Here is a 70152-nt window from a genome sequence, read left to right as displayed (position 1 = left end):
AAGCGAGGGCAAAAATGGAAGCTAACTACGCTAACAACCACCACCACAACCAAGCGACGCGGTGCTTCGGGCCGCAGATGAAAATGACGATTCAGCCCTCGCAGCAGCAGCAGCAGCAGCAGCACTCCGACAACGACCGCAGCAGCGGCGAGCTCCGCGCCCTCGACTGCAACCTCACCTCCCTCTGCGACCACATCCAGACCGAAGGCTTCAACTCCGGCGCCTTCTCCGACGTCCTCGTCCACGCCATGGGCTCCACCTACCACCTCCACCGCCTCATCCTCTCCCGCAGCCCCTACTTCAGGTATTATTTCCCGAAATGCCCTTGCCATCTCCAATTCTGCTCTGGTTTAGTTTGATTTAGTATCAGAATCTTGGTGTTTGATTATTTGGAGGAATTTTGTTTTTGTTTTGTGTAATATTGATAGGAATATGCTTCATGGACCTTGGAAAGAAGCCAACGCTCCCATTGTGACATTACATGTAGATGATAAGAATATTAATGCAGAGGCAATTGCAACGGCCTTGGCGTACTTGTATGGCCACCACCCCAAGCTTAGTGATACCAATGCCTTTCGCGTTCTTGCTGCTGCTTCTTTTCTTGATCTTCAGGTATCACATTCTTGTTATGAGTGTTCTTCCTGATGAGTAACGGCTTGGCTTTGTGTGTGATTGGATTGTGTGTTGATATAATACTTTGGATGCAGGATTTATGTGCTATATGCACTGACTTCATTATATCGGAACTATGGACTTCGAACTTCTTAGCCTATCAGGTTTGATATTCGTGTGCTGCCTCTTTGTAATCGAGCTACATGATATCTATCTCTGTTACATTAACAGATTCTGTGTCTGTGCTTTTCAGGTGTTTGCGGAGGGGCAAGATTATGGCATACATGGAGAACGGGTAAGAAATGCTTGCTGGGGCTACCTTTGTCAAAGCGGTGCCATGGAGTTGAAAGAGGTAAAAGATTCCTGCATAGTTGTGCCTTGTCGGTTTTAGTAGTTTACCCACCCCTTTTCTTCCCTTTTTCCTGTCCTCTTCGGTTATGATACGATGATATGAGCAAAGATGAGAGAGAGAATGGCAATTAAGGATACTGGGAAACTAATTTTTCATATCATAAGCATATTTGTAATTGCCCTCAATCTTATAGAGATATGGTTTATGTTCTTTCAATTTTCTCTTTCGGTGATGCATGTTGTTAGTGATTGTTGATTTCCTATGATTAAGGTATAAATGCTCTTCATTTTGTATTTCCTATCATGGACAGGTGCTTCCGAGACTTTCTTCTCAAACGTTGCTTGCATTACTCACCTCTGACGAGCTCTGGGTACCCAGTGAAGAGAAACGGTAGGGAGCATTGATGGCCTCTAACTGGGTTTTATTGTTCACAGATTGAGTCCCTATTAAAATTTATTTATATTTTCTTTTTCATGAAAAGGTTTGAGCTGGCATTGTGCACATTCCTTTCAAAAGGTGCTCAATGCAAACAGGAAGATTATGATCATGGAAGTTCCAGTTCGGAGACAGGGACGGATGCACATTCCGATTCCTCTAAATCAAATGGAAAGAATCTGACTGATAGCTTCACTAATAAAAGGTTGGAGTCTGAATTGGGGCGCTTAACTCTAAAAGATGATTTAGAGGGACATAATACAGCTCGTAACCTTCTGATAGAGCTTGCAGACTGTGTAGTTGACTTCCAAACAGGAGGTTCAAATGCCAAACAGCAAGTGCAACAAGTTGCTTACCCTCAGTCAAATTTTGAGCCAGGATACAACTGCAGCATGGGAGTTCCTTCATCATTTAATACATTTTCAGACATAGATGCAATTAGAACTTCATGTTATGCGGAAATGCCTATTGGTGTTGGAGTAAGTAGATTGGGGGAAAATGGAGGGGCTATGGAGGGGCCATCTGATGAAGGGTCATGCTACCATTTAAATAACAATAGTTGGCTTGGTAGGGACCAGTCAAGGCAATGCTCGTCAATGAACTCTTCAAGTAGTGAGCTAATGCCAAATGATTGGGGAAGATGTGGCATACCTCCTCTTTCCTGGGGTGGCAGGGTTGTAGGCAGAAGACAGCTTAAAGGTTATGGTAAAGGAGAACTTGGGGTTGGTGGGGAGGAATATGATGCATTTGTAAATATATTTGAAGGAGGATCTCTTCTATATTGCAACATGTCTTTTGAGGCACTTTTGAATGTAAGAAAGCAACTTGAGGAAATGGGGTTTCCTTGCAAAGCTGTAAATGATGGTCTTTGGCTGCAGGTCTCTTTCTGCTCACTGTATTTACTTTTGTTTTCTTATTGCTATAGAAAGAATATGCTGATGAAAAGAGGTCATACTTTCTTTTGTTTACTTTGCACAAGATACGACATGGTGTCATCTATTTCATAAAGCAGTTTGTAGTTTCGCATTCCCAATATTCCTCACCTCCTATCCATATAAACTATTCTAGTAGGCCATTCAAAACTCTCTTATAAACCATAGTGTTGAGAAATTGCTTCAGTCTAATAGATAATGTTTAACGGGACTGCAGAGCAGCTGTAAGGGCTCTCTGGCCATCTCCACCACATTCAAACATCTTGTTTTCCAGGGTTTTGAATGCTTTTCACGTGATGGGATTACTTACTTGTCCGGTGATATAATACCTATTACTTCTTTAATTCCTTATATTTGGTATGTTATCGTATAGATGCTTTTGAGCCAGCGAGTTCAAGAAATTGGCGCTGATACATGCAAAAGTTGCTGTCTAACAAGCATAGCATGCAGTTGCAGACAGCAATGTTCGTTCTCACATGGAGGTACCACCGGATACTACATGCAAGAGCATAATCAGAGTAACTCTTCTGGAGTATACATCACTGAGTCTGCTCCAGGTGAAGGAAATGGCCTCTTCAGGCCTGTACGTGTGCATGTCAGGGGTCCTATTGATGGGCTTGCTGGTATTGGACGTGGAACCACATTTGTCCCAGCAGCCGCTTGGCCTCCAACTCGGTTCGTCTTTTCTCGTGTGCCATTTGGTATGGGCAACAGAAATTGCCAGCAGTCTCTTGCTAATGATGATTCAGAGGCTAGAGCTGACCACACTGCAGAGCTGTCAGGAGATGGATTGACAGCTTTGGTTGGGCTAAGCCAAGGAGGTAACAATGCAGCTAATGCTCATGTAGAGCAAACAGAGAGGGGCTATGAGATGGATATGCAAAGCCGAATGCCTGGAACTTCCATGTCAGTGCCAAGTTCTAGTGGTGCACCCGTGCAGATGGTAGAGTCATCAGACCAAGCACTTGGGATTGAGTGGGATAATGCAAACAGTTCCTCCATATCATTGGATATGAAAACACCTTTAAGTCACTTCCCTCCATTCCGCTTTGGGTATGTGCTCCTTTCTCTCTGCGTTACAGTTTCTGCAGATACAATAATCTTGCTTCTAGGTCCACTGGTGCTTCCAGAATTTTCACTCTTGAAAAATAGGAATATAAATTCTTTTGAGGTATTTAGGATGCTTTCATATCATCTCCTAGCTCAGATAGCTCTGTTGATACTCATTATAGGATTGGATTGGGTGTGTAATAGTACTGTTTGTCTCTGCCCATGTCCTAATCGCATTATAAGATGGACCTAATGGCCGGTCATCATGTTATGTTATCGATCCTACTACTCACAAATCAAGCCATCTTTATTCCTCCCCTCTACCTTGTCACTTCACTTCTTGCTCCCATGTTCTACAGGGTGCAATTTGAGGATGTACACAGACTCAGTGATGGCCAAGTCAAGCACTCTTCAGAAGTCTTTTATGCTGGTTCTTTATGGAAGGTGTGTGAACATAAAATTTGTCTTCCAATAAGATGATTTAGATCTAATATATTATGACGCTTTTCAAGTCTTGCTTTCCATGTTCTGAGACTGATTGGATTTGTTGTTCAAATTTATAGGTTAGTGTTCAGGCTTTTAATGATGAGGACCCTCAAGGACGCCGAACACTTGGTACTGTTCTAAGCAGTGATATACATCAGAAACATTATTGCTCACCTGTCTAAATTTTATATGAATAAACTTGCTTGAGTAAGCTGATTAAAGTCCATATGATATATTGTTTCAGGATTATTTCTCCACCGACGTAAAGCTGAGATTACCGACCCGTATAGAAAGGTTAGCCTAATTTTGATTGTTTGAGCGTTAGATTCGTTAGTTAGAGAGATGAGTGCTTCTTCTTATCTTCACATGTCAATAATGATAAATCTTTCTGTGCATTACTGGCAAAGAAGTAGATTCTTTTCTTCTGACAGTACAATCATGATCAATCTATTTCTTTCTGTATATCACTGGCAAAGAAATAGGACTATGAGGAGCCACCAAGGAAATAGCTAGCTATTATAAAGTGTCAACCTATTATATATGTTTATTTGACATTCAATATTCCATAATAAAGTTGTTAATTGGGGTTTTATGGTGTGCCAAAACAGGTGCAGATGTATGTCGATTCTCGTGAAAAGGTTACTGCCCGCTACCAGGTAGTATCCCAAAGTGAACAAAATGATTGTCAGTCTAATACCTGTTCTTGTTACGCCAGACTATAGTATATACTGAATCCGTTCTTCTTTTTGCCTTTGTAACATAAAATGCAGCTAATATGTCCATCAAAGAGGGAAGTCATGGTGTTTGGAAGCTACAAGCAAACAGGCACCCTTTTACCAAAAGCTCCGAAGGGCTGGGGCTGGCGAACAGCTCTGTTATTTGATGAACTTGCAGATCTTCTTCAAAATGGGGCCTTAAGAGTGGCTGCAGTGGTGCAGCTTGTATGAAATTAAACTAGGTATTTCATTTGAAAAATTATCCGGAATGTGATATAAGTATAAACTATCTCCTTGCAAAGTGAGTTTACTGATACCATTTTCATTTTTATGTTTCAGATATAAATCCCAGCTGAATAACTTGGCTTCACTAAACAGGGAGATAGATTTATGGCCTTGAATAGTTTTGTTGGGTTTGCTATTATGCTGTATATGCATAGTTATCATCAATATTCAATAGTAGTTGTTTTGTAAAGTAACATAATATAGAAGGAAAGGAACATTACCTTTGTATTAGTTTCATAATGTTTTGAGTAAACGAGTTATGTATGTATTTGGTTGACACATGATATGCTACTCTAGCATCATTCACCTCCAAACAATCAATGGTTCTAACAATCTAACTAGGTGATTGGGGGGGTGGGGGGGTGAAGAGGAGACTAGCGCCTAAGTGGGGTTAGGCGTTCCTCTTTATTTAATTATATTATACAACCAAAAACTATACTCGTATTGGGAAACATAAGCCGTATAATTGGTTGAAGAGATAAAAAGTTAAGCAAATCAATAACAAATACTTACAAAGAAAAAGTATTTGATATAAAAAAAAAAAAAAAAAAAAAATTAGATCCTGCCCACCCTACTTCTCAAGTCTCAACTCGCCGAGTCTGCCAGCCGCCTAATCCACTATTATATGTGGTTCTTTTGGGTTTTAAACTAATCAAGGCGGATGGTTAGAACACTATATGATATATAAACAAAACAAATATACGAAACTAATCTCACATTTATTGTGTCTAAAATGTGTGATTAGCTTTGCTTAATCGCAGACCAGTTTATCAGTGGCACAACTAGTTAATGAAATAGAGCTGGAGGTTTGGATTTGGAGCTCCGTGATCATATTTACTAGATTTACCAAGAAAAAAAAGAAAAAGATTATATATACTTGCAAATTACGATAAGGACCAAAACTCCAAGTCCAAGCATAAAGACTAGTAGTAGGATGGCAAACTTCAAAGCACAGAGGTCAGAATTGTAATCTCACGCACTTGTCTCGACTATCGACAGAAATTACTGGCTTTTCCTATCTACCCCTATAATTCTCGAGTCTTTTGACAAATTCTTTCTCTCAATTCGAACCATTTCTCTCTGTTTTTTTTTTTCCGTTTGGAGCATACGCAAAACCTTAGGGTTTGGTTTTCCCCCAATTCAGGGTTTAACTTCCAATCACTGATATCCAAATCCCACCCTGAACATGGTTCTATTCAGATGAGACCCAAATTTTCTAGGGTTTTGGAGTTCCGGGTCTGTCAATGGGAGCCTTAGCCAGGAATCGTAAGCGTATAGACGAGTGTCTGAGCTCGAATTCTCCCTTTTCCCCCTATTCTCACATTTCCAAGCGACCCAGATTATTCTCCTCCTCTTCTTCTCCGACGACCCGACCCGTATTCTCTTCTAACCGCGCCGTCGCCAGGGTCTCCCGCTACCCAGCCGCGCAGCTCCCGTTGCGTCGAATTCACGCGCCTGTTAAGCCCGACAAGTTCAGCTCCTCCTCCTCCTCCGGCCCCGGCCGAGGGGACCAGTCGGGTGACGTCACCATCATGGGCAATTTGTTGCGGCGTTACGCCAATGCGAAGAAGGAAGCTCTTGCTACGTGTAAGAGTAAGAAAAGGGAGGAGGAGGAGGAGGAGGTGATTCAATTGGATGAGGAGGAGGACGATGATGATCAGAATCGGGTTTCGGAGGATTCGAGCATCGAGGAGGTGGTGGATTTAGGGGAGGATGAGCCGGATGTGCAGGAATTGGAGACCGAGAGGGTGCGATGTGAAGCTCAGGCCACGCAGCCGTCGGCTTCTTCGGTGGCTTCGGACTTCACCACATTGACAGTGAATAATACCTGTTCGAAAGTGGAGAGTTCGGAGCAGATGAGGGAGTTGCTGGCCCTGAATCCCGAGGATTTGCCGAGTTACAAGAAGTTGATTGAGGAGTTGGATAGGAAGACTACTCCCAAATTGAAACAATTGGGTTTCGAAATCCAGGTGAATGAGAATAAGCGGGCCCTGTTTGAGTCTTTGCGTCCGAAGAAGAAGCCAGTGGAGGTGAATTTCTATTTTTTTTATTTTGTATTCAGTATGATTTTTGTGGTTCAAAGCTTATCACTAATTCTAAGTTATCAGTAGATATGGGTTTTTGAAAATGTACTTAAAAGTCTAATTTGGATAATGTGTGATCATTCCTGACTAGGAGGCGCCTCGCGAACCTTTTATCCCTCTCAAAGAAGAGGAAAAGGCTGTGGTTGAGCGAGCATTTTCTTATGCGAATCGGTATGGATCAATGCAGATGTGGTTTCTTGTTAAAAGTGGTGTATTTGAAACTATAATAGTGTCTGTCTCACTTCATGCAGGAGGAAGGTCCTTGTAACTCATGAGAACTCAAACATACAAATTACTGGTGAACTTTTGCAGTGCCTTAAACCATGTGCATGGTTGAATGATGAGGTGATTGTGTAGGTTACAGTCTTACAATTTGTTATTGATAATGACAGAAAGGTTTATTTCTTTGTTAGATTTTGTTTTTGATAGTGTTGGGGACTTTGTTGGCAAGCTAATTTGGTTATGTAATTTAATGGTGTGCACTCACTGGCTTCTAGGTCATAAACGTCTACCTTGAATTGCTGAAGGAGAGGGAAAAGAGAGATCCAAAGAAGTTTCTGAAATGTCATTTTTTCAACACATTTTTCTACAAAAAGGTTTGTGATTTGCACTCTGCCTTTTCGTCTTATCTGTTTATAATTAGTTTTTGTAATTCATTTGTTGTTCGATTCATTCACCTGTTTATATATCAAATTCGTTCTCTTAGCAGTGATTGGATATTGACGTGTACTGAATAAATTTTTACTGGATTGTCTGATGCAGTTAATAGGTGGAAGAAGTGGCTATGATTATAAAGCTGTCAGAAGATGGACTACCCAAAGAAAGCTGGGATACAGCCTCATTGACTGCGACAAAGTACTTTCATATCAGACCCTCTTCCTTGCTCATGTATTCAACTTGAGTGAAGTTCCATTTATGTCTGAAGTGGCTTTTTGCAGATATTCGTCCCAATCCACAAAGAAATACACTGGTGCTTGGCTGTGATTAATAAGAGAGATCAGAAGTTCCAGTATCTTGACTCGCTCGGAGGACGCGATACCAAAGTGATGCAACTATTGGTATGCATTGAAGCTTTTGTCTGGCTTTTGATATGTTTATCGAGTCCTTGACAACCTTCTTTTTGGTGTGTGGGTTTGTGGGTGTGGGTGTGAGGGGTTCATTGTTGTTTATCTGTCGTGATATTTTCTGCTACCAAGACTGCAATATCTGTTTGATTCGACTGAGTTTGTGAATGTCAAAAAACAAACCTTTATGTCAACTTCCTGCCTGTTGACTTCCTGAAACATATGAATCTATACATAGGACAATGAAACTGATGAAAGCATAACATCTTTGTCTACGTGCTGTCTAGTAAAAGTAGATTAATTGATTGGCAGGTGACGGGTGAAATACTTGTGTAGACACAATACACTTCATTTCTTACAAAAACAAGTATATGCTTTTCAGGATTTGTTCTATGTATGAAAAACATGATGACCATCCCTTCGACTCTGCTTTTTTGATAGTCTTGTCAAGATCATATTTAAAGGCTTTAGTGGATAGAATTTCTTCCATTTTGTTCATTTGTTTGCTCAGTTTGACAGTTTGTTAAGGCTCATTTAGTAAGGTTATGATCTGCCTATACCTGTACATGAGAACCCTTTTATGTCTCCTCATTTTTAGTTTTTTGGATTCTAATAAGTAGTACTTTGTTATGGATGTTCAAATGGTATGAAAGTTTAGATCATGACATAATGAGATTGATGTTGATTGTTTATGCTTGGCAGGCTAAATACTACGCTGATGAAGTGAAGGAAAAGAGTGGGAAAGACGTTGATGTGAGTTCTTGGGAATTTGAATGTGTCGAAGACCTTCCTGAGCAGGAGAATGGGTAAGCAGCCTTTGTTTTTTTTTTTATTTTTTACAAGTATTACGTCATTTTGAAACTTTATGCCAGAAAGGTTTTTCTTTGTGAACTTGATTTTTAAGCAAAGAGACTTCTGCTAAATGAAATATTTTTCATGATTTTAACAGGTTTGATTGTGGCGTATTCATGATCAAGTATGCTGACTTTTACAGTAGGGGATTGGATCTCTGTTTCCACCAGGTAAGGCACATAAAGATGCTTCTGTTGTCTGGCACCTTACATATTTATATGCTTCGGTCTCCCACGTAAAACATCTACCTTGTTCTGGTAGTATTCATATATTTTCCCGCAGCTGCTCTCAAACATTAGTATGTAAATATGATCATACTTGTAAAAATACTGTTTTTGTAAGAAATATGATCAAACATTAGTAGTACAAAGATCATACTTGTAAAAATACTGATTTTGTTTTCCTTAACTTGTATTGACAAGCAGTATTAGCTATGAATGGAATTGTCGTGTATGATTCTTATGAACCCTGTATGGGGCAACACAATTCTCATTTAGTATGATTCATCTTTGTATTCTTGTCCTTGCAGAAACACATGCCATATTTTCGATTGAGGACAGCCAAGGAGGTTCTACAATTGAGAGCTGACTGATTTGTCAAGGAGGTTTATCGCGAAACAGATTAATGACCAATGCCTGCATCCTCTTGACAATGTTGATGCCGCTCACCGTGAGAGCTTCAGCTTTTGTTTGCATGATTGTGGAGGTGATTCCTGTCAGGACGTTGTTAGTAGAGTACAGAGCAAATTGCATATAGCCTAGGTATACGAGTGCGCGAGCCATGATTTGTCAGTGTCCAGAGTTGCAAGTATTTTGAAGGGTCCTTGTATCTTGTCACTTGATTAGTGTTGGATTTGATCCAACAATGTAACACAAGGTTTTTGAGGGATATGAAAAAGGTGTGTTAATATATTAAGTTTCCAACTTTTGTGTTGGAGGATATCTGCAACACTTCTAACAATTGTAACACATTTTTGTTGTCAATCTGTGATAGATTCCGTTGGTCCTTTAAATTGAGTTACTTATCACGAGTAAAAGGTTATTATACACCCAGCAATTTTAGTGTTTCGCACTCCAGGACACCTTTATTTAAGAAGGCAAAGGCAAGGAATATGCCAACCCTGAAACTTCAGGCTTAAATAAGTGAACTCTCCCAGAAGCAAAGGCACAAGAGAAAGGGCAAGAATAATAGCTTTAGGATCTGACTGCCCAAAATATGCTGAAACTCTAATGTGCCCAAATAAAAAAAATTGTATAAAACAAAAAAAGGGGAACCTGTCAGACAGCCAAGCGACCACCCCAGACTTGGATGAACCAAGCTGAGAACGATCATCTACAGCCATGGTGACCCGAAGATTACCAGCCGTTAATCACGCTCTGATCGCATGGCTATGGTTCATCCACCAGGTTTAGATTCCTGTCTCCTTAGAAGTCAAGGACACAGAGGTACGATCCTATAGAACAGATCCTGTTCAAGTAAGGTCGTGACCAATGTACACGGGGTTGCATATTTAAACACCTTGCTGTTTCACTTCTGTTCAATGTGGGAGGCTGCACATTAATTCACAAGTCTTGAGCAAAGTCACAAGTCTCAATCGTTATTGTTCTGCTTTTGTATGTCACTGACCAGATTAATGTTACCATAGTTGATACCAGAAATAATCTTTTTATATCTGGATTTTCATTTTGGTTTGCCTAAATTCAAGCCATGCTAAACAGTAATATGATCAGTCCGAATGTTTTTTCATATATCGGCTACCATGGCTTCTGGTTCATAATGAGAGAAGCATATAACTTGTTTAGCTTCAGGTCAAGCCAATGTAAATCCTAATTGAGTTCCTAGTGTTGTAAAGTAGTAGATCAAAACTGGCTAGAGTGATTCAAGCTCTAGGGATATAGTTAACATTATAAGATTACATTGCTTTGATTAGACTACGACATGCAATTTATACATGTCAATATAATTAGAAGAAAAAAGAAGAAAAGAAATGGATTCAAAATTTCAAATATTTCTTTGCATCATCGAGTGCATATATATAAATATATCAAATACATGCTACCTAATTCTGTAGTACTACTGGTAGTAATATTATCAGTAGCTTTCCCTAAGTTCATGGTAAAACTGCTTCAAGCTTATGAAGATCGATTTCATGATGGCTTTGATTTGGTCTGATTTCATGTAGATTATTTGTAAGGTTGATTTCATATTGAAGCAATATGTAACAGCATTCTCATGAGCTGGGGCCAATTGCCAGTTTATGAGGCAGTCTTTGGTTTGGGGAAATCAAGCCAATATGGCCGATCAGTATTGTTCTATCTGGTATTGAAGCGTGATCGATGCACAGCTTCTTGCCTTTGTTTCTCTGAATCCAAGATTGATTACATGTAAACATTCATCGGACAATTAGTCCAGTGAACCAATAGAGGCTAATTCTGAAAGAACTTATTTCTGTTAAGGTTACTTATACAGCAGAAGATGACACAAAAATTGCAAAAAAAATTTGAACCATTTCTTGATTCAAATTTATGCGTGTCATCCTTGCGCAGGGGCCATGCTAATCTTCTCTGTATCGTTCCAATTTTATCGGATGTCCCCGAAGGGACAAGCTAAGGTGGGAGTCAATTCAATATAAAGTATCCCTATAGGCAGTGGTCTTCGATGTGGTATTATTTCCGTAAAGTGGGCTTTGATGTTTAAGAGTTGGGGCCGTTTGGGCCTAAAAGGACCACAGTTAAAGTCATAACTCATGAGCCACATTCCCCTACTTCACCTGCAGACAATCAATTCAAAGTCAACTTAATCAACATTCTTGGTATGCAATTTGTTCCAGAATTCTTACAGTATTCGTAATGAAAGAGGGATAGAGTCCCAATAATCTATCAACTGCGGTTAAGGTTATTATGACCTGTTTATACTCGGATATTTACATATGCTTCTTCCTCAACATGAAATTAATCGTCACAACTGGGGTGTATACATTAGCTAATCAATGTATGTTAGTGACAAGTTTGTTTTCCAAAAGGGTTTGAATGGATTTGGGCAGCAGGGTCATAGTTTAAAGCCTAATTGGTAAATATAATGATGTCTTTCATTATGGTAACTAGCTGTTGCTGAAAAGCTTTGTCACCAAGATCAGATCAGTTTGTCGACAGCTTTCTTGGAACTTAAGAACAATGGAGATTTGTAATCTGCTCTGAATCTCTGTCTGATTAGAGAAGTAGGACTAAAATCTTGTTCAAGATTAAGCCTCAAGTACTAATTGAGGCGGAGAATCAGATTTTGAAGATTGCCTGCACACTAGAACTTCTGAAGTATGAACCGAAGTGAGTTGGTAAAAGTCTTCACAAAAGTGCATTGAATCCCAAGTTTAGACCACTTCTGGGAGATAAACTTGAATTATATCAACTAATTGTGGTATACACACATTAAGTGAAGCATAATGTATACAACTAATTGTGGTGTCCACCGCGCTACAGTGCTACACTAATTGTTGGTTTATCGATTCTTTAGAGGTAAAGGGAACTTATTAGTCCTACTAAAGTGCCTCACTGGTGATACAAAGTCCTACTAGCCTCCAAAATCTGAGACAACAACTCAGCGACTCCCATTTCATATGAGAAAAGCTATACGAGTTATGGGTAGCTATGTTTTCAACTTCAGGGTAGCTCATTATTGAAAACTTAAGTCTAGTCAATTGGGTTAGTTATTGCTTTAAGGAAGAACACAAGTATGACATGACTTGCCAACACAAATTTAAATGAATTAGATACCCTAGTAATCCAAGACAAAATGTCCAACTCGTATCTTATAAAAGAGTTGGGTGTCTATTAAGACTTGAGAGAATTTACATGGTGCAAGGAAAAGGGGAGGCAACCCCTGACAAAATTTGAGATGGGGTTTAGACGTTGGTAGATCCGCAATTGGTTGGAGTACTTGTATTGCTTTACATGATAAATGTGGAATGCAACCCCAAGGTCATATGCAGCCTTCACCGTTCCATACTTCCGTTAACGTTGCAATACGGAAGTAGTGGAGAGAATGAGAAGTTCAAATTCGTATCACAGTTTTCAACAGAATAGTTTGGTACTAAGCCCCCAACTAATATAATGTAATAAGCACAAAATTAATTCACTTGAGCGAAATTGATACTTCAATCCACCTGTGATTTCAGTTGCTTAACCTGTGATATAACTTGCCTTTCATCGGCCTATTTTGTGGACTTCACATGAAACCATCATCCTCGGAATTATGAGTATAGCATTGCAAAAACGAAAATGAAAGATAATCGTATGATGAGAGCAATGTTCATTGCTATTTCATTTTTTTTTTTTCCTTTACTAAAAATACATTGTTGGAAATTTCAAATCCCAGTCACTATTACACAACAGCCAAAAGCCACAACCCATGAAAACCCAGCAAGAACACATCGACTTATCTAAAGAATTACAATGAGATACAAGCATTGGCAAAAGACATGAATTTCCCCATTCTTGTCCTTCAAGCCAGAAGTCTGGATTGTGAACAGCCAGGAAGGAGCCTGTGACCACTCAAATCTTCTCCCATAGCTCATTCCTTAACGTAACTACAAGTTTAGGTGCCACCATTAGAGCAGCGAATCACAGTGCCTGCCTCTGCTTTAACGAGGTACTCTTTTCCGACTTAGAATTTCTTGTTCTTTTAGTCTATGCTGGAACCTTGCGAGGCGCGCTTGGAGACTAACCAGACTAGCTGCCTTGCGAGAAAGCACAAAGCTCAACTGAGTCACGTAGTTGTCTATGAGGCTCCCTGGTCGGTCCACTTCTGCCAACAGTTTCATTTCCTGGTCACGAAGACAACAGCGGATGAGCATGTGTACCAAAAAATACAGCATCAGCACAACAAGGCAGGCCAACATGACAAACATCACACAGCACAGAAACAGAATTCAGAGTAACAAATACTTTATAGGATGCATTTACAAAATGCCAACAATTTAGCTCTTCTATAAAGTAAAACCATAGGACTCAAATCAAGGACCTCCACCTCATAAGAGAAGTTCCAGGCTAAAAGGTGAGTCCATGCAGTTTGTTTAATTTACCCCGCAAAAGGATTTGGGACTTCATAAACATCCAAAAGCATCAAAATAACTTAGAACAGGAGGAAGTCAAGATAACAGAATAAAAGAGGAAATTTTTGACTTACTTCACGAACTATTTCCATTGTATCCTCGATTTCTTTTCTGTGGGCAGCAATTAGGGCCTCTTCTTCCTAAAACAATCCAAAGAGCTCAAGAAATTAACAAGGCGTGCACAAAAACTTATACAATAACAACACAATTACAATAGATGAAGCCAAATAGATTACCAACCTCAAGAATTGCATTGATATTCCCATCAGGAACTTCAGGCTCAGACTGTCTAGATCCAACATTGCTTGTGTTAGAATTACCAGTATTAGGCTGCTTAGAGCTGGTGGTGGACAGATCAGAACCACCTCCTTTCTTCAGCCAGTTGCCCAACTTTTCTGATTTTTCATCCTTAATTAATTTCCGGCGAGGTGGTGATACCTTTTGCACTTTTTCTTCTACATCAACTGAATTTTGAGAATGATAGGACAACTTCTGACTGTAAGAATCACTATAAGAATTATTCACTTCAAATCTCTCCCTATCTAGTGAACTAGAAGTCATCCCTTTTTCTTCTCGAATAGTGATGGGATTACTCGATGAATTTGCAGGATGCTTCTCAAAATCAGGAGTAGGGATATATGAGATACTTTCTTTCTCTGCAGCTCTTCTGCCTGTATCAGTTGGTCTAATTTCTTGGCGTTGCTCATGGACATATGAAAAACTATCTTTTTCCATAGTTCTTCTACCTGTATCAGTTATTTTAACTTCTTGGCGTTGCTCATGGATATCCTCTACACCAGCAGAAGCCAGAGTGGACGACGATGATGAAACATCCTTATTAGTTGGAGGTAATGAATTTACAGGTTGATCCTTTCGAGAATTGCCACCTTTTGAAAGACTTTTGACCCTGTTCATTGAAAAGTCATCTTTTAGTTTGAAACAAAAAGGACAAGTGTTAGTAAAGTAATTAGATTTGTTTCATGATAGCATAAATCATACCGATCCGCATATCTCAGAGTATTGAGTGTATGCTCGCATGACCCTGCATTTGGAGATATACAAGATATCATTACTGTCCTTGAATTTCCGACGAAAGAGTCACGGAGCACTTCTGTGAGTTTGCTTCCCCGAAAAGGTATATGGATCTGGTCATTGTCCAGAGCACGAATGCACTCCTTTAGAGCCAAAAGGCTCTTGTTGATTTCTGCTCCCTCAATTCTGCAATTTATTCAAGAAATTGCAATCATCAGTATGGCGATACCAATATAAGTAAAAAAGCATACTCATGATGAAAAAGGTACGGCTGAAAAACGCTTCGTTTGATTTTCGTATGTAAGATCCACAATAAGTGCCTTCTGATTGAGAAGGTTTTATTGAATCGTCGTGGTTCTAGCATGAACTGGGGTGTTCAATAACCAAAGGTAATAGCAGAATAGTCAAAAACAATACAAACTTGGAATAAAGTTATAAAAGAGGAGGATTAACAAATGCCAAAATCTTTGTGAAATAGAAGAGGATTTTACCTTGTTTGTCGGTCATTATCAGTGGTGTCAGCACCTCTTTCACTACCAGCAAGATCAATAAAAGAGATCTTTCCCACAACCTTCCCACTTCTGGGTTCATTTACATCTATGTTGATCCGCCCCCTGGAGTCTTTTACCTCAGTGTGCTTTTTTACCACAAGTTGTAAAATAGCATGTGACCTAGAAGACTCCTCATTAGCACCAGTTGACCCTGTACTTCTAGTAGCATTCCCCCTCTCAATATATTCTTTAACAATCTGTACATCTGACACTTCAAACTCTTGCAGTCCAACAATGCAAACTTGTTGCCGTCCATCTTCTCTCATACAAAGTTTCCTTTAACAAACAAATGAAATAATATACTTCAGAACAAAACTACAGGCAATAGCAGTCGACAGGAATAAAAGAGTCATCTAATTATGGTAGAAAAGAAACTGGCTTTATAACAGCAAACATACAATAAAAGAATTCATGAAATCAAGAGATATACTTCCTCTCGCTGAGAAGATCATAGAGCTTTCCACCATAGATCTCAAAATAGCTAAGCCATAATTTGAATCTCTGGTTACGGTAAACTGGCTGGTGCAACAATCTGACAAGATGTTCTGCAGCTCTGATAGGTAACGGTTGCATCGTGAATGTCTTGCCACTACCTGATTCAATTCTTATTAGAATAATGATAATCCAATGGATGTTTAGCCGTTATAAAAAATGAGACACATGGCAACAGGTTTTGATGACTTCCAGATACTTGTAGGTGAAAAGAATGAAATTTTAACGAGGATAAACTGATCACAGCATAGAGTATTATCTGTAAAGATCATATACAGCACCTACCTGTCTGACCATAAGCAAAACATGTAGCCTTTGTTCGCTCAAAAATGAGGGGAATAATTGGTTCTACAGTAGCCCAATATACCTGTTCCAAAAAGCATTTCAAGTGATCAAACCTTTTTTATCCAACTAATAAACAATCAAATGGAAACAAGCACACAAAGATCAGGCCCTGAGTCTACACATGAAAATCAAAGGTATAGTAAACCAAGATGTACAGACTTCCATGTGCACAAAATATCCAGTCTCTACCGAAAAAAAATCTACAGACTTCCATGTGCACAAAATATCCAATCTCTACCGAAAAAAATCTTACCTCATCATTGCGAACATGCTCATCCAGAACCGCATCAAAACAAAATTCATGCTTCTCCACATATGCAGTCAAGTCTACCTATGACACGACAAAGATAAACTTCAATTTCCACAATGCAATTCAGCTAAAAAGTTATAGTAGCATCTGCTGAGCTAAGAACAAACCTTCACTTTAGGTTCATGAACTGTCAGATAAGACTTGTCATACACAGTGACAATATCATCCTCCTTCCGAGAAAGTTCTTTCTTGTTTAAAGGTCTTTTGCGTACCTAATATGACAATCAGAACAAAACTACTTCAGAATTTTCATAAAAAGTAATATGCATTGATATTCTATCACAGGCTCCCAAAACACACAAAAGGAGCCGATGCCAAAAGTGAGATATGAGTCACAAATCATACAAAAAGAAGGGACCAAGTCATCAAACAACATAATATAACCACAATTATACCAGACGAAAAACATCTACAGCAATCCCACATACCACAACTTTAATTTTAGCCACATTATTTTCCCTTGTGCTCTCCTTTTCATTCTGGGCTAATGGAACTGATGCATCTTGATCAGGTAGCACACTTTGCTGTCCACCACTTGTCAAATTCAATTCATCTTCAAATGCTTTCATACCACCAGGCATAAAGGGCGATGGCTCAAAAGGTTCGGACATAACATGCTGAACATGAAAACAATACAGCACTTCATTAACAAAGAGAGAAAACAAAAAAGGATATGAAACATATCCTAGAAAGATATAAGGTAGTCTGAAATTTCTTACGGCTCAAATATGTTAGAAGTTGAGAAAAAACAAGTTGTACAAAAGAAAGTTATTTTAGAAGTCTATTCACAACTAATTACCTATAGAAGTTTTAACCGGCAGTCCAACAGAAACCACCTCAATAGAATAAATTTCCAGAAAACCTCTCAAAGTATATCAACCTATCCTAAACGTTGCCTACTCGTCCAGAAAAAAACTTTCTTACATGACTTAATCTGTTTCTTCTGCATTTCTATTTCTTAATGAAAAGTCTTAAACTAAGTTCGCAATCCAACAGACATCTACCTAACAAGTGAACGAATTTCCAGGGCACCTCTCAACTAGGTTATGTTCTTACATAAACTAATTTATATCTTATGACTTAACACTTAACAAACTGCTTACCACCTAAAAAGTCTGTTTAATTTGAATCCCGCATCCGGTTTGACATAAATATATAGAAGCTACACTTGGATTCAAACTTAATCAGATACATTGGCTCATTCAACTTGGGCCATAGGTTCAGACCAAGTTATTTTAAAAATGACGGTAACATAGATAACAATCCCCAAGCACATCTAGTGAGACACCAAATAAAATGGAACCTTGTAGCCGAACTTCAGAAAGAAAAAAGTAATGACTGAATGCCACATATTAAAATTTTGTGAAAAAAAAAAATTCATGTAGAACTTTCTAGCTAAGAATTAGCACAGAACATTATGAACGATGTGAACAGCCATACCTCAGAAAGAAGCTCTGTGTCATCCATAGCATGAAGATCCAACAGCCCAGCTCCGAAATCCCCCCTGAACTCCGGAGAGTAAAAACCCTCCGATGCTGCCGCTCCCGATGTTTGGGCAGTAGGTGTGTATGGCTCCGAACCGGACTCCCCATTGAAATTAAGGTTGCGCATTAATTTGAAGAGCCTCTGTTTCTCTTCAGCAGATTGCGCTCCATAACCCTATAACAACAACAAATGCTTACTCCTCATGCATTTAAATTCCACATGTAAAAAATGATAGAAAAACCTATTGGGGCAATACCTGCATGAGAAGGTTAGGAAGGAGCCGGTTATCGATGGCCGTCGAGGCCAACGGTGAGGCCAGATGCTGGAGGCCGGCGGACTGGAGCCACCGGGCCATGACCGCATCGCCGGCATCGTTGGTGGGTCCCGCATTGCCGGCAGGGTGGTCATACAGAGCAGTTGCCGCGGCGGCATTGCTCTGCTGCATCTGGCCACCCATGTGGCGCTGCGACCTTCTTTGAGGAGCCAATTTTCAAGATCTAATTTTCAACCACCGCTTCAATCACAGAAAAAAAAAAAATGAAAGAGAGAATACATTCAATCACCAAAACCCCCCAAAAAAATTCAAAGAAAAACTGATCTGCGTTGGTGTATATATATATACTCACGAGGTTTGGAAAACTTGAATTGAGAGCAGAACATAGAAAGAAAACCCCAACCGAAATGGGATTCAGAAACCCAGAAATCTGCAATTTCCAATCAAACCCGATAATCAAAATCTGCAATTTACACACCCAACAACGCGGAAAAGCAATCAATTGCTCACATTTGCGATTAAACCTTCAAGATCAAACCCAGTAACGAAACCAAGATCGCGCCTTTGGAACCGATCAAACCGAAATAAACATTGGGACCAGATCTGGAGGGGGAATTGGAAGAGCAAAACCCTAATTTGGATTGCAAAAGAGGATGGGTTTGTTGCAATTTTCGGTTCTGAGAAAATGGGGTTGGAGATTATGGCTTAAGGGGCTAAGAGAGAAGAGAGAGAAAGGGAAGTCCCTGCTTGCTTGGATTATAAAATAATCTTTGTGCGAGAGAGAGACGTGTCGTTATAATTGGGTATTTGGTAGATTGTAAATTTTGAAAAATTTACTAAACGGCTATTTTCATGATTTGATTTAGCAGAAAGGACGGATATGCCCTCGGTTTGGTTTCTAATTTTCGGATGCGTCGTTTCGGTCGGGAATGGAGGGTGAAGAAGAGTCGTCTGACGGAAATGTCCTTTTGGGTTTTGGTTAAAGGTCATTTTTCAAGGCTGTGTTTGGTGTTTGCATAAAGCCAAACAAACTGCTGTACTGCAATTTGTTTTTCTCACGTAAATGGAAGTTATTCATTTTCATACCAAAAACAACAACAACAACAAATGAACTAGCATGTGCCCACACACAGTGTGTGGGTGTTTTGTTTTTTTTGATAAGGAAGTGGGTAGTTTCTTAACCAAAGCAGTTTTCTACAACAATAACTACTATTTATTTTATTTTAAGAAATTTAATTTCTTTTTAATTTTTTAAATTGACATTATTGTCCCTATTAGCTATTTCAGTTTCTAAAGTTTTTTAATATTAGAGGGTTATATTCGTTAAATATTTCAATTTTGGAGAGCAAGCTCTCTTCTCTTAATAATAATATAGATATATAACTTATAACCTGTCCTTTTCTAGTGTAAAGATCAAGACCTGATCTATTTCATACATACCAAAACTTGATAAAGAAAACACCATTTAGTCGCTAATTCTCATTCATCAATACAATTCATTTAACTCTGTAGTCATCGTCTCCAATAATTAAAAACAACTCTTCATTCAAGAAACACGTACTGCGACACATAGCTAATGAGGAAGAAAAAAGGCTTTTGCAAGCCCATCGAAATCTCTTCTACCAAACAATCAAGTCAGTTCGAGGAAAGTCATGCACGGGCCTAAGGACAACAAAACGCCAACGAAGGTATATCATACATCACAACTAAAAACCCTACAAAATTAGGGTTTTCTTCAAAACATAAAAATCAAACAAAAATAAATATTTTTCATTTTTTAAAATTAATACTAATGAATAATCTAAAAGTTGAACTCACTTCTTTTATGGGCGTAGGATTCAAAAATCTTAGACCCAACACTATTCACTAGCCTACATCCCTAACTTGTGTTAATCGCCTCTAGCTATCGAGCCAACCTAACCACCTAGTAGGGTGCACTGTTGAGCATCCTGATCTAGGCTTAACTTTTTAATCGTCTCCTTTCTTCCATCCATCTAGAAACGGTAGCTCGAAAATTCCATGAAAAAAAAAAAACATGAGGGCGGTATTTTATTTATTGTTATAAATTCTGATGAAAAAGAAAGAAAGAAAAACTGCATTAACTAGAATTCTTTGAATCTTTCTTTTCTATTCCCAAAAAAAAAAAATCTTTCTTCAAATTTACATGTGGGACATTGGGATTACTGACGTCCGGCTCTGAAAATTATGAGGCCACGAGTAGAATAATCACCTAAATGTGCTAAATTTCCTAATACGTCCCTTACACAACTGCACTCCTGCCTGCAACAGAATCAGTCGTCATGCGACCCTTCTTCTTAACTTTACCCCATTTGCACTCCCAGATAAAACTGGAAATGACCCTTCAAACTCTGTAATTTCTCTACCTTCATCTAGGTTTTGGGTAGGGATCAAATTCCAGAAGGTCATACCTGGCATTTCCAAATACCATAAATTCACGTACTATGTTAGTAATTAGGCAGGTTAATTACTTCCACAGTTCCAGACAGAAAGGGAGGCAGGGAGCCATGTGGTGGCAGAACGTAATTAGGATGATTAATTAAGGGTGTGTTTGTACGTGTAAGCATGCTTAAACAATACCATAAGCCTAAAATGAGGAATAAATAAATTGAAAGAAAGACGAACCTTGTTCTCTTCTCGGTGGAACTTTGTCAGAGGTCTGTATTGATAATTCCTAAAAGACGTTCATCTTCTAACTTTTTTTTTTTGGTTCATCTTCTAACTTTTTTGCATCTATTGGATTCCTTAGCTCATTGGATGTTTTGGAAAGATGCAAACTTTCAGATATGCTAATTGGTTGAACAAGGTATAATTAGTGGGATAGATGCAAAAAAGTTAGAGATGATATTCTTAGAGCCAAATTTTAGAAATGAAATAACATATGGTGAACATAAAATTATATGATTCATTTTTCCGAGTTTTTCTATTAGAACCTCCAAATTTACTCACTTGATCTCTATGCTTTTTACACCTCTTATCAAATTTTCAAAAACTAAATTTACTCACTAAACCTCACTAAACTTCCTCAAATAACCTCACTCATATAATTTGAAAACAAATTATTATCTTTAAAATAAAAAATTTAGTCATTTCAACGATTTAATTACTCTATAAATCTTAACTAAATATACATTTCTTAATCAAACTTGAGTTTCAAAAATTAATGTCTAATCAATAAGAAAATGCCATGAACTATTATGTTTTCTTTTTAATTTTTTTTTCTATTTTAGTTGTGCAAAAACAAAAAAAAAATGAAGAAATCACTTGTTTTTATTCTAAAAAAAAAAAATCATTCTTTTTTTTTAATGTTTTTTTTTTGTATTTTTTGTACCACATGATTAATTATTTAAATATTTTTAGATTTTTTTTTTTTTTTGCAAATATAATGGATTGACTTAGATTTAGGTCATAAATCATAAGAGGATTTATTTTGCTTTCCCTCACCAATATGCGTTCAACATATATATCATACATTGATTACATTCAATAAAAAAAAAACATATATATCATACATTTTTATGTCACATGATCTTAATCATATTTTTAATTCTTATTAAATATATATGAATGCTTTAATGAGCATATAGTGAAATTGGAAAATAAAAATAGATAAGGAAAATAATAAGGAATACAATCTAATATTTTTGAATTGGAAAGTCTACATAAAATAAATATAATATTTTTTTGGTATAATTATTGTCTTTAATAATCATTTTATAGTAGGTTATATATGTCATTTAATAATTCATAATAGAGTGAGGTCAAGTGAGTAGATTTAGAGGTCCCAATAGAAACTCTCTTTCTATATTTAGTTTATTAGTTAGATTAGACTGGCGACAAAATTAGCTACTACATTTTGAAAAAAAATACTCAAAATATAAAAAATTTGGAAACATCAAATTTGTATCACTGACATTGGCATAGTTAATAATATAAATTTAAAACTAGCTAAAATAGAGAGCATTGATGCAGACGTAATTCTAAAGTAGCTAGCTAAAATAACTTTTCAGCTACTTTAGCTAAAATAACTTTTCAGCTACTTTAGCTAAAATTTGACTAAAAAATGGCTAGCATTGCTAAAAATGCTCTTAGTTATTGCATTGTAGTTGCCTATGTTTGGCAAAACTTTAGTTCAAATATTCTTTTGCCGTGGAAATGATTTATGTTTTTTTTGCATTTTTTTTTTGTTATGAATTGTTTCTGTAAAAGAAAAGAAAATTATAAAAAAAATAAAAGTGATCAATTTGTTAAGCCAGTGGCCAAAAAAAAACGCCCATTTTAAATTTTAGGGGGGGTATATTCAATTCAGATTTTAAAATATCTTGTTTGAGTTTTTATAATCTATTGATTTACTTAATCCACGGATTGTTTAAATTCTATATGAACTCTGATTGATTCTAATGGATTGATTTACTAGTATTTGTTTAGATTTTACAAGTCCCTTATGATGTTTTTGGTAGGTTAATTTTTTTCTTTTTCTTTAAAAGCAATGGATGTATATATATATTAGTGACAAAATAGTATATATATATATATATATATATATATATATATATATATATATATATATATATATATATATATATATATATACATACATACATGGCAATCTACCATTCTTTATGTTGTGTATAATGATATATGAATAATAAGAGAAAACTAATCAACCAAAATGTTACACAAAAAAGTACTTACTAATGACATAATTTATTTCATATCTAATTTACAAAAGAAACATGTGTGTATGTAACAGTCTATTATGGTTTTAGATGAATATGTGTATATATATCGGCACCCTGCTTCGGGTTTGATTCAAAAAAAAGAAACATGTGTGTATGTATCATCTTGACAATACAATTGAAAGTGAGCTTAATTAGCTAGAAGGATTAAGGCTTCCAGAGCTATGGTGATAAAAAAAAAAAAAAAAACTATTAGATGAGAGCAGAGGCAGAGGCAGAGGAGGATAGTGGGAAGATATGTCTAAAACAAAATGGATGAGTGTCACCTATTGAGAGCTGCTTCTTTTATTATTTTTTTTGGTGAAGAGTTTCTTCATTCTTTTCTTTTTTTTTTTGAAAATAATGGGAATTCCATTGATAATAGCGCATGTCAATAAGGTCATTACATACCCATCCCCTGACACATAACAATGGCCAGACAAGATTTCGCAGAGGAGCCACAGTGGTACATAGGATAGACCTACTATCTTAGAACTTACCGCTCATAGACAAGCCAAAACTAGACTTGTTAGGTTCCTAATACAAGAAACATATTGTAATTAGACAAAAGCTAAAAACATAGGATTGGACCAAGGGTAGAAACCCTAGCCCAATTAGAAGCTCAAAAGGTAGCCCAAAAGGAGACACTCCAAACCCTAAAGCCCAGCAGGATCTAATATGGCCCTTAGGGCTAAACCCCAGCCCAAACTGTTTCGACCCAATAAGGGAGTCCACGAAGGATTGCACCCGGCCCATCATTAGTTTGGGCCAGTCCACCTTGTCTCTTCCACCACGCCGTCGTACAGCACCACGTCCGGCCGAGTTCCACCCGACTCACGTCGCTAGATCTGCGTCGCCACGCCCGCCTTGCCACGCCTCTTCGTTCCGGCGATCCAAGCCGTGTAGAGCCAACGCCTCCGCTACATGCATCAACCCAGAAGACCCATCACTGCAGGCCCTGCAACCGCACACTCCATCGATCGAGATCCATGGCCACCGTCGATCCCAGAAAACCCGCAGCATGAATCGACGACCGGACCCGTGAAGCAAGCTCACCCTTCGCACCTTCCCAGCCAAACCTTCTGACGGAACCCGAGCCAAAATCCTTAGACAATCCCGTGGGCCTTAGATCTCCCGTCCGGCAGCAACCATGACGACGGTGTGGCAGGAGACCAGCCCCGACATCCGGGCGCCGCCGGACGAGAACGAGATTGCAACCGGTGGTTTTAGGGTTTCCCTCAAGCTCTCCGAGAAAAGGGTTGAGAGAAACTGATCGTGTTCAAAAATTATGTAGGACTCTTCTTCATTCTTTGAGTGAGAATATCTCTTGGAAATTGGTTGGATTGTTTTTGAGTTTGTATTAAAAAAAAAGCACTATAAAATCCTCCAAAATCCAGCATTTAATGAAATCTTTAAACATCTGTATACTTTTGAATATCTGCAGATTTGAATGGATAATTTTAAATCTTAATTGAATACATCAATATTTTAAAGGATTGTTTAAAATCTCAATTGAATACCCATAGACTTTCAAAATACAAAAAAATCTTGTAGACTCTTAAGTGTATTCATCCCCCTTAATTATGCTTCAACCCATGAGTCGAACTTGTTCTCATATGCTAGTTTTTGAGGCTTTATATTTGACTAAAATCATGTATCACTAGTTGTTCTTACTGTTATTGAACCTAGTTGTCAAAAATCACGGTTGCTCTATCTTACGATGTTGCATACTTATGTTTAATAGTTTTGTCAGTTTTTTCTTCAAAATAGTACTATATGATAAAGTGTTTATGAATATCTACTATTGATTGAAATTTTCTTCGTAAATGAACTATAGTCCGGCACTCTTTTGGTTCCTATATTGAGAAAAGTCCTAGAATTAGGTTGGTGATTTGACATAAATAATCAATAACATGCGATAAAGATTGATTTGTACTCAACATAGTCTAAGATGTCATAACCCAAACACGCACACAATAGAACACATTCGTCTATTGTCACCCCTTGCCTACTTGGAATTAAACAAAGGGCCCATGAAAGTGATCATCAAGCATACTTTTGGCTCCATACAATAATTTATAATTTCAGTTCATATCAACTACTAATTCGGTCATTGCTTTGTCTAATCTACCTTCAAATGTGGTGTTATTCTGGTAATTGTGGTTAGAGTCAATGAGTCATGCTGGTGGATCTCCAAGTGGACCGACCTTAGCTATCATTCTTGTAGTACACTTCTTTTGCCAAAAGCCTTGCTTTTCCTTAAAGCATGTGAGGTTGAGATCCCATATCCATTAGATTTATGGTACTAATTTGAATTAACGGTTAAACATTTATAGGGAAAGACCTAATCAGCTCCACCGTCCCTTTTGGTTTCCATGGCCACCATGGCTTTTTCAGAAAAGAGAATTGATGAAGAGGCTCCTGCACGTAGAGTTGTAGACCCTTTACATGGAGAGGGTGACATAAATAATTCCACCAACATCGTCAAAGTAATAAATATCTTTAAATGGAAAGCAACCCACCAGTAAACAACACTTTTTTTAAGTTTTTCTTTTTTTTTGAAGGGACACTTTAAGTTTTTTGTCCAGCTGAATTTTAGGGTTCTGTTGGAAATGTACACAGCCATAGAATATTTCATATGAAGCCCCTCCCATATCGATTGTAGAATGAGAAAATCTTTTTTCGAGCAGCCCAAAGAACACTTTGGTGTTCTTGAGGTAATTTAATTTCTTAACTTAATTTCAATTTATTATCAGGAATAATTTTGTTGTCTTCAATTTGATTATGCTTTGTATTCTTACATATTTTGTTGTTTTGGTGCAATTTTAGCTCGAAGAAAACATAGAAGAGTAAGAGACCAGGATAGAGAGGCAACCGATTTTGGAAGAGTGTTTAGACTGGGCTTCAAGACTCTCAATTTGTTTACATGTTATGAAACTGAAATTGTATGGTTGAAAAATAGGGTTGGATCTCTGCTACGTTCTTCGGTTATTTCTGGTCATGTGGACTGCCTTCACGTGAAATGTCATCATTTAGACGGTCCTCGTCGTGGCCATTACCGCCATCGGTCAAGGATTTTCAGTGATTTTTTATTTTATTTTCGATTAACTTATTCAAACTCATTGATCGTGTAGAATGTGAATAAAATGTAAGAAGGATGTTGAATTCTAGAATTAAGCAATCTAGAGCTCCCATTTGGCCCATTTTCTCTTGCAGTTACTAATGAAATTTTCGAACCGTAACTTTCTAGCTTCATCCTACTCTCTTTGCTTGTATTTGACATGACGGCGTTGTACTTTTTAAGGATTTAGTTTTTAGAGATGGTGAGGCAATAAATTAGCTTATTGACTATGGTAAAAATTGAACAACCATGCATTAAACCATAAAGATAGATTTTCCATTGTAACCATTTTCACAGGAGCAAACTAAAACTGATTACATGGAGAGAGAACCCTATTCCGATGATGCACATAGAAATTAAATAAACAACAGCAAAAAAGGAAAACTTTTACTAGGAAAAACTTCAGCTACCTCCGGCCCAGTCGTGGACTCTTCAACCTGTCCAGCTGCAATTGCCCTTTTCAATTTTAACTCATCTTTTTCGTAACATGAATTTCATCATATTTTGGCATTTATTATTAAACAGAATAAACAACTAATGCCAAATAGCATATACGGCTGCCAATACATTACTGCAACTAGAAATTTTCTTCGAAAGCAAATATTGCAAGAGAAGCACAGTTATAAACCGGACCACACCAACTCCCACCTCCAGTTTTGCCGGAGTTACTGTTTGCCTCAATATGACCCTGGTCCATCATATAGTAAAGAAGAGCATGTAAAGGCATAACAAAAAAAATGTAAGTGGAATTACTAGCTATCTCGAAATAACTTTCCAAAATGGTTAGCACTCCTCCATCTAATGCAAATGCATACCAAAACATCTTTTGCCTCTGTCAAAAATCAGTAGTCAACCTATGGCGCTCTTGTGCTCAATGTTTGGAAGGTCAGTCATAATATCTCTGTTGTCGCCGCGCATAAACAGCCGCTGCCGCCTCCTCCACAGTCGGTGTTTGGATGGTCCTCATAGGGGCCATCATCGTCGTCGGTCGAGGATTTCCGATGATTTTTCTGTTTTCTTTTCGATTAATTTCTTCAAACTCATTGATCGTCTGGAATGTAAATGTAACTGAAACGAAATTAGGAATTCGTTTATGGTGACTACAGTCGATTCCGTTTAGGGTTTAGTGGAGAGATTGCTAGTGCACTACCTTTTTCAATTGTAACTAATATTTTTCGTAACATGAAACAAAATTACGATAATTTTTTTTCTTTCCAATTAACTTTTTCAAATACATTGGTTGTGTGGAACGTAAATGTAACTGAAACGAAATTACGAATTTGCTTCTAGTGAGTACAGTAAGTTCCGTTCAGGATTTAGTGGAGAGATAAGTGCACGTACTGCCTTTCTCAATTGTAATTAATTTTTTCGTAATAGGAATTCCATCATTTAGCTCATCAGCCTTTTTCAAATGCCTGATATTACTTGGTCTATATAATATAGAGGCTAATATTACTTAGTAGAATGCTGTGGTATAAAAATTCAGTTTGGTCAAGGCAAAGAGATATATCAAGGCTTCCAAATTAACCTCTGTCTTCACCAACTGTTGTAAGAAGATTCCTTTGAGGATGTGGATGTAAAGAGATAAGTGTTTTATCAAATGTAGCTATGAGCCTCGATCACCTAAGTACTTCGGAAAGATTATGTGCTTTATCAAATATAACTAGAAGCCTCAATCACCTTAGGAAATACTTTGGATTATGAAAGTTATGCGTTAAAATTTTGGACTGGACAAACTGCACTGAACCGTCTCAAACCCACTCTATTTATGCCAAAACCAAGTGGATCTAGTGTATTCAAAATCACATCTAACCAGCAGCACTTGTGTAGAGGTCTGTCCCACTGCACCGAGCTAAATGCCTTAATTCCCCAACACACCACACCACACCACACCAAACCTAAAAACATTCGTCTTAGAACGTTTAATTTTTTATCTTCAAATCTCCAACTTTTAAACTATTGAACCCAAAAAGAAACAGCAACAAAGCGGCGAGAGAGGCCAACGTTTTAAACGATAGCCTTGCCAATCTCAGTCACTCATTTCCTTTTCTTTCCCATTTTGTTTGGGATTCTCAGTTGCCTCTGTCCTCCAACGCTGCCTTCCAATTTGATTTTTTTAGGGGTGGCTGCTCTCGGAGTTTTCTTTGTAATTTTCTTTTCTTATCGACAAAAAAAAAAAAAAAAAAAAACTATTGAACCCAAAATCTTCTTCAAATTAGCCCTCATCTTCAAACCTAGAATAGATCCCGGATCTATAGATATGTTATGGTGCGATGATTGATGTGAAAACTTCCATCATAAACTATCGGTGCCAATGCCATTATAATAACACAAATTGGGTTTGAATTCCCATACAAAAGCTCTGTTCGAAAGTTTGGACAATTAATGTAATCAGTTGAAAGTATGGACAATTAATGTAGTCAGTGTGATTTGCTATTAGAGTATTAGGGCCGAAATTAATCCCAATTCAACGACACTGAATCCACCCCTGATGAAAGCTACCTTCATGCCGTCTTGCATGTGTGCATAATTTTTTTTTTTTTTTTTTGAGCATGTATGTGTGTCTAAGGTTAATAGGATGAAGTTGAATAAGCTACTGAAATGTATATTTTTTTTTAAAAGAAGAAGAAGAAGGAGTAGTGTGATTAAGGTTGATTTTCATTAACTGTTTGTTAACTATCAAGAGTTAATGGAGCCAAAGCCATCCAAAATCAAATAGGTCTGGGGCCTGTTCTGCTCGATCAATAATGTTTTTATTAGAAGCGCATATAAATTTTTGTCAAAATTTTAAGCACGCGCGGGGCTTGTATAGAAACTTAGAAAGTACTAAAACATAATATAAATCACAAAGTTGCAACTATTTCTGGCAAATAAGATCGGAGAATCTCCCGCGACGTACATGTCCAAGTCCAGAGGCGCAAAGACCTCAGAGCAGTTACCAGCAATGTAGGCATCTATGACTTAGACTCATCACTCAAACAGTGACATGCACTCTCAACAGCCACAATCCTAGCCTCCACACCCCCTACCACCACAACACGTACTCCATCAAACCTCCAATCCCAAGCAAACCAACCAGACTATAAATAAGACTAGTCCTGACATGGTTATTTATCATTTTGGAGATCAGATAAGTGAATTAGCACAAGTCATTTAGAAATGGCAGAAAGCGCTAAGCCACTGATGCTAATTGCTATCGACGATAGTGAACACAGCTTTTATGCATTGGAGTGGACTCTGGACCATTTGTTTGCTCCCGGGTCCACCCATCCTTTCAAGCTCGGCATCATCCATGCTAGGGCATCTCCCGCTTCTGCTCTCGGAGTCGCCGGAGTTGGTAACTAGTTAACCGATTACTGAGCTTAACAAGTTCATTTGTGGCGTAGTTACTTTGTGTTAATGCATGTCATGTCGATCAATTGCAGGCTCTGGGGACTTCTTGAATTCGTTGATTTCTGATATGAAGAAATCGGCTACTAAGACGGTCGAAAAGGCCAAGGAAGTGTGCGCCACGAAAAAGGTAATTTATTGATGCATGTAAACATCATCTGCAATAGAACGGGAGCGGTAAATGCGATAATAATCGAATGTATGCAGGTGGAAATTGTGCTAGTGGAAGTTATGGAAGGAGATCCGAGAAATGTTATGCCCGAAGCTGTGGATAAACACAAAGCAGCCCTCTTGGTTCTCGGCAGTCATGGTTATGGAGCGGTCAAGAGGTATATGTTTCATTCTAATACGTGACAATATTTGAGTGAAACTGTACACATATGACGCAATATATACAAAGAATACTTTTAGTATGTATCACCTTTCGACAATGTTTTTACAGGGCAGTTCTAGGGAGTGTAAGCGACTTCTGTGCTCATCATGCTAACTGTTCAGTGATGATTGTGAAGAGGCCAACCAAGCCTGCTGCCAAGTAGTGATGGATTGGATTAGTCTTGAAGCGTTACAATAAAGATAGATGTGGCTCTAGCTAGAGTGGTACTGGTGTATTGGCCCGTTTTATACTCGTTTTCTCTCATCATAAAATTATGAACTAGATTTTCTATGTCGATTAATTTTTATTTTTTTTGGAATATTCAGGGTAATAGAATGGATTGCATTCGTGCAATTCTTGCAATAATCTTGTTTCAAACTGATTTGCATATGTGATTAATCTTTCACCTTCGTCTTTGATACTGCGTACATAGAAGCATCAATCCGATCCCCATATCTGTCACAAGCTCTCATGCCTATATATATCTCATCGAATACAAGCAAAACAAAGACAGGGCGCTATTCAGACCAAAAAAAAAAGACAGGGCGCTATTTCAACGACTTATATTCTTTTTTTCTTTGGGTTAATTGGATTGTCATAGCACATTCAATTAAAAAAGTCATTGCACCTGCATAAACGCGCAACTGCTTTTACTCCTTTGCTAATCAACATGTACGTTGTTACAATTTGAACCATTCTTCTAAGCTGCCGGATCAGAACGTTTAATTGCTTTCACCATCATCAATGAGGGGTCTATTGGGAAGACTTAGATCTATGCTAGTCAATCAGTGTGTCAAGTTCATCAACACCTCTCCCTACTATTAATGGTTCTTTATTCTTATTTAGCATTTTGAAGACCGAAGCCTCTTCATCTTGTTCATCTCCAACCTGCATAAATTGTTGCAAAGGAATGCGAATCATCCAGGTGAATTAGCAGCCAAATAATCAGCATTTGAATACAGGAGCAGCTGTGACATGTACTGACAAGTGACAACCACTAATATATATATATATATATATATATATATATATATATATATATATATATATATATATATATATATATGTTATGCATGCGCGCAGTATGCACAGAACAAAGAAATGCTAGCCAGTCAGAACGATCCATCACAATATCAAAATGCGTAAATCAGACGCAGATAACCAACTGATCAAATGTCATAACTAAACCAACAAGGGTTCAATAAGCCTGCTCTATACATTAACAGTATTGAAAATCAAGACAATCAAACTGAAAAACTAGAGGGTAAAGCCATGCCACAATATTCCCAACAAGGAAAGTGGAAGCAAATTATATTAAGCTCATTCTCAGCAAGCAAGGCCGGGACACCAACCAAACTGGGGTCTGCACATCGTCGTAGTCCCATGTTGGAAGAAAGTACCAAACAATCTCCTACTGCAGCAACTGTACAGACTAAAAAGCACAACATGCATTCCTCCAATGAATAATTAAGCAAACACCAGCGGCATTTTCAGAATTATTATCTAGCTAAAGCATATCAGCTCCCACCTAGAGGCCTAGGTCAGTGATTTAGGCCCCGTAAGTAGCAACACTAGGTAGGTGCCAAGCGCTAAGTTTACCCCAAGTTAACACTCGGTGTCATGAAATAATTAATCAATGTTTTATGTCATTTTAGTTAATTACCACCTTCCCAGTTTATGCAGATCATATATATAGCACATCCAAATCAATGTTTACCAGCCACCTGCAACAATAATCCCTGCTCATATTTTTGTAGCTTGATCTGATCTAATGATTATGTCATATCATAAAATACAGCACTCCATGTATTTAATTTGTTCAGGCCTTCATTGGCTTCTCATTCTCAATGTCACGGATGTCCTCTTGAGTTGTTCTTTGCAGATGGGGAAGACCATGTAAGCCCGGATTTTTTTTATTTGCAAGTGTAAGATGGGGAAGACTATTAGTTGAGTTTACTGTAATATTTTGGAATACGAGGCACAAGTTCATCAGTAAAGACCCTGGAAGCAGCCCCTTGCTGTTTCTGAAGGTGAGATTCCCACATCACTGGATGAAAGAAGCACGGAAGGGAATAGAGTATAAAAAGCGAAGAGCTAGACCAAACAAAGCATACCTTTCTCGGCCTTTTGGCTAAGATCAAGTGTAGTATCTGTTCTTATCAGTTTAATATCTGATACGTGGACCAATGGTCCACACGATATTAAATTAATTTTTTTAAGGGGTGAGTCCACCACAATAGCTTGCTATTGGGGCTCACACGTGTCATCCTTGTCTTGCACTACTGCAAGGTTTGGCGCACCCTACCAAATCCAGTTCAAGTTTCTTTGTTCTTCCTCGTCTGTAAAAGTTGAGTTGAGGTTATGATATATGTACTAGAGGTTTGTCACTGTGTCCTCAACTGCATGTTGCAGCTGTTCAACTGCATGAAGTGACAGGAAAAGGAGCTCATGAAATGGTTTCTATTTCCTGAGGAAATTAAAGATGTGTGTACAAATACCGAAATGGATTTTAACCTTCGATTAACTTGACACCAGAAATATTCATCATTGGTAGTATCGGAAGTTTGATTGAATTTCATTTGATCGCTTTGCTTTTCTTTTCATGTTAGGTATGGTATGTTATCAGCAACCAAGAAGCCATACAAATTGTTTCTTCCATTACAACTAGGAACAAAGGCAGCATAAATACTGGTAGGATGTGCTGGTCTTGCATGCAAATTTTAAGAAAGTGATTGCAAATTTGCAATGAGCACCACCTCTTCTGTTTTCCTCTCCTTTCACCTTAATCACGATGAGAATACGCCGGGTTTCTTCTGGTGGGAAGATCTGGGCATATGCAGATTTAGTTGTTACATTGGTTTCATGAGTGGCAGTACATAACTAGCATATATTTCTCAAAGCCTATACACTGCAACCAAAGTGAAAGACTTTTCTTTTTCTTATAATCTTCAAGAACTTCTTGCGTTAAGAGAACAAGCATATAGCCATGTACTGACTTTTATATATATTGCAATGTCACTGAAACGTGTACCACATCAGAAATTGAATGAGCTTCATATAATGGGATTTTCCTATGTTTCACCTAGACCAAAAGAGCAGCAAATGTCAGAGTTCTGCTACAAAGAACTTACAGCCTAGAAGTTGAAATATACGTAATAGATACACAGAACTAACACAGCACAGTGTAAGTGGGAAAAAACTTTCACCCCACATAGTTGTATTACTAGATGCACACAAGTGAATTGGAAAAGGTCAGACTGCACAAAACTTAAACCGCACAAAATGCTTTGAGGATATCTTTGATATCTGGATCATCCCCAGCTTCTTTGTCCTATGAAGAAGAATAACATAAGTCATTAAGTTCATGTCTAAATGAAAAGACGGAAATCTTTGCAGTGGCAGCTTATATTACATATCAAAGTCCTATCGGCATAAATACCTACGCTTCAGTCTCTAACAAACTCTCCAAATCAAGTTTGATTTTTGATTTTGTGTTTCTGATTACTGTCATTCGAACAATAAAAATCAAGTTTGATTTTTGGTTTTGTGTTTCTGATTAATGTCATTCAAACAATAACAAAATACTGATTGCATCCATAGTCTGTCCAGCACATTGACACTGTTACTTCTTCCACCATTGCCGTGATGATATTGTTTCAATTGGACAAGGGTTGAGGTAGCCATTCTGCATTATGTATGATTTGAGTAGTTTTTCAGCTAGGGATAATTATATACAGATAGAGGGCATGTTCTTCTGCTTCATGTTTGACCTGTTATGTTGCTAGCTAGACTAAAATCTTGTTCACACATTCAGACATCATGATTTTGATTCACATCTTGGTAATATAACATGCTAGACTCTCTTCTCTTTACAAGATCTGCGTGATGGCCTTTGTTAACATGATTTTAGTCTAGGGTTTATATGATGACATTAGAACGGCCAATATCTTAAACTCCTTACCGCAGACGTGTTTGGAAAACAGAGGAGTTTCTTCAGTGAGAAAAAGATTATTCACGAGTGCTAGCTAGCTACATGGAATTACTTGGCTCTGTGCTGCATGCTCACACAAAGAAGAACATAGTGATTAAATGATTACTACATCTGCATTCTGAAATCCACCGTATCCACGGACCATGGAACTGGTTACTCTTCCTCGCATCCCTGAACGCCATGACTGTATGCCCATTGGATTCATCTGTGAGCCTTACTATAGGGAAGAAGATGATCAACAAAGAGGAGAAGAAAGCAAGGTTGTGAGAAGTTTTCTCCTCCTGATAGCCGGATGCAAGATTGTTTCCAAAAGCATTATCAATATAACATTGAGGTCTTCTTTAGTGAGACCGGACAGTATCAAATTGTATCATGTCCACAAGGCTTTGCTCATGAGTTATGGCTGCCTCGAGTAAGAATTTGGTTTTGCTACCAATGGAATGCTTATGGTCATCTGCTTGAGCTGGGTCCTAGTCTTCGTCGGCTATATTTCTTTTGTAAGTGGTGGACTGCCACTCACCAGTAGTGCAACTAAAGCAAAGACTTTAGATCTTTGGCTATGTTCATCTAGTATTAAGTCTGGATTGTAGATCTTCTATATAAACAATGCTGAATGGAACTGTAAAATTATCAAGTAGTCCGAGTAAAAGCATATACAAAATTTAATATAGAATCACTTGGATTTTCTTTCTAGCAGTATGTAGAAGTAGAACTTGCTATGCAACTTCTGCTCCTTGTATACAGGGTTTTGTCATTATGGACCTTATGGTTGTTCTAAAAGAGCTTATATCGATGTTCTGCATAATTTGCATTCCTCAATGGATGAAAACTTTGTAGGTGCTACGAGTCCCACATCAGAAGTGAGAGAAAGAGATATTTAGTGCGAGGGTTATACAAGAAAGCAGCTCGCCGATGCAAAACTCACGGAGCCATGCGTTGAGCACAGAGCGAACTATTCTTTCGCCTTTTACTAAAGAATACCGTGTGCGCGGCGCTTTAAATGGCATACGCCTATTTTTGAAAGGGTGCACCTCTGCAGGTGCCCCTCAAATTTTAGTTTCCAAGATTTATCAGCCAACTCCCTACTCCCAACTCCATACAATTCAAGATTTATCAACCTTGTATGGTTGGTTTATTATTTTGAACCGCAACAAAAGAGATCCCAACACATATCTTCATTTGCTTGATGACAGTAAGTCTTGGTGTGGCAACACTCCTTCATGAAGAACAGTAAAATTAAAAATTAAGGAACAATAATAAAATCAACCAATTGATCTTATAATTTGGACCTGAATCAACCGTGATCTTATAAAAATATGACCTGTAAATGAAGCAGATTTTGAAATTAATTTGACGAATTAAGTTGATTGGGGAGCTGATGGCATTTGTTATGGAGGGTTTTAAATTGAGGTTGTACTGGATGCGCAGTGGAAGTTGTTGCAGGATATATGTTTAAGTGAACATATGAATGTGAGTGTAGATGGTAACTTTTGTTGCTACGGGTTGAGTTTTTTTTTTCTCTCTCTCCTTTTATAGATACACGATGCTTGAATTTTACCTGGCAACTGATAGGCTTGTCCAGTTTGCTTTAAGCCTACACCAGAGACCGGTCTGGACTGGTATGTGTTAGTTACTTTTCTAAATCTCGTCGCCATTTGTTATAAATGGTTAAAGCAAACTGGACAAGCCTATCAGTTGTAGACCAGCTTCCCCCAGCTTCAACACCATGAGAATTGGCACTGTTCTATTATATATCTCTTTCATTTGTTCAGGCCTTCATAAGTGGATGCCCAAAATTTGTGTCAGTGGGATTATCATTGTCACAAATCTCCTTCTTTGCAGATGGGAGTGGTTTGCCGATAGCCCTGGTTTTCTTTGGATTACGAGTACTAGTTAATTCAATGTTAGGGCATGGGTTAGTTTGGTCTGAATATGAATCAAAATTTCTCTATAGAAAAGCCTCCAAGATTTTGCTGTTTGCAAAACGTTAACAGTGTCACATAGCTTGTTCGCAAAAGCATGGCGGTGAATGGTCATATAAAAATAGTAGATTGCTATAATAGCCTGTCTCAAACTTGCTCTTCAAGTATTTGCAAATGAGGGAAATAGGGAACACGTAGCAGTTGCAGAGCTTGCAAAATGGTGTGTCGAGGCCAAGGAGTTGAAGGTGTTGTATTACGCATCACCTGCCACCATCACCTACCAAGTTCAGATTAACAACCATGAGGTGAGAATAACAAGTCTATTTAGAGATGAAACACAGCTCAGATATTTTGTGGTTTCCCCCATTTCCTCTTTTCTTCTACATCTTGGATTTGTTTTTAGAAATCCATTGTCATGATAGGTTTCTTGAATATCACTCAAACAATATCCAGTTATTTATATAAAATTTTTGATTTGCCTTGGAAGGAAACTATGATGTACATATATAACCAAGATTTTGAAGCGACAAGCAAAGCACTTGCAGCCACTGATGTAGCTATGAAATTTTCCATAGAAGACTGAGTTACCCCAAAACTGAATAGAACTATAAATACACTTAGTTAAAGAGTTGCTTGCCAAATCAGGTGGCACGATCATGACGACCTAAATTAATAAAACTATAAATATTTCTTCATATTGACATTATAGTAATGGATTTAGTATGATTCAACACACCGAGTGATATGAAGAAATGGAGAAGGGACATCATATAAACCAGAGAGCAATTCCCAGGTCATGGTTAATACAAGTTACAAATAGCTAGACAGAGTAAGAATATGTTGAAGAAAGATAAAACGGAGAACTTGATTCTGGTACTAGGGCATTTCTTGCACAACAAGCTCTCTTGGTTTACCTTGGCTTCTATATTGTTTTTGTTCACAGCAATTCCACTAGAAGCCAACTGTAATTAAAAAGAATGTGGAAACCTCAGTCTCACATTTCCCTACCCTTTTGAATTTGGCATTACTGGAAAAGGAAGTGAATTTTCTAGTGGCAAGTACTGGTTTGACCCAAAATGTAGCAACAGTTCCTTAGGGAACATCAGCAGCACAACACCAGGCGGCACCCCGATGAAAATATCAGCTTGACACACTCTATGGCCAACCTTTAATTCCATTTCAGAGAGGGAATTCCATGGATCTAAAAGGGGCAGATGTTACATTCCACACATCAAATTCTTTCTCGAAAATTTTACTCTAGATGCGTAGCTAGGCACTTAGGCAGTCCCCTGCCTGCATACTATAACTCATTACTGATTATAGACTTTTGAACTTTTAATGGAGGTGTATATATTGCAAGTTTATTTAATTTTTTCTTCATTATTACCCCAGCAAAAACTGCTAATTTCTTTTTTCATAGAATAGATCGAAATAGATAAGCCTCATACTGAGCTGTACTCCTTTTTTACATGCGCTACTACTTCCTATTTGATTAGATTTTATGTTCTTACTTCACTTGACTTGCAATTAATTTTACCACTCTAGTACTTTTGTCTCCTTAAGATGTCGAGGAGCAGCAGAGGACAGAGAGATCAAAGTATGATTGAGGTGTTTGTCCAATTCCAAATAAGCTGCTTAGTTCCTCAGATTCTGTAGAAAGCAGCTGTAGTATTCTTTGAAATCCTTTTGGTATAGTTTTCCATATGCTCACTTCATGTTATTAATCATTACTTTTCTACGTACTTCTAATTAAAACTTAAATTAATTGAGAATTTATTTAAATTTAACCAATCTTGCAGGTCTTCAATCTTCTTTTGGTTATATTTTGTCACGATCTTTGGTGTTTATTCTAGTGTGAAAGTCCTCAGGTCCATTAATCTTAAATCCAAGTTGTTCAAGAAAAATGGAGGGTTGTTGTTAAAGCAGCTTCTTGCTTCTCATGGACCTGCAGCTGGTGGCACAAATTTTTTTTCAGCCGAGGAGCTTGAGATGGCTACCGAGTACAATCAAGTACCAGGAGCCAGCTCAATTACTAATGGAACAGTTTACAGTAAACTTTCACCTCCAGACAGTGTAATGGGGAAGTTTTTGTAAAAGAAAAGCTAGGTACTAGTGGAGGAGGCCAAATCAAGCGTTTTATAAATGAGATTATCACTCTTGCCCAAGTGAACCATCAAAATGTGATCAAGTTGTTGCGCTGCTGTTTAGAGACTGAAGCTCCCGTTTTGGTTTATGAATTCGCCTAATGGGACCCTTTTTGATATATTTCATGATCGGAAAAGTGCGCAAAATGCAATGCCTCATTGGGATATCCTTATAGAGATAGCAGCAGAATCTGCAGTACTCTTTATCAATCATTCATGGATTTGTCAAGTCTTCCGATATATTATTAACTGATTGTTTGGCCAAGGTTGCTGGTTTTGGACCTTCATGGTTAATCCCTAGTAATGAGGCCCAGACAAGTACATTGCTTCAAAGGACACTGGGTTATCTGGACCCAGAGTATCTACTTACAGGCCAATTGACAGACAAGAGTGATGTCTACAGCTTTGGAGTCGTTTTTGTAGAAATTTTAACTGGGGAGAAACCAATAAATTTTAATAGACCAGAAAGTCAGAGAATCATAACTTCTCATTTTCTTTTCTCCATGGAATTACAAAATGGCCTTCTTCAGAGTCTTGCACCGCAAGTTAATGAGGAAAACAAAGAAAAAGTCACATCAGTAGCAGAACTCACAAAGCGATCATCAACTTGAGTAGTGCACAAAGACCAACAATGGAAGAAGTGGCCGGAGAGTTAAAGACGCTGTCGAACACATATATTAAAGTTCATGTTAATTGACAATCATCATGATACTGAGAGTAGTAGTTGATGGTAAATAAGAAAACAGGTAATGGTCCAATTGATAGCTAGCTACTATAATTGTCATTTTCCTTCTTGTTTTTCTCCTTTCAAATTCTTTTGCTTCTAATATGAATTTGTTATGCAAACTCCCTTTCCTTTCCTGGACACAGTATGTTGGAAAACCAATTGAGACAAACAATTAGTACCAAGGGTAGCAATCTTCATGATAACTCATTCTTCAAACAACATTACTAGTATAGCTAGCAATAACTATCTTCTTACTTAATGGAACATATAGGGTTAAATCAAAAACTAAATCCATATAGTAAATGGACTACATGTGTGTTGTCCAAAAGTTTATTCCATATAATCAAATCATTGTGGAGAGCCAGCATCTAGCCTCAGGCCTCAGAATGGTGGCATATCTGGTGGTGGAGGTAAGATATGTGCTTTGGGGCTCTGTTCCACTTTTCAGTATGAATTTACTTCCCCATGGACGTATGGCTATCTAAATGGCATTGCATAAACCAAACTCCAGGATTGTCAGCCTGGAATCTAATGGCAGTCCACCCATTTACAGGGACGGCAATAGTATTCGCAGAGGAGGATCAAAATGATTATATTTCAAAGGTTCCTTATCCTTGTCAAAGTCCCCAAGGCCCCTTTCCAACAACATAGAAACTGAAACCATGCAGATGCATTGGATGGTCTGAAGGCACAGCAGCAAGTCCTGCGATCTAAAATTAAACAGCAAGGGCAGGGAAACCATCCAAATGCCCTGTTAACATGGTAATAATAAGCTTGTAGTATGTCGATGCTGGGGTTCACAAAGCTAATGTTGTTACAAGCATTCTGCCACCTACCTAATGGATGGTCAAGAGAAATTAATTCCTATTATACCTTCATAGAAGAGGTAATCATGCAGCTCTTGTCAACTGAAGAAATGGCATCAGTGTAAGAACCTAAATTCAATCGCAGTCATAATGGCATTGGATTAAAGATGTCCGTATATGTGGCAGAAACTGTTCTAATTTGGTAGATATGATGACATTAGAATGCCAATGCCAATATGGAAAATAGGAGATCAAGATACTTGCACTAGTACAAAGGTTGTAAGTTTTGTTTTCAACCAGTAAGATTCATATTTCGATCTTGTTATCAGATTAGGAATTTTGTTTTTGGTTCTTTTTGTGCTTATTAGCCATGGTTCGCACTTCCCCACAGAAACTAGCACAGTCCCTTGATAAGGAGATTGAAGATTGAGCTGTACCAAGACAGGTACCTCATCCTCCATAACATGAAAAACATCGTTCCACCAACCAATTACTCAAAATGAGTTGAGTCTAATAACCTCTTGCTAGGTTATCTTCTGATTTAGTGAAAAAAAATAGGTCTAAACCAGATTATCCAGAACATGTAAAAGAGTTCTCGTACAAAAACAAGTGAGCATAATCAAGTACTAGGGCAGAGAAGAGGGAGGTGACCATTTCAAACATGATAGTTTTATCCTTGGAATATTCCAAAGCACCCGACAGTACAACCGACCCATCATGTTTTCAAAATATGATTTCTGTAAAACAGAGCTGCCAAGAAAGGCTTCCACTGTTTCCACCATAGAATTGGAATGATAACAAGAATAGAATATGATGCTTTTATGGGATTTCAACAAGTATAAATTCTGGTTTCTGCTAAAGTTATCAAGCAGTCATGCTTCTCTGTTAAAAACTTAAAACTGCTAAAACTAGAGCACAACCTTATTATATCTCAACCAAAATATAGGACCCAATAAATTAGAAACTGAATTTGAAATTTGCAACAAAGAGAGAAGGGCTTGAAGCCAATTCAGAACATACTTAGAAGAAAACAAGCAAAAATAGACTCCTGATGAGAAGACTTAGATCTATGCTAGTCAATCAGTGTGTCAAGTTCATCAACGCCTCTCCCTGCTAATTAATGGTTCTTTATTCTTAGTTAGCATTTTGAAGACCGAAGCCTCTTCATCTCCAACCTGCATAAATTGTTGCAAAGGAATGCGAATCATCCGGGTGAAGTAGCAGCCAAATGATCAGCATTTGAATACCGGAGCAGCTGTGACATTTATTGACAAGTAACAACCATTAAAATACACACACACACACACACGATGCAGTATGCACAGAACAAAGCAATGCTAGCCATTGCAAGTGGTCTAGTGGTTCTTGCCTAGTTGGGTGTGCTCCCCAACCTAGGTTCGAACCCCGAAGCTGTCAAAGTGGCCAGGCACTGTGCTGCAATGCACAGTTGAAGCATTTCACATGCGCCGAAGGAGTTTATCTTGGGCCTAGGAAGCCTTTGGATTCCCCTTGACAAAGTCAAAAAAAAGAAATGCTAGCCATTCAGAACGATCCATCACAATATCAAAATGCGTAAATCACACAGATAACCAACTGATCAAATGTCATAACTAAACCAACAAGGGTTCAATAAGCCTGCTCAATACATAACATTATTGAAAATCAAGACAATCAAACTGAAAAACTAGAAAGGTAAAGCCATGCCACAATATTCCCAACAAGGAAAGTGGAAGCAAATTATATTAAGCTCATTCTCAGCAAGCAAGACCGGGACCCCAGTTTGGGGTCTGCACATCGTTGTAGTCCCATGTTGGAAGAAAGTACCAAACAATCTCCTACTGCAGCAACTGAACAGACTAAAAAGCACAACATATCCTCCAATGAATAATCAAACACCAGCAGCATTTTCAGAATTGTCATCTAGCTAACTATCACAAAGCATATCAACTCCCACCTAGAGGCCTAGGTCAGTGATTCAGGCCTCCTACGTAGCAACACTAGGTAGGTGCCAAGCGCTAAGTTTAACCCCAAGTTAACAGTCGGTGTCATGAAATATTTAATCAATGTTTTATGTCATTTTAGTTACCACCTTCCCAGTTTATGCAGATCATATATATAGCACATCCAAATCAATGTTTACCAGCCACCTGCAACAATAATCCCTGCTCATATTTTTGTAGCTTGATCTGATCTAATGATTATGTAATATCATAAAGTACAGCACTCCATGTATTTAATTTGTTCAGGCCTTCATTGGCTTCTCATTCTCAATGTCACGGATGTCCTCTTGAGTTGTTCTTTGCAGATGGGGAAGACCATGTAAGCCCGGATTTTTTTTATTTGCAAGTGTAAGATGGGGAAGACTATTAGTTGAGTTTACTGTAATATTTTGGAATACGAGGCACAAGTTCATCAGTAAAGACCCTGGAAGCAGCCCCTTGCTGTTTCTGAAGGTGAGATTCCCACATCACTGGATGAAAGAAGCACGGAAGGGAATAGAGTATAAAAAGCGAAGAGCTAGACCAAACAAAGCATACCTTTCTCGGCCTTTTGGCTAAGATCAAGTGTAGTATCTGTTCTTATCAGTTTAATATCTGATACGTGGATCAATGGTTCACACGATATTAAATTAATTTTTTTAAGGGGTGAGTCTATCACAATAGCTTGCTATTGGGGCTCACACGTGTCATCCTTGTCTTGCATTACTGCAAGGTTTGGCGCACCCTACCAAATCCAGTTCAAGTTTCTTTGTTCCGCTTGTCTGTGAAGTAAAGTTGAGGTGGTTTGTCACTGTGTCCTTAAATGCTTGTTGCAGCTGTTCTCCGCTGATTGTAGTGACACGGAAAGGAACTCATTAGAAATAGTCTCTTCTATTTCGTGAGGAAATTGAAGGTGTAGAAAATTTTAGCCTTCACTTGACACCAGACAAGGAACAAAGGCCAGCATAAATACTGGTACGAAGTGCTGGTCTTGCATGCAATTTTTAAGATTTTCCTCTCCTTTTACCTTAATCACCATCAGAATACGCCGGGTTTCTTCTGGTGTTGAAGATCTGGGCATATGCAGATTTAGTTGTTAAATTGGTTTCATGTGTGGCAGTACATAACTAGCATATATTTCCTACTAGTTTTTGTATCTTTGCCCTTTTTGTTAATATGTCAGTTTATGAAGTTGGCCTTCTGACATTTATTTGATAGGATAAAGAGGTTGTATGATCGCTTATATATTTCATCTTCTGATTATTACATGAGCAGCAGTAGATCAGTGCATGTGGGATTCTCACTTCTCAAAGTTACAAATCTCCTTTCTTCCAGTTTTCTTGCTGAGATGGAGAGATGGTTAATAACCCGGAAATCAATGAAGCAGCAGCACAGTATGCCGTTAGCAGTGGACATTGTTGCATTCAAACACTAGTTAAGCAAGAGCCAATATCAGGATCGGTATTGCAAACAGAAGCAGTTACGACTTACGAGTTACCTAGAAGAAATGAGCAAAGTTATAAGAATGGTTAATGCTTAGTGACTTGAAAGAAACCCCTACCTCGAATATTCAGCAATGGGCAGTGATTCTAAACTCAGTTGACTTATAGTTGTTTATACAATTTTTTTTTTCAGTCAATTTTTGTGAAGCCAATACCAAAACTTATGAAAATTTATCAGAGTGGCGGTTATAGATAACTTGCTTTCACAAAATGTATTTGAGACTCATTGTTATAACATAGTTCATATAAAAATTCCTTAAAATGCTGATGTAGAGAAGAATTCTGCATTTAGTCATGCATATATATGAAGGGGATCAGTGCTAGAAATTCCTTAAAATGCTGATCAAATGGCATTTGTGATGTGGTTATTAATCAGGGACATATGGTCTGGATCTACAGCAAGCAATAATTCTTTGGGGATTGGTGTTTTGACAACTTTTTGATGGTGAATGCCTCAAATACCATACTAATGGATAATCTATCTGATCAAATTAAAGGTTGCAAATAATTTTGTTTTGGACTTATGGTTCCTTACCTCGACAAGATACAAATATCTAAATCTGATATTTCTAGATACTTTTTCTGAGCTATTGCCGATACTTGTACTGATGGCTTGTTGTTTGTGCTTGTCAGCCATCTCTAGCAAGCTACATGAGTGGCACTTTATGACATCAGGTCTGCTCCGTAGTTCCCTGTGGAACTTGGACGTCCAGCTTCATTTTAAAGGGCAGCCTCCATGCTTTGGAAGTTCTAAATTGACTCTTTAGCTGAAAATGGGAGTTCGATGGTTAATCATACTAGCATATTTTATCCTGGAAACTTCCTTCTGGGCCTTCATCTATCAACAACCCAATTACAGACTTTGGTTCTATTTGTCAAACAAGTTTATACACTGTTTCAGTCTAATTAGGCGAAGAATCTCTTCGATGGATGAAAATAATGAAAGCATGAGTAATGACAAGTGATAGCACTACGAGTCCCACATCAAAGTAAGAGCAAGAGTTATCTAATATGGGTTTATAAAAATAGCTGCTTGGCACTGTAAATCCCTAATCAAACTGCATCCACTACGGCACTACGTACTGAACATCCACAAAACCAAAAAAAGTAAAATTAAATAATATCAATAGTATATGTAAAGCAGATTTTGAAAGCAGATTTGAAATCTGATGAATTAAGTAGATTGATTGCAAAGCTGGTAGCAATTGTTAGGGGATGCAAGCTAGGCCATAGGCAAGCTAGGCCAGAACTGATAAGAGGTTGTTTAACGGTTGAGGTCCTTGTAGTTGGTGCAGTCCAATGAAATTGATGCAATTGCTTTCACCTTCAACAACATGAGAATTACTATGTACCGTTCTTAAACAGAGAGGGGTCGTTGCTCATGCTTGGCAGTATGTGAATATGTGAGATAGTATGTGCAATGTTCATTATGCCAATGAAGAATTACTACGTTGATGTTGAAGAAAGGTCCCAAAAATATAAATTGTACATAAACTGATAAAAGACAATCAGACCCAATGATTGTTCACCCAAAACTCAGTCAGAGTTTAGGGCTACATCAAGGTTGTTTGCTGGTGGTTTCACTAGGGTCGAATAAATATGGTTAATTACACCATATGATGGTTTAGCTGTATAAAGAGTGCAACTGAATGGAGAATGATGAAACATTGTCCCATAAGGCATGGAATTGAAGATCCTTTAATGTGTGAGTAGCTCAAGGCATGGGCAGACGTCTCATCATGAGTGAATCTGAGGCTCCTTGATATCAGACAAAAAAAAAGAGGCTCCTTGATAAGTTCTCCGAGCTGACGTGGAGCATGTTGTCTACGTGTCCACTCCTGATTGGTTGTTCTGCGTGGGCAGAAGTATCAACGAGGACAATGAGCCTGTTTCCAAACTTTAGCCAAGTAATTCGAACAATAATGGCATCCGTACGTACTCCCAACTCTAGTGGAACATCTCAGCTTGGCTGGCACTGAAGAGACCAGCACCATCTGAGACTAAAATTTGAAAGCCATCTCATATCATGATTATCATCCAAACATCTCAGATCAGATGGCTAACAGTTACTTTGGAACCAAATCCGCAATACTGACAATAAAAGGAGAAAACCTTGGCTTGCTGCAAAAGGATAGGAAGAGTTGGTATACATATTCATGGATATCTTAACAAAGTGTGCAACACTAAAAAGGGTAATACCTGTATTGTGAAAGCCATTAAGAGTTTTCAATTCAGCACCTTCCAAGCTAGTAATGATTTTAAAAGGGTTTAGTAAAACAGAGTTAACCCCAATAATCTTACACCACCACTTTGGAGGACAATTCGGAGGAACAAACTGAAAGCTTCTTTTGCTGACAGGAAACCTGTGGGAAGCCGACGAGTCATTAAGTCATGGATTTGCTCACCGTATATGCTTTCCACTAAATTTTTTTTGACTCTTGACTTACATAAGGTCTTTATTTGGCGGAAAAGATCTATAAATGTTTCAAATTTGACAACAATATTGAATGACATAGAAACGTCACTAAATTCAGTAAATTGTATGTGTTTTCCTTCAAGCAATCAGACAACACAATAAGTAAGTTGATAAGGAAACGATGGAGGAAGAATCTTGCTGTAGGTTTTAGTTTTTTCTTAGCGTTAAGTATAAACAGAGGAATGCATGTTCTTTAACAATTGGACAACAAAGCAATGAGAACCAACAACACTCTCTCTCTCTCTCTCTCTCGATGGAGGAAGAATCTTGCTGTAGGTTTTAGTTTTTTCTTAGCTTTAAGTATAAACAGAGGCATGTTCTTTAACAATTGGACAACAAAGCAATGAGAACCAACAACAGTCTCTCTCTCTCTCTCTCTCTCTCAAATATCACATATGAATAACCAATAATTTGAAAAGCTTACCTTGCCTTGGTGCGGAACTTCATGAAGTTAAAGGATTGCAAAGTGCTTAATAATGTAAATCCATGTAATCCTCCGCAGACCCTCCTTCTGTGTGTGTCAATGAACTAATCAATGTAAGAGAAAGAAAAGAAAGAAATACAAATTTTTATCTAATTGATGCCTCATATGACCAGTGACAGGGATCTGCATAAGCTTCAGAAACTGAAGATGGCAGCTTTGTGACATAGATATCTTAAGAATCAAATAACTTATAACTTACAGACAGCTGTAAAAGCTCTTTCAAAATTCACCTATGAATTTTTTTTTGGCTCTGAGAGTGCTTTGGTTGCACCAAATGACTGCTTATAGTTACATGACTTCTCAAGTACAACAGAGCACCTGGCAAGGTAAAATCCTTAAAATTCTTAAAATCTCAGCATTTTTGTGAAGTTTCACAAACAGTAAAGGAGGATTGCAGCGCGCCAACTTGAAATCCGAAGACAAAGAAAGATACCTGCTTCACCATTTGTGTGTTTCTGTCATCCACCAGACATCACACACTGTTGCTAGGCAAAGATGTCAGATTTGATTGCTATAAATTGCTTTTAGTACAACAGAGACAATAATGACGAAAACCTTGTGCCCCAAATCTTGCTGCAAAGGGCAAGGATAAAAAGAGTTGGCTTACATATTCAGTTCTATCTGGACAAATAGAGCAACACAAAAGAAGGGTCAGAAGAGTTCACCTGTACACTGCAATCTGTTAAGAGATTTTTTATGCAACAGCTTCCACGGTAACAATGATTTCTCTAAGAAAAACAGAGTTGGCCAAATAATGTTACACCACTGGTTTGGAGAACAATTCAGAGGAACAAACTGAAAGGTTCTTTTGATGAAAGGGAACCTTGGGAGATAGCATGAAAGGCCTACCAGTTAGCCAACTCAACTACTCCTCATCAGGTGTTTCGGAAAGCCTGCAAATCAAACAAGTCTAATTTTGAATGACGCTATAGTAATATGAAAAACTATCCCAACCATACTCTATTGCTTTCAAGTAATAATGTCGAATAACAAAGACTTCACCAACTTGTAGGAAGTCTGTATCTTCCTATAATCTCAATCCCCAATTACACAGACAAACCATTCTATAAAAGTCACCAGTAATAAATTTTTCCAGGCCAATTAACAAAATTTTTTGTATTCATATTCTATCAATGCTCGATACTCATGCTATACACACTCCAGTCAGATGAAGTGTCCGCAAACATGCATGTAGCAGTGTTTACAAAAGCAATGTTGACATATTTCTCCATATGAATGAGTAATAATAACCAAGTATGGGAAATAATAATGGATCAGCAGAAGTACCAGGACTCTGATGGCACAACATGTATTCCTCCAATTCAGTGAAAACCTCCAGACATTGTTTGCCGAAAACAAATTAGATGCTCCTGCAGAAACAACATACTGAATGGATTTATTTATTTTGCTCGTAACATTGATATAGATAAGACAGAGCAGAGGAAAGGGAAGGGTTTAATACATTGAAAGGCTGATGGTACCATGTTTGAAGAACATACCTTATTTGCCTCAATGTGGGCACTTTAAGCAATTAGCTAGGAATTATTTGTGCTCTGCGTTGGTCAATTCTCGATTCTTGTAGCCCCAACTAATAGAAAACAAGTTTGGTCAGTTCTATATTAGGAAGAAGAAATAGGGTTTTTCACAACAACAATCACACACTAATTATCCCGTTAGTAATAGATGAAGAAAAAACGTACAGCGGATGAATGGAAGATGACGAATCTTTGGCCACTCTGGGCCGCTCTCCTCCGTGCATCTTTCTTCTAGAAGGGGACAGCGGGAGATGTCTATCTCTTTCAATTTGGTGAGGCGTTGCATTGCTTCCACAGAAGGTAGATACTTTAGACTCGGGAAACACTCAATAGTCAGGTCCTCAAGAGATGCAAGGTTTCCCAACCACTCTGGAATAGCCTCCACTCCGTGAAACCATGTTATTTCCAAATGCCTTAAAGAAGGCAAGTGTTGAATTTGTTCAGGGAGAGACTTGAGCTGAGGCCACCCCCAGATGGTTAATGATTCAAGTTGTGGTATAGCCTGAAAAGCTGGGAATTCATCGAGCTCCTCGCAGAAATCACCAATTGTCAATTCCTTCAAACGGGTGAGGCTGCAGGACTGTGACGATGCTGCTAAACCATTCGGTAGACATGTTAATTTATTACACCCTCTAATCTCCAAGCTGCGGAGGGATGTGAGCTTGTCTGAACTTGGAATAGTCTCTAGATTTTCGCAAAACCTCATCGTCAATTTTTGAAGAGAGACGAGGGTTTGAAGACAGGCACTAAATTCTGGCCCAATTTGGACGCTTTCGCAATATATGATTGACAATTCAAGGAGTGATGTGAAGCCTGCTCGTGAAATTGGAAGAGAGTCTAGATCACTTACACACAACTCTTCGAGGGATGTACTCAGACTTTCGATTGAAATGGATGGTACCTTAGGGCAGCTTGTTATTGACAAACTCCGAATGGAGGTACAGTATTCTAGTCCACCCGGTAGGCTTGATAATTCAGGACATTGGCTTATCCTTAACATACCAAGAGATGGGAGGCCTTGTGAAAATGGAATGGAAGTTATTTTATAGCACATTGTCACACACAATGCTTCAAGGGATGTGAGACCACCGTGTGTAGCATCTGGGATGTACTCTAGATTGGGACAATAATACAACGTCATCTCTTTAAGAGAAGGAGTGAGTAGCCCATCAGGTAAATATCTGAGATTCTGACAAATCCATATCCGCAAATATGAAAGAGATGCGCAGCAGTACTCAAATCCTTGTGATTGGGGAGAAATACAAGTCAACTCTGAACACTGAGTTATTTCTAAATGTGCAAGATTCTTGTTGTTTTCTAACATCCCTTCCGGCAGACAAGTAAGTCCCCCTACTTCCAATAACCTGAGATGAGTGAGAGAGGTGAGTTTATTGCTTAGAATACTTGCTATTGGCATGCCTCCGCTATCCATCCAGTCTATCACCAACTTCTTGAGAGATGGAAAATGACTGGGAGCACTTGTCAGTTTGTTACAGCCAATCAAGGTCAGCTCCTCGAGACATGGAAACACTGTAGTTGCTCCTTCTGTTGGCGCTTCCATCCACTCGATCAGGTTCTGGGCCCACTCAATATGCAATGTTTTCAAAGCAGGGAACAAAGGCTGCGCCTCCTTACTCGATCCATTTCCACGGTTAACATGGTCATCACCATAAAACTCAGATCCTATACGAGTTAGGTTCTCCATTCTCATAATCTTAACACAACTAAGATTGGGTAAATGCCCGAGTACTGGGACTCCTTCACATTTGTTGCAGCCCGATAATTCAATTTTTTTCAAATGGTTGGCTAGGAATAACCATGATGGAAATTTAACACCCATGAATCTCTGAATCTCCAAAAATTCCAAACTAGAATGTGGTCGGAGGCCTTCTAGTACATCATCGTCATTCTCCACATTGTGGCTTGGCCTACTAAGCTTCCAATCAAGGATTAACTTGCATATTTGTTTCTTCTCGACCAAGTTTGCTTTCGAAGCTTCTTCTCCATCTCCTACATTTTCCAGTCCATATATAGACAAGGTGTCATGCAACTGGTTTAAACAACCCAATTCCTCAATTCCAGGACCTGTCTTGTTACCCACCTTGAGAAAAGGTAATGACCGGAGATTAGTCAACCGTCTCAATATCCCACCTGGAACTTTCATATATCTACCAAAATAAATGTGCCGCAAGTTGATCAAATTTGCAACTTCCCCTGGAAATTCTTCAAGCTGATAAGGTATTTTCAATGTTTGCAAGTTATAAAGCTGACCAATTGATTTGGGAAATGTTTTGATTCTTGTTTTCAAAACATTCAAATACCTCAAGTGTTTCAACTTCCCAATTGAAATTGGCAACTCCACAATGTCTGCTTTGTAAAAATTTAACACACGTAAAGATTTGAAGCTAAGTAAGTTGCTCCCAAGGACTTCACCATTTGAAAAAAGTGACCGTAAGTTCCTTGATTTTGATACATGTTCTGCAAGATCATGCACAAGATCGTGCATCTTACATTTGGTAACATTACCACCATAATCCTTTGTAACATCTTGAAAAAAAGACTTCGCCAATAGGATTTTAAAATATTCATTACCTCTCTCCTCCATCTCTAGGCTTTTGTCAGAACAAGGGTGAAGCCATCCCTGAGCCATCCAAAGTTGGATCAAGTCATCCTTTTCAATATCAAAATCTTTGAAGAACATCGAGCAATAAGCAAAACATTGTTTCAAGGATGGAGATTTCAATTCATCAAAACTCAACTTCAAAATTGAAAAAATTCTCTTTTCTCCTTCTGGTGAATCCCATGTTTTACTTTTTAAAATTGATCGCCATTCATCACTTGTTTTAGAGCGCATCACATCTCCCAAAACCTATTATCAGTTGATCATGTGTTAGATTTATATTAGATAGTAGCGTGAATACAATAATAGCTGCAACATACACTAAAAGCTACTCTTTACAAGACCATCTTAAAAAAAGACCATCTAAGCGTGAATACAATAATAGCTACAACATACACTAAAAGCTAGGTTACAAGACCATCTTAAAAAAAGACCATCTCATAGCTACCTTTTACAAGACCATCTAATAAACCAAAATTAAAGCAACTCTGGTATCTAGTTACCAAAATTAAAGCAATTGCTCTCTTCTTTTTTGCAGGTTGCCGTTGCTTAATCTTGTTTATGGGACTTAGAGGTATATTTGTTTCTTTTTGCTTAAGAACACATTAGGAAAACACACACATAGTAAGTTTTATTTTGGTTAATTTGGAGTACATTTGGTAATTGGTATCTAATTTTCTTCTCTTCTTCTTTTTTGCAGGTTGCTGGTGCTTTCATTTTATTTTGGGACTTAGAGGTATATTTGTTTCTTTTTTCGCTTAAGAACACACACATAGTAAGTTTGCATCCTATATTAGTTCACTGAACTCTTAGTCCAAACAGACATTGAGCTTGTCACCTTATTATCAGTTTTGAATATCTTCTCTTCCTGTTTGTCATTTTCAGGGCTCAACCTTTTCAGCTAGAAGTGCTATGTGGTTGTATTAGATGAAGAGCTTTGTGATTACTGTAAATGGCATAAACATGTATCTTACGTCCATTAAGTGTTAAAAGTTATGAGTCCTTGAAATTGCCTTTCTAACAAATGAAAAGGATATTGAAAATACATACGATTTGGGTGGTGCTATTCACACACCATTTTTATTTATTCACACACCCCTTCTAATTTTCTATTACTTTAATTCAATATTTTTTTATAAATTACCCTAATTACCCTCCTTTGTAAATATGTTTCTTTTTCTTTTTTCTATTTGCCAATTCAATCATGAATCAAACATCATTATACAATAAATTAAATTTTTTTTACCTATAAATGAAGGAAAAATAATACGTTTATTAATTGGAATGACCTGTATTATTAGACAAAACATATGCTTCCCAGGTAATCACCTTTACCGAACTAAATCTAAATTATAAAGTTTGTCCTCATACCTTGCAAAGTACCAAACTCAATGCTTGTTTGTTTATGACTCTTAATCAAGGTGCATCATCCTCAAATAAAAAAAAATTAAAAAAATATGAAATCAGTGTTTTATCTACTTCAGCCACAAGCTTTCACACTGCAGCTGATGATGTACACAAAATTTGGAGATGCTCTACATAATATTGAATGCAATGAGTTGCAATTTTTGTGTGGGGACAAAATTATGTTCTACTAGGATAATATAGTAGAACAAATCATGTTTATAATCATAAGGCCATCATTATTAGGCTGTTGTAAAGTTTTTGATGAAAAATAAAAGAGGGAATCGAAAAGAGTTTTGAAATCCTCTGTGTCTGCGGGAAAATAAGAGTTTAGGATTTGAGGATGATTGACTTGCCAAATAGAAAAAAGAAAAAGAAACATAATTATAAGGAAGGGTAGTTAGAGTAATTTTTAAAAGAAAATTGAATTAAAGTAATAGAAAAATAGAGGGGGTGTGTGAATAGAGAAAAAGGGTGTGTGAATAGCACCACCCTATGATTTTTCTCAACAAAGATTAAAGCAATAAGGATAACAATGATTTATATAATTAACATACCTTTGACACTAGAGGTACACCTCCACATCTTTTAGCGATCTCTCTACCAATTGTCTCCTGCTCTTTAGACATAGGAGGACTCCCAATAGGAATGGCTTTATCCTTCATTATGAGCCAGCATTCATCATCTGATAGTTTTCTTAAATCACATCTGGGAAGAGTTTCCATGACTTTTGCAACTCGGTCACTACGGGTAGTGACAATGATGCTGCTTCCTTGAGTATCATTAATTGTTAACAAACAACTCCTCAACTCCTTCCATTTTTCAGAATCTTCGTTCCAAACATCATCCAGTATGAGAAGGTATCTTTTCCCTTTTACCTCTTCTCGAATGAATTTACAAATCGCGTCCTTACTTTGTACTGCTGCTTTCTCTGGTCTCAGAGTTTCCAAGATCCCCCTTAAGATCGTCTTGACATCAAAGGGGGTGGATACACACAACCATATTTTTTCATGGAAGTGGCTATCAATCTTAGATTCATTATATATTGATTTAGCTAAAGTTGTCTTGCCTAGACCTGGCATTCCAACGATAGCCAAAACTGGAAGATAATTTTCTTCATTATAGTGTGACTTGAGTAAGGTTTTGACCATCTCTGACGCGACCTCCTCTCTTCCAATTATGAGCTTCTCATCGCTATCAAAGCTGGAGACGGTCTCCCTATCAAGTACTTCAATATCTTGAGAGGTTGCATCTGCTAATGTCCTAGCAACTAACCCAACAGGGCCAGCTGCCTCATTGAATAATTTCATCAAAGATGTGTTGATTTTCTTGATTTTATGTGCCATTTGTAAGCGAAAGGCAATGGGATTGGAGTGGGACAAGAAATTTTTCACCTTTTTCTTCATCTGGTCTCGGAGTTCTACTTTGCGTCGGAGAACTTCATACCCAATTTCATCTAAGACATCATCGGCTTCGTTAGCTATGTCTTCAAGATCCTTCACCCACATTTCCACAGCCTCCCCTCGAACTTGGGAATGGTCGACATCTCTTAGCATAGCTTGAATCTTGAGGAATGAGTCCCGCAGCTGTGCCAGATCTTCTTTGAAACCCAATACAAGACTGAATTCTTGAGCAGCAAGCGAAGTCACCTTGGTCAGTACTCCCTCGGCAGCAAAAGTGAGCAGAGATTCTGCCATATCTTCAGAGCTCAAGGCAACGAAAAGAGTGTTTTAGAAACGAGATGTAGATTTGAGGTGTATCTCTCCTGAAGTTTTATTGTGAATTTATAGCTAGGCAGAGGTGGAGCAATATGGGAATGGGATAGAGTTAAACTAGGCTAATTGTGAATGTCACATGGCCGACACCAACGCGTTAGGTAGAGGCAAATAATACATCCATGATCCATATTATATTAATTAGCGTTTATGATATACATAACCGGGAGTTTACTACAATCTTTATACGACTGGAAAATTGCAGAAGATGGTGGGTTTTACACAGTGACATAGACCGGCGGGTTGACAATATACAAATTGACGATGACCTGCAAGTTGCAACTTTGAAGCTCGGAAATACATGTGTAGATTCTCTTTCACCGCTTAGTGCTTACATAGGTAATATTATTTTTAATATTTGTATATTGACGACGACCTGCAAGTTGCAACTTGAAAATCGGAAATACACATGTATAGATTCTCTTTCACGGCTTGCATAGTTACATAGGTAATATTATTTTCATTACCTCCGTTATTGATGTTTTGGAATCATATGGCCGACAAGCAATATTTGTTATAAAAAGACTTGTATTATATTGTCATTATTGTTCAGATTCCTTGTCTTCTCTGGTAAGTTTCAGATCCAGAATATGTAACGGAGCCATGCGTTGAGCGAACTATTCTTTCGCCTTTTACTAAAGAATATGTATCATATTTTTGGCTTCCCAAACCTGGCAACCGGTAAGTCGCTCTTATTTAATCTCACATGCACTCATGCGTGATGTCTTTGACAATTATAATTCTAGAAACTTAACTTGGCCGGAAGGTGAAACTAGAAGCTAATTCAAACATTACCAAAAAAAAAAAAAATAGAAAGCTAATTCAAGAGGCGTTGATTTGGTCCTCGTACAGATGTGCACAGCATACTCAACAGTGGCAAACCACCAACAATACCAACCACAACCCTAGCGTTGGCGCGGTAATGTAAGTTTGGAAATGAGTCTTTTTGTTGAAGGATGTCGACATCATGTGTGCCTCTTCAAACTAGGGTTTAGTCATAGTGTTGTAATAGGAGAAGGTTCTAGATTTCCTAGTTATGTTTGGATTCTATTACCTTTTGTATACTCTATAAATCCCTATATAAAGGGCTCCTATTATCAATAATAATACACAATTCTCTCATCAATTCTCTCTGCAATTCCAATTTACTACAACACGAGCCCTAACCCTAGCCCTAAAAACCAAAACCCTAAAACTCTCCTCACCAAAAATCTGCCGCAAGCCCTAGCAAACCTTAACCACAAACTGCCGCAAGTTCCTAGCCCTAGCTAGCCATACCTTGAACTGCCCCTGCAGCCTCTGCGCACCAGTGTGCCTCCGCTGCCGCTGCTGCTGCTATTTTGCTGCTGCTGCTGTTGTTGTTTTGCTGCTGCTGCTGTTGCTGTTTTGCTGCTGCTGCTGCTGCCCTATTGTTGCTGCTGCCCTACTTGATTGCTGCTGCTACAACACGCCTGCTCCAACACACGCGTGTTCTCAAGCCTCGAATCATCAAGTAAGTTTTTGTGATTAAAGTTCCTGCTTTCTTGTCTTTTAAATTTCTTTATTTGCTGCAGGATTTGCAATATACGAACATTTGTTCGATTATTTAATAAGCGGAATTATGGGGATTCACGCTAAACGAACTAAGAGCGTTCTTAATCAATGAACTAAGAGTGTTCATAATATTCGGACTAAGAGCGTCCGCAAGCATCAAATTGTGACCATATTAAACATCATTGTTTGGTCTAATCCAAATATTCTTGGAAATTGATTTCTTGGTAGCATAGCTCGGAAATCTTATTATTTTAGTTTTCGTGGAAGTTTAGTTCCGAAACTAATATATCTTCTCTTCTTATTTTCAAGATGTCGAATGAACCAAGACTCGACTTTCCCATGCTTGACTCAACATGCTCGGATTACCATAGCTGGGTAACCGATGTTGAGAACCACCTCACTTCAAATGGAATATTACCCATAATCCAGGCACCTAACCCGGATCTTGTGTTCGTACGAACACCTACAAAGCATGCTCAAGCAGTTATCTTGATGCGACGTCATATGGACAAAGCACTCAGATTGGAGTACATGTCGATCAAAGATGCAAGAGAGCTATGGGTAGCGCTAGAAGAGCGGTTTGGCAATGTCCAAGATTCCCTCTTCCCTGACTTGAAGGTTCAATGGAACAATCTGCGCTTCGCCGACTTCAAGTCCGTTGCTGAATATAATTTAGAAGCTCTTCGTCTACAATCCATGTTGATATTTTGTGGACAACCCATCATAGAGCAAGAGCTAATTGAGAAAACTCTCTCCACCTTCCCCGTTTCAGCAATTGTGGTCTCAAAGCAATATCGTACCGAGGTCAATGTTGGACGGATCACGAGGTTTCATCAGCTTATCAATGTTATGTCTGTAGCTGAGAGACATGATAACATACTCGTGAAGAATTATAATTCAAGGCCCATTGGAACTAAGAGCGTTCATGAGGCGAATTATAATGCACCCAAAGGAGGGCGCAAGGAGCGGAACCCTAAGAATAAGGGACATGAGAGACGTATGGGTCCATATAACCGCCCTAACAAGGAAGGAAACCGCAAGTTTGGTGCGGATACACGTTGTGGCAATGCCACACGTGGGAGAGGTGGACATGGCAACACCGGCCGTGGTAGGGGCACCATGGGCCGTGGTGGTGGCGCCAACCCTCCTAGGGAGCGTCCACAACGTGCACCTCAATTGAAGGGAGGCAACCACAATGACGTGTGTCATCGATGTGGATCAAGTGCGCATTGGTTCAAGCAATGCAAGGCAAGCGCCCAACTAGCTGCACGCTGCGAGGAGTATAGAGACCTGAGGGAGCAGGAAGTTTACCTTGCAGAAGAAGAAGATGGCGAAGATGTCAATCTCACCATAGAGGACTTCAAAGCTGGAAATGAAGTGCACAAGGATGCCACAGACTTTGATTAGAATAGTCCTTTTTATTTTCCAAGAATTATGTAATGGCAATATGTCTTAGTCAATAAATGACAATTGTATTAACTCTTTCTCATGTGGCGCATCCAATGAAGTATGATGTCTAGGAAAGTAATTGAGATTAGTGGTACTTAAGAGAGCCTCGCTCCACCGACATCTCTTTCTACTTCCCTGGTCATATTTGATTGGAGTTACCAAACGGATTGAGTGACTACGATTTGTCTAAGTTTGATTTTTTTTATTTTGGATTAGACTTTGGAAACTTTGATGTAATCATTGGCTATTTTTATTAATAAAGTATCGTATTATTATTCAATGTCATGGACATGTTTTAATTCCGAACTTTATTATTTTTCAGTATGTTTCTCGGAGAGTTGGAATACCTTGTTGATAGTGGCACCACACATACTATATTGCGACATAGGCAACTATTTCTATGGATGACACCTAGTCGATCTTCAGTGACGACGATGGCTGGACCATCACAATTGATTCATAGTCGAGGACCAGCTCAATTTATGTTGCCAAATGGCACAAATATTAATGTCACCGAAGCTCTATATGCTCCTAGGGCTGGAAGAACCCTATTGAGTTTTAAAGATATAAGAGCCAATGATTTTCATGTGGAAACACACTGTGAGAATGGACAAGAGTTCCTTTGCATCACCTCTAATGACTACGGACATAAACGAGTATTAGAGAAACTTATGTATCGCTCTAGTGGGTTGTATGCAACCACTATTCGAGTCATTGAATCCAACCATGTCATGAGAGATGACTTATGGGATTCTGACACATGTAGGCTTTGGCACGACCGCTTGGGACACCCAGGTCGTGATATGATGATCTGTATATTAAAGACTTCACACGGACATCCATTCTTCAAAACAAAGAGAATTAAGAACCAAAGATTGGTCCAAAGAGCAACACTTGCGCCACATGGCGCCATGAATGTGCATGACCGGCCACAAAGGGTCGGCGCCGTCTACCCACTACGGAAACTGCATGGTTCTGACGCCATGCCTCCCTCCTTGACTCCTTCTTCTACTTCTAAAATTAAATGTGATTTTGTGGCTCAACCAAATTCTTCCTTGGTTGCTTCTAAAGCCCATCATTCGTTTTGCAAAGTCTGCTCTTTAGCAAAGTTAGGATCGAGACCATCCTATGCAAAGGACACTAAAGAAAATATACCATTCTTGCAAAGAATCCAAGGTGATATTTGTGGACCTATCCAACCAACTTGCGGACCATTTAGATATTTTATGGTGTTGGTTGATGCATCAACACGCTGGTCACATGTCATGCTCTTGACCACAAGAAATGCTGCATTTGCTAAACTCCTAGCACAAATCATTAAGTTAAGGGCTCACCACCCTGATCATCCTATTAAGTCAATTCGTCTTGACAATGCTGGAGAGTTTACATCAAAAACTTTTGATGACTATTGCATGTCCATTGGGATTGAGGTTGAACACCATATTCCTCATGTTCACACCCAAAATGGTCTCGCAGAAGCTGCCATTAAAAGACTTCAAATGGTTGCTAGAGCATTGGTTATGCGCACCAATCTCACTGTTTCTACTTGGGGCTATGCAATATTGCATGCAGCTGTGCTCATTCGTCTGAGGCCTACTGCCACTCAACCTTTTTCTGCGTCCCAGATGGTTACTGGATATGAGCCTGACATCTCACACTTACGCATATTTGGGTGTGCAATTTATGTGCCAATTGCGCCGCCACAGCGCACCAAAATGGGTCCTCAAAGACGATTAGGCATTTATGTTGGATATGACTCTCCAACCATTATCCGTTACTTGGAACCCTTGACAGGCGATCTATTTACCGCTAGATTTGCTGATTGTCACTTTGATGAGACAGTCTTCCCGTCGTTAGGGGGAGATAAGAACACTAATGTTCAACAGGAACGACAGGAATTGTCGTGGTCTGTCCCCACTTTGTCTCATCTTGATCCCCGAACCGCACAGTCCGAAATTGAAGTGCGAAGAATTCTCGATCTTCAGAACGTAGCAGACTCGATGCCTGATGCGTTTTCTGATATCGCTAAAGTGACAAGATCACACATACCTGCTGCAAACGTGCCTGCAAGGATTGATGTCCCTAAAAATCATGGACATAGCGTCGCTCCTAGGGGTATTGGGCACGACGTCGCCACCACCAATGGTGATGGCAATGTGGCTCAGGCCGGGCTCCCAGCAAGGAAACGTGGGAGGACCAGAGGTTCGATGGATTCTCGCCCGAGAAAGAAAGCGAGTTTGGCACAAAAAGATCCATTAATCATCGCTATAAATAACCCGTCTCATGAAGATATTCCGGATTATGGTTATGTCCAAGAGACATCATTGGGGGACGCTCCAATGTTAGAACCAATTCCAGAGAATAGAGAGATCTCCATGAATTACACTAGTGTACATGAGACGTTGAATAAAGATTCTATTATCCTTGATGATGTGTTTGCATATTCTATTGCTCAAGGAATTATAGAACACGATGATATCGAACCTCGCTCCGTTGAAGAATGTCAACGAAGAGCAGATTGGCCTAAATGGAAAGATGCGATCCAGGTTGAATTGGATTCACTAACAAAGAGACAGGTATTTGGGCCTATAACGCTGACACCCCCAAGTATAAAGCCTGTTGGCCATAAATGGGTCTTTGTTAGAAAGCGTAATGAGAAAAATGAGGTTGTTAGATACAAAGCCCGCCTTGTGGCGCAAGGTTTCTCACAACGCCCTGGAATCGACTACGAGGAGACATATTCTCTCGTAATGGACGTTATAACGTTCCGCTACCTTGTCAGTTTGGTAGTTTCCGAAAAACTTGACATGCAGCTTATGGATGTGGTTACAGCATATCTTTATGGGGATCTAGATTCAGAGATATATGGAAGGTTCCAGATGGACTTCAATTACCCAAATCAAGTGGCTCTAAACCACGGAGCGCGTTTTCAATAAGATTAAGACGCTCACTATATGGATTGAAACAATCCGGACGAATGTGGTATAACCGTCTAAGTGACTACTTGATTGGGAATGGATATGTCAACAATGAAATATGCCCATGCGTCTTTATAAAAAGGACAAGTTCTGGATTTGTAATTGTAGCAGTTTATGTTGATGACATGAACCTAATTGGAACTCTAGATGAGTTAAGAGAAACTGCTAAATACTTGAAATCCGAATTGGAGATGAAAGATCTTGGGAAAACACGGTTTTGTCTCGGACTAGAACTCGAGCACCGTAATGATGGGATTATGATCCATCAGTCAGCATATACTCAAAAATTACTGAGGCGCTTTAATGAAGATAAAGCAAAGCCTGTGAGTACTCCCATGATCGGCCGTAGTCTTGAGCCCGGGAAAGATCCGTTTCGTCCAAGGGATGAGGACGAAGACTTATTAGAGGCTGAAGTGCCCTATCTAAGTGCAATAGGCGCATTAGTGTACTTAGCTCAATGCACAAGACCGGATATCTCATTCGCAGTGAACTTGTTAGCTCGACATAGTTCTGCGCCAACACGCCGCCATTGGATTGGTATAAAGACAATCTTTCGATACTTGAGAGGTACGATTGATATGAGCTTATTTTATCCCTACAGAGAGAAAAGAAATGACGGAAGTATGGGATCGGACCCCACAAGGCAAAATGCCACCTTCCGTGATGTAGACGCCGGCAACGCCGTCCTTGGTGGCCGACGTTCTCCTCCTCCCCTCCATCAAAATGACAACGATGTCTTGATGGGTTTTGCTGATGCAGGGTATCTCTCTGGCCCTCACAAATGTCGCTCTCAAAAGGGTTATGTCTTTACCATGGGAAGCACTGCAATATCTTGGAGGTCTACAAAGCAGACACTTGTTGCTACTTCCTCAAATCATGCAGAGATTATCGCTCTACATGAAGCCGTGCGAGAATGCATATGGCTAGTTAGACACATTCGAGGAACTTGTGGTTTGAAGTCTACAACAGATGAACCTACATGCATTTATGAAGATAATGCAGCTTGTATTGAGCAAATGAAATTAGATTTCATCAAGGGCGACAACACCAAGCATATATCGCCTAAGTTCTTTTACAATCAGCAACAACAAGCACTTCTAAATATTAAAGTGAATCAAAATCGATCAGAGGATAATGTAGCGGACTTATTTACTAAGTCGTTACCAAAATCCACCTTCGAGAAACATGTGAAGAGCATCGGATTAAGAAAGTTATCCGAACTCCCATGATTGTAACAATCAGGGGGAGATATTGACATCAGGGGGAGGTATGATGTCTACATGTTCGATCTCGAAGAGTGAATGACGTGTTGTGCTCTTTTTGTCCTTCGACCAGGGTTATTTTTGTCCCACAGGGTTTTTGTTACCTGGCAAGGTTTTTAGTGAGGCAACGATCAAAGCGTCATCACCAAGTTTGAACGGCACAAGGGGGAGTGTTGAAGGATGTCGACATCATGTGTGCCTCTTCAAATTAGGGTTTAGTCATAGTGTTGTAATAGGAGAAGGTTCTAGATTTCCTAGTTATGTTTGGATTCTATTACCTTTTGTGTACTCTGTAAATCCCTATATAAATGGCTCCTATTATCAATAATAATACACAATTCTCCCATCAATTCTCTCTGCAATTCCAATTTACTACAACATTTTTTTTATAAAGTGAGCCTTTTTAGTACAAGGGTTAATTTGCAACTATAGTGGTAAAAAGTATTTATATGAATGTATTGATGAAATTGAGTATAAGTGCAATGTAAGATATTTTAATCGTTTTAGTCTCCACACTTCAAGTCTTAAGTTTGAATTTATTCACAACTAGAGAAAATCTCTCAATTATATTAAATTTAAGAAAAGAAAATTGCAATGTAAGGTATTTTAAGATGAGTGGGTTTCAACAATTTGCTTTTGTTGCATCCCCAACATTGTAAATGTCACAGAGTCAAGCCTTGAGCACATAGCGAACGCATTGTAAAGAATACTGTGTTCACGGCGTTTTAAATAGCATACGCCTATTTTTGTAAGGATGTCTCTAAAATTTAAGTCTCAATTGTTATAAAATTTAAGTTTCAATTGTTGTAATGGTTTCAATTGTTATAAAATTTAAGTTTCAATTGTTGTCATGGTTAGTAGATTGATGTTCTAAAAGAATCCAACACACAAATTCATGGCTTCATGTAAAAACCTGATTCATCCTTACTAATCATCAAACTTCATCCACACATACATTTGCTGAAAAACTCCGTTACTGTAAAATGGTACTACTGAACATCCACAAAACCAGAATATATATATATATATATATATATATATATATATATATATATATAATATTTATCCAGAGCGATGCCTCGCTCTGAAATTAAAGTGCGAGGTTAGAGTTTATGGTCACTTTTCGGTCTCATATTCACATCTTGACCGTTCAGTTTTTAGGTACTAATGTATAGATCATCTTTGCAAATTTTCAGCCAAATTGATGATCGTTAAGGTATCTAACTCGCTTAAACCAATGGACGAATTGAATCTGTCCAACCTGAACCGTACTAGCTTTAAGGCAGTTATCAATGCCTTAACGACCATCAATTTGGCTGAAATGTTGCAGAGATGATCTATATATTAGTACCTAAAAACTAAACGGTCGAGATGTGGATATGTGACCGAAAAGTGATCCTAAACTCTAAAATCGCACTTCAATTTTAGAGCGAGGCCTCACTCTGGATAGGATCTGATATATAATATTTATCCAGAGCGATGCCTCGCTCTGAAATTAAAGTGCGAGGTTAGAGTTTATGGTCACTTTTCGGTCTCATATTCACATCTTGACCGTTCAGTTTTTAGGTACTAATGTATTGATCATCTCTGTAAATTTTCAGCCAAATTGATGATCGTTAAGGTATCTAACTCGCTTAAACCAATGGACGAACTGAATCTGTCCAACCTGAACCATACTAGCTTTAAGGCAGTTATCAATACCTTAACGACCATCAATTTAGCTGAAATGTTGCAGAGATGATCTATATATTAGTACCTAAAAACTGAACGGTCGAGATGTGGATATGTGACCGAAAAGTGATCCTAAACTCTAAAAGCGCACTTTAATTTTAGAGCAAGGCCTTGCTCAGGATAGGATCTCTGTGTGTGTGTGTGTGTGATTCATCAATAGGATGTGAAAAGCAGATTTTGAAATTTGATGAATTAAGTAGATTGATTGCAAAGCTGATAGCAATTGTTAGGGGATGCAAGCTAGGCCATAACTGATAAGAGGTTTTTTAACGGTTGAGGTCGTTGTAGTTGATGAAGTCAAATGAAATTGATGCAATTGCTTTCACGTTCAACAACATGAGAATTGCTATGCACTGTTCTAAGAGGTCATTGCTCATGCTTGGCAGTATGTGATATAGATAGTATAGGGGTTATCAACGGGCCGGGCCGGGCCGGGCCTTGCTATATTTTTAAATAATGGCGGGCCAGGCCAGGCCGAGCTTTATTAAAAATCGAAGGATCCAACCCCGTCCATACAAAGCGGGCCTTGCGGGCTTTTTCGGGCCGGGCCGGGCTTGGCCTTGTGGGCTTTTTAGGGCCGGGCCTTGCGGGCTTTATTTATAAATAAATATTTAAAGACACAAATTTTTTTTTTTTTAATCAAGCTTTGGAAATTCATTGGATAATGATCAAATACAACCAAAGATAACCGATCTATGATTCTATATTGTACAAAAAAAAATCTATATTTATATATAGATACTAATTTATTGATAAATAAATTTTTAAAGACACTAATTTTTTATAAATCTATATTTATACATCATATACTCCAAAGAGCAACATATAGCAATTCAAAGAAAATGAGAAAACCGACCATTGGATGTGATTATTACAATAAATTATACGTGTGGTTAAAAATTTAGTCAATTTCACCATAGTTTCAAATCCGATCGGATTGGTCAACCGTAGTCGCTTGTATGTTTTCTTGATTGACCGATGGTGTGATGACCGCAAAACTTGCTTATTTTTTTACATCACGTTTATAAATATTTCATCGATGGATGTGCGTGGACATAAGATAAAAATTTCAATTTTAATTACAAATACATTGGCCCATACCAATTTGCCTCTTTAAAGTTGTATGACTTATAGAAAAGTCATAGCAGAACCGCCTTCACTTAAATTGCTATAAATCCTTCTAGAAAAGTCGGAATCGCAAACCGTAAAATTTTTCAGAAACTAGACACATGGGGCTTCCGTGAATATAGGGTAAAGCTCTTAATTACATCTAAGCAGTTCCCAGTAATTCAGCAAAGTTAGGTGTTCTGCACAACAGTTTCTGTATTGCAGATTCTCGTTCAAGCTGAACTGCCTTCACTTAAATTGCCATAACTCCTTCTAGAAAAGTCGGAATCACAAACCGTAAAATTCCTCAGAAACTAGACACATGGGGATTTCCGTGCATATAGGGTACAGCTCTTAATTACATCCAAGCAGTTCCCAGTAATTCAGCAAAGTTAGGTGTTCTGCACAACAGTTTCTGTATTGCAGATTCTCGTTCAAGCTGAACTGCCTTCACTTAAATTGCCATAACTCCTTCTAGAAAAGTCGGAATCACAAACCGTAAAATTCCTCAGAAACTAGACACATGGGGATTTCCGTGCATATAGGGTACATCTCTTAATTACATCCAAGCAGTTCCCAGTAATTCAGCAAAATTAGGTGTTCTGCACAACAGTTTCTGTATTGCAGATTCTCGTTCAAGCTGAACTGCCTTCATTTAAATTGCCATAACTCCTTCTAGAAAAGTCGGAATCACAAACCGTAAAATTCCTCAGAAACTAGACACATGGGGCTTTCCGTGCATATAGGGTACATCTCTTAATTACATCCAAGCAGTTCCCAGTAATTCAGCAAAGTTAGGTGTTCTGCACAACAGTTTCTGTATTGCAGATTCTCGTTCAAGCTGAACTGCCTTCACTTAAATTGCCATTAGGGGTGGGCTCGCTAAACCGAAAACCGAAAAAAACCGAGCCGAAACCCGAACCGAAGCCGAAAAAACCGAGCCGAAAAAAAAAACTGAACCGAACAAGGAAAAACCGAACTGAACCGATTCTGAACGGTTCGGTTTTCGGTTTCGGTTCTCCAAGAACCGAATTCAATGAAACGATGTCGTTTAATGCTAGTTTTTCCAACCCTAATTTATCTTCGTCAGTTCGATACTTCGATGAGTTCGATCACTTTGTTGCCGCAGCCCCCGATATTTCACTTCCCTCTAATCCTTTCCTCTCGTCCTCTCGAGCCTTCGTGAAGATTCAAGCAGCCTAAATCATCACATCGGTCGCTCGCCGGAGGTCCGCCCATCAACCGCCGGCCTAAATATTATCCGATCCAGGTAATATCACGCATCGAACTCAAACTCTCAGTATTTACATCGACCTCATCAAGCTTTTGGAACATCTTCAGTCCCTAATTTGGTTTTCTCCTTCAGCAAACCCGCTTAGTCTCCTCCAATCGAAGTATTCAAGAGGCAAAGCTTCAGGGGTTTTTGAATTCCTGATCAGTTCTTCAGTAGTTCGAACTTCAAAGTTGGGCAATCTGTTTTGAGAGTTGATTTGTTGATTAGTTGATTTGTTCTTCAGGTAACTAATTTGTTGATTAGTTGATTTGTTCTTCAGGGGTTTACTGATTTGTTCTTTTGTTTAAGAGATTTCTAGAAAATGAGCTAATTTGTTCTTCAGGGGTTTACTAATGAGCTAATTTTTTGTTCTTATGTCTAATATGCATATCTAGAAAATGAAGAGGCAATCTAAATCAATTGGTACTACTTCTGGTGCTGATCCGAAGATTAAATCAACTTCATCATCTCAGGTAGCATATTTGTTTAACTTTAGTTTTATTGCTTTTGGATTTTCTGGAATTTGGATATTGAAATGGGGTACGGATTGTTGGTTTGCTGGTTTGTTGGTTTGTTGGTTGCACATATTAGAAATTTTCATCATCTCAGGTAGCTATTTTGCTGGTTTGTTGGTTGCACATATTAGAAATTTTCATTTGTTACTTTCTGGTGTCATTGACTCATTGTAGTTTGAAGTGACATGTTTGCTGGTTTGCGAATTAGAGAAGGTGACTTTGAGCAATCATTCTTTTGTGGTTAATCTTGCAGCATGTTACTTGAGCAATCATCAAGAAGGCTAACTGAAAATATACTTGCAGCATGTAAATTTTACTGCCAAATTTTACTTGCTATTTCTTTTTTCTGTCTATGTTTTGGTGTTTCTTTTTGCAGTTTAAGTTTTGTTTGGTTGTTGTTTCAGTTTTGCTGGAGCAGTTTTGCATATTCTACTTTCTTGTATCTGTTTCTGTTTTGCTGGAACAGAAATGTTGTTTCTATTTTGCTGTTTTGCTGGAGCAGAAATGCTGTTTCTATTTTGCATATTATCTGAAACTGTGTTGCTGAAACTGCTATGCTGCTGTTCTGTTTCTATTTTGTTGTTTCTGCTTTGCAATGGGGCAGTTTTGCTGAAACAGTTTTGCTGTAAATTTTGTTTTGCAGATCAACACTAGTATTGGTGAATCTGTAACACCCGTACCGGTTCACGAAGGAAGTTCTGCTGCAACTCCCGAAGTAGAAGGAAGTGAACCAATAGAGCTTCAAGATGATGAAAGTGAGGAAAGCATTCTTGAGGCTTTGAAAAGGAAAGAAAGGTCAGATATTTGGGGTCATTTTATTAGGAAAATGAAGGAGGGTAGAGTTAAGGGTGAATGCAAATATTGTGGAAAAGACTTTTTTGCTGATCCTAAGAAGAATGGTACCACCAACCTTATAAATCATGTGGAAAAGTGTCCAAAGTATCCTCCTAATATTGAGATGTTGAAAGCTAAAAAGCAAAAGATTTTGTCTTTTAAAAAACCAACTAGTGAGGTGTGTAGTGTAGAATGCACTCAACAAGAGCTTAATTTGTTATGTGTGGAGTACATCATTCTAGATGAGTTACCATTTTCTCATGTGGAGGGAGAAGGTTTTAGGCATTTTATGGGTAGAGCTCTTCCTTTTTGGAGAATTCCTTCTCGTAAGACAATAGCAAAGGATGTGCTTAAGCTTTATTTGGGGGAAAAGAAAAAATTGATGGATCAATTGAGTAGATATAGGTTGTGTCTTACAACCGATACATGGACTTCTATTCAAAACATTAATTACATGGTTCTCACTGCACATTTTATTGATGATGATTGGGTGTTGCATAAGAGAATTCTTAATTTTTGTGTGATCCCAAATCATAAGGGAGAGTCTATAGCTAAGCTTTTAGAGAATTGTTTGTTGGAGTGGGGTATAGAGAAGATTCTCACAATTACCGTAGATAATGCTTCATCAAATGATGTTGCATTGAGGGAGTTGATTAAGAGGATAGGTGATTGGCGGGTCCCTAATGCACTTTTACATGGAGGGAAGCATTTGCATGTTAGGTGTGTAGCCCATATTTTAAACTTGATTGTGAATGATGGGTTGGGTGTAATGAGGATGACAATTGAGGCAATTCGTAATGCAGTGAGGTATGTTAGGTCCTCCCCACAAAGACTTGATTTTTTCAAAGAGTGTGTGGAAAGGGTGAAAGTAGAGTGCAAAGGGCTTGTGATTTTAGATGTACCTACTAGATGGAATTCCACATTTTTGATGTTGGAACGGGCTTTGAAACTTCAAAAAGCCTTTGATAGGATGACAGAAGATGATGCCGGTAATTATTGGGCATGGCTTCAAGGTGACACGAATGACAAGCCAAAAGAAGGGCCACCGGCAAGTGTTGATTGGGAGTATGGGGAGCAGTTTGCTGATTTCTTGAGGCCATTTTATGAAGTCACTTTAAGGGTGTGTTGTTCTAATTCTCCTACTATTCATAACACTTTTGGTGATTTACTTCATATTTATGGTGTCTTGCAAGAACAATCTAACCCGATGTTATTGGAGATTATATCACCCATGCAAGCCAAGTATAACAAGTATTGGGGTAGTTTTGAAAAGTTGAATCCCTATGTGTTCATTAGTATTGTTCTTGATCCACGTCATAAGCTTGAAAAGGTTGTTGATTATTTTGAGATTATTGATGGGGATATAGATGAAAAGGTGGAAGCAAATACAAAGAGCGTGAAAGATCTCTTATATGAGCTTTACAAGGTGTATGAAGAAGAGGGAAGGGGAAGTGGTGTTAGTGAGGTTGGTGGTTCTCAAACATCAAGTGAGGGGGTATCTTCTTCAAGTAAGGATTGTACCTTGTTAGAAAGGAGGTTGAAAGAGAAAGAGCAAAGGAGAAGAGCAAAGAAAGCCGAGATCATCAATAATGATGTGGATAGATATCTTGGAGATCCTATTGAAGGTGGTGGTGAAGATTTTGACTTATTGACTTGGTGGAGGGTGAATGGGGTTTGTAAATATCCCATATTGGCCCGCGTTGCGAAGGAGATTCTAGCTATTCCGGTGTCGACCATAGCTTCAGAATCTTCCTTTAGCACGAGTGGGAGGATTATTGATCCATATCGTAGCTTCCTAAGTCCTAGAATGGTGGAGGCCTTGATATGTACACAAAATTGGCTTAGGAGTGAAAATGTGTATTTACATCATGTGCCTACCATTGAGGAGATGGAGTTGTGTGAAGAAGCGGAAAGAGGTAATTGTTTCTGTTTTCTCATTTAATGTTTTTGGGATTAATGAAGTTGTAATTTTTATGTTATATATGATTGTATGTATTTCAATGCCTAATGTCTTTCTTTTTATTATTCTCTTATGCCAATGTAGAATTGCTTAAGATGCCATGTGGAGCTGCGGTGGGGAGTAGTCGGAGTGGTATGTTACCTCCAAAGTCGAACACTTCATCTTTCCAAGCTTGAGATCATGCCTTCCTTGAGTTCCTTCATATGTTGATGTTTGTTCATTATCTTTGTGATGTTTAATCTTTTAGTGAACTTAAACATTTTCAATTTGTGAGGTTAGTGTTGATGACTTGATGGACATTATAAAATTTGGACTTTATATTTTTTGACCATTTCATATGTTGATGGACTATATTGTTGAAATGTTGATGGACTTTATAAATTTTGGACTAAATTTATTGTTTTGAAACTTTGAACTTTGAAGTTTGAATTGTGAACTATGGAATATGGATATGGATTATGGAGTATAGATTATTGCAACTTTGTAGTTTGAATTGTGAACTATGGGATATGGACTATGGAGTATAGATTATTGCCTATTGAATGTATAGGTTCGAAGAAACAAAAAGCTTCCGGACTTAAAATACCAAAAAGGTAGAATTAAAAGTGGTAAAAATCTGTTTTTTTTAAATAAATAAATAAAAAAAAAAAAACCGAACTAGACCGAACCGAACCGAACCGGACCGGTCGGTTCGGTTTTCGGTTTCAACTTCTGAAAAACACAGAATCAAACCGAACCGAAGTCCAAGTTCGGTTCAGTTCTCGGTTTAGGCCCAAAACCGACCCGATTTGACCCGAACCCACCCCTAATTGCCATAACTCCTTCTAGAAAAGTCGGAATCACAAACCGTAAAATTCTTCAGAAACTAGACACATGGGGCTTTCCGTGCATATAGGTAGGTTACAGTTCCTAATTCTATCCGAGCAGTTCCCAGTAATTCAGCGAATTTGGGTGTTCTGCACAAGAGTTTTTGTATTATTTATATAATATTTTTTGTTTGCGGGCTTTTACGGGCCGGGCCTAACGGGCTTTTTGGCGGGCCGGGCCGGGCTTTTGGCCCTGCGGGCCTCCATCGGCCCACGAGGCCCACGGGCTAAATGATGACCCCTCAGTGAATGGTAGTATGTGCAATGGTTATTATGACAATGAAGAATTACTATATTGGTATTAAAGAAAGGGTCCTTGACCCAAAGCACCAAAATTAGTTAAAATTATCTCACTTACTCCAGCAACAGATTTTTATTCCTACTAACCCGATTTAAAGTGAAATAACAATTTTACCCTTAATCTAATTAATGAATTACAACCACTGCCATGCCACTCTCTCTCCTCTCTCTCTCCTTCCTCTCCGATAATCCTGAAACTCTCTCTCTCTCCTCCCCCAAATTGTTCACCACAGCTGACATCTTCCGACGCCGACTGACCAAGACGATCTTGCCGGCCATCCCTCCTCTCATTCTCACCTCGATCTCTCTCTCTCTTCTCTCTCTGACCTCGATCTCTCTCTCTCACCGCCTCAGCCATCAGGTTCAGATTCGCCGTCGCTTTCACCACGCTTGCCACATCGCCAGAAGCCGTAGAAGTCCGGGTTTGGGTGGTCGTGCAAATGACGCAGAACGACGGCGGACGTTTATAAGATCAATGACCTTGAAAACGAATCAGTATATGGCATTCAGCTTGGATCGGTATATGGCAGTCTACATTATTCAACTTGATTTGATTTAGATGGCTTGATTTGATACCATTAATTTGGGTTGAATTAGAAATCATATATGTGCATTAGAGTTAGTATTGATCTGGTTCAATTGGTGATGATTCTTACCACTGTGAGGTTGTTGCAGAAGCTGGTTTATTGAAGACAGAAGGATATTCAGGATGGCTGAGAATAAAATAAGGAGATTGGCAGTGAGTGTGTGGTGATAATGTGCTTTTGCCTAATCGGGTTTATTATGTGAATTGGTCAGAGAACACTTAACACTTATTTCATTGGTCATTTTGGATAGAAATCCTTCTCCTGCTGTTGTATATTCTTATAATTAGTCACTGAACATCTACCATTTA

The 70152-nt window shown here is 38.4% G+C and overlaps 5 protein-coding genes, 4 non-coding genes and 1 pseudogene across 18 annotated transcripts in view; 6 read left to right on the top strand and 4 right to left on the bottom strand.

The window, feature by feature from the left end:
* The window catches only part of LOC133709711 (uncharacterized), a 5262-nt gene extending 110 nt beyond the window's left edge, over positions 1-5152 (top strand). The window contains exons 1-13 of the mRNA XM_062135546.1: positions 1-304; positions 429-612; positions 708-776; positions 866-964; positions 1275-1354; positions 1446-2277; positions 2705-3384; positions 3741-3825; positions 3945-3996; positions 4112-4161; positions 4476-4523; positions 4638-4825; positions 4923-5152. The exon at positions 1-304 is cut by the window's left edge and continues 110 nt beyond it. Coding sequence (XP_061991530.1) covers positions 15-304; positions 429-612; positions 708-776; positions 866-964; positions 1275-1354; positions 1446-2277; positions 2705-3384; positions 3741-3825; positions 3945-3996; positions 4112-4161; positions 4476-4523; positions 4638-4814 — 2646 coding nt within the window. The 5' untranslated portion in view covers positions 1-14 and the 3' untranslated portion in view covers positions 4815-4825; positions 4923-5152. The remainder of the gene's footprint in view (positions 305-428; positions 613-707; positions 777-865; positions 965-1274; positions 1355-1445; positions 2278-2704; positions 3385-3740; positions 3826-3944; positions 3997-4111; positions 4162-4475; positions 4524-4637; positions 4826-4922) is intronic.
* Positions 5153-5885: 733 nt separating this feature from the next.
* Positions 5886-9874, top strand: LOC133710039 (ubiquitin-like-specific protease ESD4). The gene is made up of 9 exons (XM_062136012.1): positions 5886-6898; positions 7044-7123; positions 7204-7297; positions 7450-7548; positions 7715-7807; positions 7891-8010; positions 8719-8822; positions 8966-9038; positions 9398-9874. Exons 1-9 carry the CDS (start codon positions 6113-6115, stop codon positions 9458-9460), a joined length of 1512 nt encoding a protein of 503 aa, XP_061991996.1. The 5' UTR covers positions 5886-6112; the 3' UTR covers positions 9461-9874.
* A 265-nt stretch (positions 9875-10139) lies between these two features.
* On the bottom strand, positions 10140-10353 carry LOC133713219 (small nucleolar RNA U3). Its single transcript, XR_009847890.1, has one exon. It is a non-coding gene; the product is annotated as a small nucleolar RNA U3 (small nucleolar RNA).
* Positions 10354-11361: 1008 nt separating this feature from the next.
* Positions 11362-11471, bottom strand: LOC133713237 (U6 spliceosomal RNA; annotated as a pseudogene).
* Positions 11472-13158: 1687 nt separating this feature from the next.
* On the bottom strand, positions 13159-19230 carry LOC133708678 (kinesin-like protein KIN-13A). Its single transcript, XM_062134158.1, has 14 exons — positions 18975-19230; positions 18817-18894; positions 18447-18704; positions 18146-18364; positions 17134-17322; positions 16813-16917; positions 16649-16726; positions 16336-16417; positions 15989-16151; positions 15499-15834; positions 14975-15193; positions 14216-14882; positions 14050-14115; positions 13159-13687 (listed from the first exon to the last, which is right to left on the bottom strand). The coding sequence occupies exons 3-14, from the start codon at positions 18645-18647 to the stop codon at positions 13505-13507; spliced, it is 2508 nt and encodes an 835-aa protein (XP_061990142.1). The 5' UTR covers positions 18648-18704; positions 18817-18894; positions 18975-19230; the 3' UTR covers positions 13159-13504.
* Positions 19231-29437: 10207 nt separating this feature from the next.
* On the top strand, positions 29438-30501 carry LOC133712929 (universal stress protein PHOS32). Its single transcript, XM_062139040.1, has 4 exons — positions 29438-29658; positions 29747-29841; positions 29919-30040; positions 30154-30501. Exons 1-4 carry the CDS (start codon positions 29481-29483, stop codon positions 30245-30247), a joined length of 489 nt encoding a protein of 162 aa, XP_061995024.1. The 5' UTR covers positions 29438-29480; the 3' UTR covers positions 30248-30501.
* A 1693-nt stretch (positions 30502-32194) lies between these two features.
* Positions 32195-32389, top strand: LOC133713220 (U2 spliceosomal RNA). The gene has a single exon (XR_009847892.1). It is a non-coding gene; the product is annotated as a U2 spliceosomal RNA (small nuclear RNA).
* A 2613-nt stretch (positions 32390-35002) lies between these two features.
* Positions 35003-35119, top strand: LOC133713231 (U5 spliceosomal RNA). The gene has a single exon (XR_009847903.1). It is a non-coding gene; the product is annotated as a U5 spliceosomal RNA (small nuclear RNA).
* Positions 35120-42207: 7088 nt separating this feature from the next.
* On the top strand, positions 42208-42402 carry LOC133713223 (U2 spliceosomal RNA). Its single transcript, XR_009847895.1, has one exon. It is a non-coding gene; the product is annotated as a U2 spliceosomal RNA (small nuclear RNA).
* Positions 42403-44395: 1993 nt separating this feature from the next.
* Positions 44396-53567, bottom strand: LOC133709115 (putative disease resistance protein RGA3). 10 transcript variants are annotated; one of them, XM_062134743.1, is made up of 10 exons: positions 52232-53567; positions 47816-50519; positions 47615-47703; positions 47403-47501; positions 46965-47025; positions 46781-46843; positions 46549-46688; positions 46056-46433; positions 45355-45518; positions 44396-45276 (listed from the first exon to the last, which is right to left on the bottom strand). In XM_062134743.1, the coding sequence occupies exons 1-3, from the start codon at positions 53369-53371 to the stop codon at positions 47678-47680; spliced, it is 3870 nt and encodes a 1289-aa protein (XP_061990727.1). In that variant the 5' UTR covers positions 53372-53567; the 3' UTR covers positions 44396-45276; positions 45355-45518; positions 46056-46433; positions 46549-46688; positions 46781-46843; positions 46965-47025; positions 47403-47501; positions 47615-47677. The 10 variants fall into 10 exon arrangements, with proteins under 10 accessions (XP_061990727.1, XP_061990722.1, XP_061990728.1 ...); XM_062134738.1 differs by having other exon boundaries at positions 46056-46142; positions 46315-46433; positions 46781-47008; XM_062134744.1 differs by having other exon boundaries at positions 46939-47008.
* Between the last annotated feature and the right edge of the window lie 16585 nt (positions 53568-70152).

Source organism: Rosa rugosa, chromosome 5, assembly GCF_958449725.1.
Source record: "Rosa rugosa chromosome 5, drRosRugo1.1, whole genome shotgun sequence".
NCBI lineage: Eukaryota > Viridiplantae > Streptophyta > Magnoliopsida > Rosales > Rosaceae > Rosa > Rosa rugosa.
This window is presented reverse-complemented; position numbering and strand designations above follow the sequence as displayed.

What these genes read in the sequence shown, in the direction of transcription:
- LOC133709115 (XM_062134737.1), bottom strand. Translation starts at nt 53,371, where the DNA reads ATGGCAGAATCTCTGCTCACTTTTGCTGCCGAGGGAGTACTGACCAAG. An exon ending in GTGTACCTCTAGTGTCAAAG is followed by an intron (nt 50,520 to 52,231) that starts GTATGTTAATTA and finishes AACTGATAATAG; the next exon opens with GTTTTGGGAGATGTGATGCG. An exon ending in TCATCTTCCATTCATCCGCT is followed by an intron (nt 47,704 to 47,815) that starts GTACGTTTTTTC and finishes GTTTTCTATTAG; the next exon opens with TTGGGGCTACAAGAATCGAG.
- LOC133710039 (XM_062136012.1), top strand. Translation starts at nt 6,113, where the DNA reads ATGGGAGCCTTAGCCAGGAATCGTAAGCGTATAGACGAGTGTCTGAGC. An exon ending in GCATTTTCTTATGCGAATCG is followed by an intron (nt 7,124 to 7,203) that starts GTATGGATCAAT and finishes CACTTCATGCAG; the next exon opens with GAGGAAGGTCCTTGTAACTC. An exon ending in GCCTCATTGACTGCGACAAA is followed by an intron (nt 7,808 to 7,890) that starts GTACTTTCATAT and finishes GGCTTTTTGCAG; the next exon opens with ATATTCGTCCCAATCCACAA.
- LOC133712929 (XM_062139040.1), top strand. Translation starts at nt 29,481, where the DNA reads ATGGCAGAAAGCGCTAAGCCACTGATGCTAATTGCTATCGACGATAGT. An exon ending in TCTCGGAGTCGCCGGAGTTG is followed by an intron (nt 29,659 to 29,746) that starts GTAACTAGTTAA and finishes GATCAATTGCAG; the next exon opens with GCTCTGGGGACTTCTTGAAT. An exon ending in GGTTATGGAGCGGTCAAGAG is followed by an intron (nt 30,041 to 30,153) that starts GTATATGTTTCA and finishes ATGTTTTTACAG; the next exon opens with GGCAGTTCTAGGGAGTGTAA.
- LOC133708678 (XM_062134158.1), bottom strand. Translation starts at nt 18,647, where the DNA reads ATGGGTGGCCAGATGCAGCAGAGCAATGCCGCCGCGGCAACTGCTCTG. An exon ending in TTCCTAACCTTCTCATGCAG is followed by an intron (nt 18,365 to 18,446) that starts GTATTGCCCCAA and finishes TTGTTGTTATAG; the next exon opens with GGTTATGGAGCGCAATCTGC. An exon ending in ATATCAATGCAATTCTTGAG is followed by an intron (nt 14,116 to 14,215) that starts GTTGGTAATCTA and finishes GGATTGTTTTAG; the next exon opens with GAAGAAGAGGCCCTAATTGC.